The sequence below is a fragment of the Aegilops tauschii genome, chromosome 4 (assembly GCF_002575655.3).
Source record: "Aegilops tauschii subsp. strangulata cultivar AL8/78 chromosome 4, Aet v6.0, whole genome shotgun sequence".
In the NCBI taxonomy this organism is placed as follows: Eukaryota; Viridiplantae; Streptophyta; class Magnoliopsida; order Poales; family Poaceae; genus Aegilops; species Aegilops tauschii.
This window is the reverse complement of record NC_053038.3, coordinates 123,123,842-123,195,930: the sequence shown is the minus strand read 5'-3', so window position 1 is coordinate 123,195,930 and position 72,089 is coordinate 123,123,842. Positions and strand designations below refer to the sequence as shown.

At 50.8% G+C, this 72,089-nt stretch overlaps 1 protein-coding gene across 1 annotated transcript; it reads left to right on the top strand.

Moving 5' to 3' along the window:
• Positions 1-40,275: 40,275 nt before the first annotated feature.
• LOC109758981 (ferritin-1, chloroplastic) lies at positions 40,276-42,666 on the top strand. The gene is made up of 8 exons (XM_020317826.3): positions 40,276-40,646; positions 40,850-40,933; positions 41,032-41,092; positions 41,198-41,285; positions 41,765-41,826; positions 41,976-42,041; positions 42,167-42,230; positions 42,356-42,666. The coding sequence occupies exons 1-8, from the start codon at positions 40,354-40,356 to the stop codon at positions 42,397-42,399; spliced, it is 762 nt and encodes a 253-aa protein (XP_020173415.1). The 5' UTR covers positions 40,276-40,353; the 3' UTR covers positions 42,400-42,666.
• Positions 42,667-72,089: the final 29,423 nt, after the last annotated feature.

Below are 72,089 nucleotides of genomic sequence, written 5' to 3'. Positions count from 1 at the left end.
TTGCCGGTGGAGCTCTCTGGCACATCCTCAATGGGAGCACAGCACTCCGAAGAGGTGCGCTTGCCGGAGTGGGTGCAAGAGGTCTTGCCGGCCTTATTCCTTCCCGGGTCTTCAGCGGCAGGAGCAAGTGCCCTGGCAGTAGTTGCTGCAACTGCCTCTCGGTAGAGTTGGTCGACGCAGATGAGCGCGTCTTTCTTGTCAGAAGGGACGGTGATGATGGTCAGCGGCCCCGACATCTTCAATGTCTTGTAGGCGTAGTGTGATGCCGCCATGAACTTGGCCAGCACCGGGTGGCCAAGGATCCCGTTGTACGGCAGGGGGATCTCGGCAACATCAAAAACGATCTTGTTCGTCCTGTAGTTTAGCTCGCCCCCAAACGTAACGGGCAACGTGATTTTAACTTTTGACTGACTCCTTCCCGGGTTGACCCCTTGGAACGTGCCCGTCTCCTCGAGATCTCCATCAGGAATCTGCAGCTTCTTGATCACAGCGGGCGAGATCAAATGCAGACCGGCCCCACCGTCAACTAGCACTTTGGCCACCTTGAGGTTGCGTATTGTTGGTGAAACCAACAACGGCAAACACCCGACCGCAGTTGTGCGATCACGGTGATCCTCGGTGTCAAAAATGATGGGCGTGCGGGACCACTTCAGTGGCTTATGGGCATCGAACGACGGCTCCGCCGCAGTGACCTCACGCGCCCACTGCTTCAGCTGGCGATGTGAGGTGTGCAACGAGGCTCCACCGTCGACGCACATGGCCTCTGTAGCCTTCTGGAACTCGTGCTCGCCGGACTCGTCGTCCTCGTCGTGATCATCATCTTCCTCTTTCTTGTCGCGGCCCCGAGCGGGCCTCTCCTGTTGGTTATCTTTGCCGCGGCGACCCCCTTGGCCGCCGCGCTTCTTGCCGGACCCCTCAGCACTATCCTGACCCTTCTCCTTGTCCCGCCTTTCATATTCAGCCTTCTGCTTTTCTGCAAGTAGATCAACCTATCGGCAATTCTGGAGGTCATGGCCCTTGGTGCGGTGGATCTTGCAGTACTGCTTGTCGGAGCCTCCTGGCTTGCCGGCGGCCGCCAAGGCCGGGCAGGCGGCACACCCGGCAACTTCCTTGCCAGGGTCGTCAGCCTTGGCCTTTTTGGCGGCGCCGAGTTCGCCGGATCACTCAAGGGCAAGCACAGTCTTGCCCTTACGCTTCCTGTTGCGGCGCCGACCCTTCTTTGTCGGGGCGGCGGTGTCTTCGTCTGTGGAGTCGGTTTCTACACCGGCGTCTTCGCCGGGGTATTTCCTCCCCTCTTCAGCTCGAGCACATCTATCGGCCAGAATATAAACTTTGGCCACATCCTTGACCTTGTTCATCGCCAACTCTTCACGCATCTTGCGGTTGTACACATTCTGATGGAATGCGCTGATGACAGCGGCGGGATGAACATCTGGGATGTTGTACTGCACCCGGCTGAACCTTTGTATGTACTTGCGTAGGTTTTCACCTTCTTTCTGGGGGGATGATATGCAAATCGCTTGCCTGGCCATGAGCTTGGTGGCCTCCAGTGAAGGCGCCAACAAACTCATGACACAAATCCGACCAAGAAGAAATGGAATCCACTGGCAAGTGCATCAACCATGACATGACGTTGGGTTTGAGTGCCAACGGGAAGTAATTGGCAAGCACCTTGTCGTCGCGAGCTCCAGCAGCTTGCATCACGATGGTGTAGATGCTGAGGAACTCCGACGGGTGGGTCTTGCCATTGTACTTCTCGCCAACATCGGGCTTGAACGTGCGGTGGGAGGGCCACTGGAACTGCCGCAACTCTCGGGTAAAGGCTGGACAACCCACCTCGTAAGGCAGGTCACCGGGCCCCCCCAGCGCCGGGTGGTCCATAGTAGGCCCCGCACGCCGATCTGACTGATGGCGCATCTCCCGTCGTCGTTCGATGGTAGTTCGAGCATCTTCCTGGGTTTGTTCCTTTGCGACCGCAGGGGGGGAGTGCACCGTGGTCGCGGCGTCTCTGGTTCCCCCGGCATGCACCGGCTCGACATGACGCCTGTGTGAGGGTCCCGTTGGGAGCGGCTCGTCTTTGTTGGCGAAGCTGACAAGGCTTCGGATGGTGGCCCTCCACTCGTCGAGCTTCTCCGCAGCAGGGGGGAAGTCGAGGAGCAGCTGCACGCGCGCCAGCGCTTCTGCCGGCGTAGGCAGCAGCGAGAGCTGCCTAGACCGTGATGCGCTCCGACTTCTAACCAGGTTAGAAGGGGCTCTGTCACGGTCTCACGGTCGCACGCCGCCTCCACCGGCGTCCGAGCACGCACGCCGCCCTGGTTCGTCCTGCGAGTTGCGCACATGGCTCTTTCCACGGTGGTGCCCGGGGGCTCCGGCATCGCGATGTTGCTCATCGCGTGCGGCCTGGGAAGGGCGCGGCGCGGGTGCTAGTTGGGGTGTCGTAGAGGCTGCCGCGCCACCCGTGGGTGGCACGGCCCCGCCCCCGGACCCAGCGGCGTCTGGCTCGTCGTCTCGGGTTCGGACGACGCCGCTTGCCTGGCTCCGATCGCCAGAACATCGTGGATGCTCACGGGCCACGTCTCCGGCCCCATCCATGGCCACCCGGCTGCCTGCTCACGCTGGCGCGGACGGGCCGGCTCCAGACAAGCTGATCGCTGTGATCCCCTTTCTCTTGGGGGCCATGGTGATGATGAAGTCGGTGTGCTAACCTTCAAACCGGATTTTCATAGCTTGCGCCCCCTACCTGCCGCGCCAAAGATGTCGGTGGAAACGACACCTATGGGATCATGAGGAATCCCATTTACGGACGGTGGGCGCGGGGCTGTGGAAAGAGCGGGTTTAAAGGATCAACACGGGGGATTTATCCAGGTTCGGGCCGTAAGTGATGCATAATACCCTACTCCTGCTGGTTTCTGTTTATCCGGTGTTCTTGGACTAGCTACAAAGCGTGCAGGGTCCAAAAAGTCTGAATCCTTTCTCAATACACCGCGGGCCTCCTTTTATAGTCAAAAGGGGCTGCCACAATGGCACACAGGAGGTGGAAAGTTGTACAGTGGTCGAGTTTATCGCCTAACATCACAGGACAAAACGCATTAAATTTGCTACTTAGGAGTCCTCTTGATTTATCGGGGGCGGTAACGAAGCCCGTCCCGTTCGTCGCCGCTTCGCCTCGCTCTAACGCGCGTCCAGGCTGACTAGGCGCGCAGCGCCACGCTGGCTGGCTGGCTGCTAAGTTGGCACGGTGGCAGAGTCTTCATGAAGATCTGCATGCCACCACGCAGGTGCTTGCTGAGTTGGCCTGGAAGCTGCACGTCGCCACGTAGGCACTTGCCTTTTTGGCGGGTTGATCGCTGTGTTGGAACGGCGGTGGAGCCTTGGCAGGTGGGGGCCTGGCTGCGGCCCCGCAGATGTCCCCGGCAAGGGCCTTGCCGGGGCCAGAGGCCCCTACAAGGGTCTTGCCGGGGGTCTCCGTCTTCTGGTCCTCATCTAGCATCGTATGTTCTTGGTCTTCACAAAGATCTACATGCCACCATGGAGGCACCTCCCGAGCCTTGGTTCCAATGTGGTTGGGGACGCCGGAACTCTCAGGCTCAAGGGTGGCGGCTCCGCTGGTGTTGGGCACGTTGCCCCGGCAAGGACCGTGCCGAGGGAGTTTCACCTCGCCCCTCAGCTCTTCATGCTTCTGGTCTTGAGCACGGCTCTGGTAATCTTTGCTTCTTCTGCCCCGCCAAGCGTGGCCACGGGCGTGGGGCTGCGACTGCCCGCGCATGAGTAAAGGGGTACAAAAACGGGGCCCTACTTTTGTACACCGACAGGAGCCCCCGGGCCTGGGCCACATATAAGCGCGGGGCATTATTGGGCCAGGCCCAGAACAGTGCGCGGGCGCGCGCGCGGCGGAGTTTTTACTGCAGTAACTCCCTCGCTCGTTGCGCTTCCCCACGACCCGCGTTGAATGTGTGACGTGGGGGTCGTGCGTGGGGTGGTTACTGCACGCATGCGCCACATCATGGTAAAGAGGCGGCTCGCGCCTTCCCCATAAAAAAAGGAAAATGCAGGGGCGCGACTCATTTACTAAGTGGACTCGAGTCGTGGCCTTCAAGGCGCCCGCGCCCCAGGATCACGGGGTGGAAAACAGTCGCTTCACTTGTCTTCTCGATTTTGGCTTGCTCGCCATGTGTCCCCCATGCCCCAAAGATGGCAGGCGGTGGACGCGGAGGGCATGGGCCTTAATGCCTTAATGGCGAGGCGGGAAACCGGGTAGTCGTTGATTGGAGCAGCGGATCGGTCCCGATTCTCTGCGCCCCTGGCGGCCGGATTGGTTAAGTGGGGCGGCCGAGCCCAGGCCCCACCCCTTTATAAGAAGGGGAGGGGGATGGCACCCCTCAATCCTTCAACATTCATCTCCTTCCACCTTGACTCCTTCCTTCCCTTTGCTATGGCGAGACGGCGCGAGGGTCTCTGCTCGACAACGTGCCCCTCCTTCCCAAGAGCTCGTGGCGGCAGAGCCGGCCGTGAGAGGAAGGGGGAGGGGCGAGGCCGAGGCCGCTGTGGAAAGATGTCGGTGGAAATGACACCTATGGGATCACGGGTAATCCCTTCTACGGCCGGCGGGCGCGGGGCTGTGGAAAGAGCGGGTTTAAAGGATCAACACAGGGGATTTATCCAGGTTCGGGCCGCAAGTGATGCGTAATACCCTACTCCTACTGGTTTCTGTTTATCCGGTGTTCTTGGACTAGCTACAAAGCGTGCAGGGTCCAAAATGTCTGAATCCTTCCTCAGTACGCCGCGGGCCTCCTTTTATAGTCAAAAGGGGCTGCCACAGTGGCACACAGGAGGTGGAAAGTTGTACAGTGGTTGAGTTTATCGCCTGACATCACAGAACAAAACACATTAAATGCGCTACTTAGGTGTCCTCTTGCTTTATTGGGGGCGGTAACGAAGCCCGTCCCGTCCGTCGCTGCTTCGCCTCACTCCAACGTGCGTCCAGGCTGACTAGGCGCGCAGCGCCACGCTGGCTGGCTGGCTGGCTGCTGAGTTGGCAGCGTTGGCAGAGTCTTCACGAAGATCTGCATGCCACCACGCAGGTGCTTGCTGAGTTGGCCTGGAAGCCGCACGTCGCCATGTAGGCGCTTGCCTTTTTGGCGGGTTGATCGCTGTGTTGGAACGGCGGTGGAGCCTTGGCAGGTGGGGGCCTGGCTGCGGCCCGCAGATGTCCCCGGCAAGGGCCTTGCCGGGGCCTCGTAGGTGTCCCGACAAGGGTCTTGCCGGGGGTCTCCATCTTCTGGTCCTCATCTAGCATCGTATGTTCTTGGTCTTCACAAAGATCTACATGCCACCATGGAGGTGCCTCCCGAGCCTTGGTTCCGATGTGGTTGGGGACATCGGAACTCTCACGCTCAAGGGTGGCGGCTCCGCTGGTGTTGGGCAAGTTGCCCCGGCAAGGCTCTTGCCGGGGCCGTGAAGGCCACCCCGGTAAGGACCTTGCCGGGGGAGTTTCACATCGCCCCTCAGCTCTTAATGCTTCTGGTCTTGAGCACGCCTCTGGTAATCTTTGCTTCTTCTGCCCCGCCAAGCGTGGCCACGGGCGTGGGGCTGCGACTGCCCACGCACGAGTGAAGGGGTACAAAAAGGGCGCCCTACTTTTGTACACCAACAAGGCATAAGTATTGTATGTGAAATAACATCCCATAATGCAATAAATGTCAACATAAAAGCATGATACAAAATGGAAGTATCATATATATGTCAAGGAGACCCCCTTGTCGGTGTCAAAACCGGCAGATCTCGGGTAGGGGGTCCTGAACTGTGTGTCTAAGGATCAAAGGTAACAGGAGGCAGGGGACACGATGTTTACCTAGGTTCGGGCCCTCTTAATGGAGGTAATACCCTACTTCCTGCTTGATTGACTTTGATGAGTATAGGGGTTACAAGAGTTGATCTACCTCCAGATCGTGATGGCTAAACCCTAGATGTCTAGCTTGTATGATTATGATTACCCCTACGGACTAAAACCCTCCGGTTTATATAGACACCGGAGGGGGCTAGGGTTATACAGAGTCGGTTTACAGAGAAAGGAATCTTCATATCCGAATACCAAGCTTGCCTTCCACACCAAGGAGAGTCTCATCCGGACACGAGAGAAGGTCCTCGATCTTGTATCTTCACGGCCCATCAATTCGGCCCACATCACACAACCCGGATTCCCGAGGACCCCCTAGTTCAGGACTCCCTCAGTAGCCCCCGAACCAAGCTTTAATGACGACGTGTCCGGCGCGCAGATCGTCTTCGGCTTTGCAAGGCGGGTTCCTCTTTCGGATACTTCAGAGCAATTTGAACAAAAAGAAATGCATACGACCCTTCGACGACGACGTAGTATCTGGCTTTTACATCCTCGGTCCTACCGGGTAGGCCCTCCATGATACTCCGGACAGCTTCGGCTCTGCATTAAACATCATATCCTTCGGCTTCCGCGCCTCCGTCGCCTCGGTTTCCACGTGTCAGATGAATACGAAAGGTCCAAGCGTTTTTACAGATAACACCTTGGTGGTGTACGGAAGGCGTCTATTTAAGGAGGGTAGATCTCAGATGCCATTCCACCCCAGGCGAAAATCTTAGAACTTGCCACAAGAAACCACGCAAACATGGCCAGCGCTCCCAGTTCTTCCTCTCGCCCCACGGTCCTCAAAAAGGCAATTGGAAGAGTTGCACGGTATCCCATGCCCAACTGACCAAGCTTCTGGTGCAGGGATTAACTTCTTTCACCGGTGAAGCCCTGGCGAAAATTTTCCCCAATCCTTCATAAGGGGAGCGAGTGTGCTTCGTTTACTTTCTCTCAAGAGGTATTGGATTTCCAATCCACCCTTTCCTCCGAGGTCTCTCGGAGTACTATGGACTCCAGCTGCACAATCTCACGCCGGGCTCCATACAGCACATCTCGGGCTTCGTGGCTCTTTGTGAGTTGTTCCTAGGCTGCGAGGCCCATTTTGAATTATGGAGGAAGCTTTTTTGCCTCGTCCCCCGCTCCCAAAAGGGATCCATATTCGAGGTGGGCGGCGCCGAAGTATGGCGCATAGCCGGGACAGGATACCTGTCCGACACTCCGAAGAAGGCATCCGAAGAGTGGCCCTCGGAGTGGTTTTATATTGAAGATTCCATTCTCCCAAACCCAATCCGACAAGGCCTACCCGAATTCTCCAGCACTCCGTTAAAGAAGTGCCACAGTTGGCGCCCCCGAAGCCTCGAGGAGGAAGATAGTGCAGAGGTTAAGAAGTTAATGGACAATATAAAGACACTTTCCCAATCCGGACTGTCCATCATTGAGGTAATGGCGATTTCAATAACGCAAGGTGTTCAGCCACTCCAATCCAGAGGACTCCCCATGTGGCACTACAACGGGGAAGACGACGCATCACGCTGCGGGCGCAAGGGTCCGGACAACTTTGCCGCCTTGGCTGCCATGCTGGCTGATCTTTATAAAGGGGAGAAAGAAGAGTTCACTCGCCTTAAGTGCCGAGAGGGCTTTTCCATGTACAACCCTCCCAGCTGGGTAAGCCTCCGCTCCATGATTTTACTCAATCCTCTTCCTGAGTCATACCCAGTTGAACCTAATCCGACCATTTTTATCAGGAATGGAGGAAGGTTGCCGCGGGGATCTATAGCCCCGCTCCGCAGCCGGAGGACCATATTCGGGACCTGGATCCCGGATTTGAAGAGGATCTGGATATATTTGTGGAGCTCAAGGAGGGGGTCTTCTATCAAGCGAGTTACGACAACACGGAAGTGGCCATTATAGCTGATTACCCCGGCCTTCTCCCCTCTTCCCACGTAAGTACCCCGGAGACATCTCCTCCAAAAGAGTTTTCTCATTGCGCCTCACCTACCGCATTGTCTCGTGCTTTCAAAGGGGCGGCGCTCGTCTCGCCACATCGCATCAGAAGCGTCCCTTAAGAAGGCAACGCCTACACGGGGTGGGTCTTCGAAAAGAAAGGCGGACGACGATACTGCCAAGCCCCCACCCTCAAAAAGGTATGGTTTTTTAATATGCTCATGGCAGAGGTACCGAATTTTGACATTTCGTGCTGCGCTATATTTTTAGGAAAAAGCATACGCCGGACTGTGTCCGGGGACCTTGCCGGTCATGCATCAACCAATCCGACCCCGGATCCCGCCCCAAGGGTTGGGGTTGATATAGGTGAAATGCCGGATTGTCCTCTCGCTGAGGATTCGGATGATGTATCCGTTACCAACTCCGAAGTGGAGAGTGCAATGAACCATCGGCGCCGGAGAGCGGCTATGCGTGACCCAACCTTCACCGAAGAAGCATATAATGCCTTCATCTCAGCAGATGCATACATCCGAGCTGCTCGGGATGGGCTCACTGGAGCCACTCAAAAACTTTCCAAGGACATGCGGGTAAGATCATGTGTCCGTAGCCCCCAAACTTAAAGCAGTTGACGCAACTGATTTAAGGATCGTTGCATAATCAGGTACTCACGGGGAGGAACAACATGCTGTCTCAGGAGCTGGAAAAATGTCGGACCCAGCTAACTGTTGTCACCGCCGAACTGGCGATGTCTAAGGAGGCACTGACTGGTAATGTCCGCTACTGTTAGGAAAATAGAATCATGTGCCAGCAATGCTTTTTGAAATAAACACTGATGTATTTACGACGGCAGCATCCGAATCAGCTGGAAGAGGAACTGAAGACCGCGCAGGCGGATAAACAGCATGCCAAAAGGCAAGAAGCAACTGGTCATCGTATACTAACGCATACCAGGGATGAGAAAAACAAGCTACAGGATGCCAACATCAAGCAAGCCGAGGAGCTGAAGGATATATGAGCCCAACTGGCAGATGCCTTGAAAGAGAACAGAAGGCTGAAAGGCGGCATATTCAGTATGCTTTTTAACCTTCCATACAGTCCTCTAATGGGAAGTGTAACAAGTTTGTTGCTGTAGGTGTGCTGACTGGGCGGCCCGAAGGAGAGGTGTCTGAATTCCAAGGTGGCCTGCTGCAAGAGCTGTCCAAAGTGCATGAGCGAGCCCGGAAGGCAATGAGGAACATGGCTAAGGCTTTATGGCCGTCCGATTCTCCTCCCGGGAGTATGGAAGAACTCGTGAATTTATTCAAGGGTGCTCGGCGCCGCTTTGGACTGTGGAAGATATAAGCATGCCGAGAAGGGGCACGAGAGGCCTGGGCCATGGTGAAAACACGGTACACTGGACTTGATCCAAATCATATGGCCCGGGTCGGGCCTCGAGGATCAGATGGACAAGAGATTCCTGTTAGCTTGGTATATGACCAAGTAAAGATAGCCGCCAAGTTTTCGCAACAGGATTGTAAGCTAGACAACTTATTAGATGGTTTAGAAGAGGAGGAAGTTTTTGAGTCCAAGTAGTAATGTACTTTCATCGACAAACGTATCTCCGGCCAAATTATAAAACGATTGTCATGGCAGACCTTCCGCTTTAACCTCCGAAACCAAAGTTTGGAGTGTTTCCGAATATTGTACTGGTGGGAAGCACCGAAGTATGCGTGGAAACTAGGCCGTCCGGTCATAGTTGCTTGAACAGACAAGTTGTATCCGGGTAGTTATGTTATATTACATTTGATTGTAAGAAACATCTTCTAGAGAGAATAATTCCGTTAAGGGTTCCTCTCCCTGGGCCAACATGCGTTGTGCATGCTTGAGCCGTGACACTAAAAATCACGATACTCGTTGTATGTTGGGGGCTTGTATCGCAACGAGGGCAGATCATCTTATGTCCGCCGACCTATTATTCCCTTAAGAACGCTAGCTTTCGGCTTCACCCGTCTGAGGTACACGTCCGGATGACCCAACTGTAACAATCACAGAGGTGCTCCCTTTATGCCCTAGCCGAACAAGCGGGAACGTAGGGCATAAGCACAGGAGCCAGGCAACCTAGCTTGGCAAAAACTTAAGTCATAAAGGTGCATATAATGGCGAAGAAGAGAGATGTATGAGAAGGCGACACGTATATACGTTGAGCTTGATGCTCAAAATAATAATAATAAGCTTCTGTGACAAGAAGCCCCCAAGTATTGGGGGTATGTACATTTAAGGATATATACCCCTTAAGTGTGCGGTTTATCCGAACACGGGCTAGGAGTTGTATGAAAACGAAAAGAAGAAAGAGAAAAATAGAAAAAGGTAACGAACAATGAGTCCGGACTTAGGCGTAGAATCTTTGGAGTCTGGCAGCGTTCCATGGGTTCGGCTCTAAGCGATTGTCTGATGCATTACGAAGGCGATAGGCTCCTCCAGTGAGAACTTCATATATAATGAAGGGACCCTCCCATTTGGACTTGAGCTTGTCCTTTTTCTTCTCTGGTAGGCATAGAACGAGTTCACTGACATTGTAAGTCTTGGCCCGCACTTCTCTGCTTTGGTATCTTCGAGCTTGTTGTTGGTAGAATGCTGACCGAGCTTTTGCGACATTGCACTCCTCCTCCAGGCCATCTAAGTCATCTTGCCAATCGAGCTCGGCCTCTTTCTCCTCGTACATGCATACTCGAGGTGAGTCATGAATAATATCGCAGGGCAAGACGGCCTCTGCGCCGTACACCATGAAGAACAGGGTGTATCCAGTCGTGCAATTGGGCGTGGTCCGCAGCCCCCAGAGTACGGAGTCGAGCTCCTCAACCCCGTGTTTATCTGACTCCTTTAAGGACCGCACTAGTCTGGGTTTAATGCCACTCATTATCAGGCCATTAGCCCGTTCAACTTGACCGTTTGTTTGAGGATGATAGACGGAGGCATAATCGAGCTCGATGCCCAGATTAGCGCACCAAGTTTTTTTACTTAGTCGGCTGTGAAGTTAGAGCCGTTATCGGTGATGATGTTGTGTGGGACACCATAACGGTGTACAACACCAGATATGAAATCTATCACTGGCCCGGCTTTGGCCGTTTTAACTGGTTTGGCCTCTATCTACTTAGTGAATTTATCTACCATGACCAACATATATTTTTTTCTTATGGCTTCCCCCTTTAAGGGGTCCGACCATGTCAAGCCCTCAGACCGCGAAAGGCCAAGTAATGGGGGGCGGTAGGTGGCATATGGCTTTGATTGGCGAAAAGTTGGCATCCTACACAACGCTAGACGAGGTCTTGCGCATCTGCTCGGGCCGTAGGCCAGAAAAAACTGGTTTAGAAGGCCTTACTTACAAGGGCCCAAGCTGCAGCATGATGACCGCCAAGACGAGCATGGATTTCGGCCAAGAGCTGCTGCCCCTCTTCTTCGGAGATACACCTTTGAAGGACTCCGGTAGTACTTTTCTTGTAGAGCTCTCCTTCATGAACCTTGTAGGCTTTAGAGCATCGAACGATGCATCGAGCCTCATTCTGGTCCTCGGGGAGCTCTCGCCTATTGAGCTGGACAGGAAGGGTTCGGTCCATGGGGCGATTACTGACATGATTACATGAGCCGATGGTGTTATTTCGGTGGCCGAGCCCCCGATGATATCGGGATTGTGTTCGGAATCTGGGGGTATGATCGCATCCGGACTGGCATTGTTGCTCTCGTCCTGCCATACCACGGATGGCTTGAAGAGCCTTTCCAGGAAGGTGTTAGGTGGGACGGAGTCGCGCTTGGCGCCCATGCGAGCAAGGATGTCTGCTGCCTGATTACTCTCTCGGGCCACGTGATGAAACTCAAGCCCCTCAAACCGAGATGGTATTTTAAGTATGGCGTTGTGGTAAGCTGCCATCTTCGGATCTTTGGTATCAAATTCTCCATTTATTTGGGATATTGCGAGGTTTGAATCTCCGTGCACCTCGAGGCATTGTATGCCCATAGAGACAACCATCCGAAGACCATGCAATAAGGCCTCATATTCGGCTGCGTTGTTAGAGTCTGTATATAGTATTTGGAGCACATAACGGACTGTGTCTCCTGTGGGGGATGTCAGGACGACGCCAACCCCAAGTCCGGCTAGCATTTTAGAGTCGTCGAAGTGCATCACCCAGTTGGAATATGTGCCATACTCTTTAGGGAGTTCGGCTTCCGTCCATTCGGCGACGAAGTCAGCCAACACCTGAGATTTAATGGCTCGACGTGGCTTATATGTTATTTCAAACGGTAAGAGCTCAATAGCCCATTTGGCAATTGGGCCGGTGGCATCCCGGTTGTTTATGATATCATTAAGTAGTACCTCGGAAGCCACCATGATCGAACACTCTTGAAAGTAGTGCCGCAGCTTCCGGGATGCCATGAAGACCGCATACGCTATCTTTCGATAATGCGGGTATTGGGATTTGCATGGTGTGAGGACCGTCGACACATAGTATACTGGTTTTTGAAGTGGGAATTTATGTCCCTCTTCCTCTCGTTCGACGACGAGCACCACACTAACCACCTGATGTGTTGCAGATATGTACAGCAACATGGGTTCGCCGACGTTCGGCGCGGCCAGGATTGGGTTGCTTGCTAACAAAGCTTTTATTTCTTCCAGTCCGGCTGTTGCAGCATCCGTCCACGCAAAGTGGTCGGTGCGTCAGAGCAGGTGATACAATGGCAGCGCCTTTTCTCCTAATCTGGAGATGAAGCAGCTCAAAGCTGCTATGCGTCCGGCTAGTTTTTGGACCTGTTTAAGGTCTGTTGGTGTAGCCAACTGTGACAGGGCTCGGATTTTGGCTGGGTTTGCTTTGATTCCCCTATTAGAAATGATGAACCCAAGAAATTTTCTAGCAGGAACGCCAAAAACGTACTTTTCCGGATTGAGCCGTATGTCATATCTTCGAAGGTTGTCGAATGTAAGGCGTAAATCGTCCACCAATGATTCAACATGCTTAGTTTTGATGACTACATCATCTACATATGCCTCAACTGTCTTGCCGATTTGCTTTTCCAGGCATGTTTGAATCATGCGTTGGTATGTGGCGCCGGCGTTTTTGAGCCCGAAGGGCATGGTGTTGAAGCAGAAGGCACTACAGCAGGAGACTGCTAACGCGACACTACGATCAGAGACCCTTTGCCGAAACTGTGTGCGATGCAATAATCGCAAACGGTGGCGTAAAAAACCCGTCAAAAGGTGCAAAATGTTTGCGATGATGGATGCATCAAACACGGTTAAGATTTTAGTTGCGTGTGCGATGCAGGGCATACGGTTAATCCATTCAAACTGCCTGCGATGAGGCAGAACAACAGAAACGTGCAGCCATAACAATGTGTGTGCTATGCAGGACACACGGTTAATCCATTCGAACTATTTGCCATGAGGTAGAACAACAGAAACGGGCAGCCATATCAATGTGTGTGCGATATATGACATACGGTTAACTCGGACGAACTATTTTCGATTAGGAACACAACAGAAACGGTTCAACTTAACAAGATGTGTGTGATATGCAGCATACAGTTCACATGGATGAACTATTTGCGATGAGCCAAAAGAACACAAACGAGTCGTGTAAACAAGATGTGTGTGATACGTGGCCAACAACCGACTCGGATGAACTGTCTGCGATGAGAAATTAAAACACAGACGGTCAATACAGTTACTTCGTGTGTGATTCTGTGTGTACAAAAAACTTTGAAAAATGCAAACTAGTTACTTGCGGTGGCTAGGAGTATCGCACACGATGCGTCTGCGAGTACTCGTGTGCGATGATTAGTATGTTACACATACGTTTCCTTATGTGAACATGTGTGTGAATTTGCAATATGGACAGTTAATATGCAAATGCCTTCTGGACATCGGGCACATGCTTAAACTCAATGAACTGTGTATGATACTAATACTTTCCATGAAAATTTATGAACTTGGGTAACAGCATTTGAGTAACATATATATAGTGGTTACACTATTCGACAAAAGGAGGATTTCGTAACACGGTTTTGACAACCATATGGTCCATATCTACATACTTAACATAGTAGCAACTATCACATTTTAAGAGGCTAAGGGCCGACAACCATATGGTCCATATCTACATACTTAACATATATAGTAACAACTAGCACATTTTAAGAGGCTGAAGGCCAACAACCACAACTATCCACTGGAAGCAGCTTGATCACGACGACTCGGCATCTCGTCAATGAAAAGGAAGAGCCCTCCTGTGCCTTGGTAGAGCAAGAGTAGAACAGTGTCTCCAATTTTCCAATATGGATGCATTGCCATGAGAAGCGAGAACTTGTTAATTTGAATGGTTCCATTTTTGCGGGAAATGCAGTACCTTGCAATCACTTTGGCGTTATTAGCAGGCACAAGTGTAATTCGACCACGTTGAGAAATCGATCCAGGAACTGCTACAGGGGGCATTTTTTGTTGACATGTAGAATAAAAAACAATTGTAACATATCGTTGAAGATATATATAGTTTATGAGCATCAACATTAAAATAAGACTTTTTACCAGCGCTTTGTGCACACAATTGGTCTTGTTCAGTGTGTGCACCATAGGTCTAATTAATCCCATCCAAAATCCAGCGTTCATACGCTGTGCTATCTCTGTCAGATTATCAACAAAGTTTATGACATGCTTCAAGTCCTTCCAGTGAAATTTGGTACGCTTAGTAACATACAGATCGTTCACTATGCATCCAACATATCTTGCTTAAAAGGTGGAAAGGTATTATTTATTCAGAACATGGCAGAAGAATATATAGTGCGCATAAATTGGTAAACAGAATTTGTTACTGACTAGGAACGGAGTCAGAATATGATATCACAATTGGTTGCTTAAATAGTGGTCAATTGGTTGCTTAAATAGTATATGACAACATGGAGAAAGTTTAAAGGACACTAACCTCGATCAGACTTTGATCGGCTGATGACGTTGGGGAAGTAAACATCCATGTTAATTAGACCAGCTTGTGGTGCACGCACTAGAATTTTATTGCTAGCTTTCAGTTCATAACACTTAGACATTTTTCTCCAAAGGTCCGCATTAAAATAGGAGTGACCATCTTTATCAAGTTTAACGCTAACCGTCATTGTAAATCCATGTTGCGTTGTCAATATGACATCCTGGGAGTCATCAGCAAAGTAAAGCCCAAGATTTCCTTCTACTCCTGTTCTTCCAAAGCAAGGGATGTACTGCTTGAAATGAAAATTAAGATCATAAATTAGATATCTTGAAATAACCGAGCAAGATGCAAATATGGGAGTAACTGATAGAACATATCCATATATAGATGCAAGCAAAGTACAAAAATATAGAATTAAAAATAGATAATGTAACAAAGATTTAATGCAAATATATAGATAATGTAGCAACAGACGGTATATGTTCACAAATTTAGGCCATGCCAACCATGGTAGGTTGAGATTGAACATACCGAGCGCTCCCTGGAGTCATCCGGAATGGTGAGATAGAACTTCGTTTCCGACTGGCCACGACCACAGTTGCCCGATTTGTGCTTGCACTGTGCACACTGAATGAACACCCACGAATCAGCTAGAACAAAAATGATTCCACGGCGATTTCCGCCGGTTGATTAACAGCGACGGACGGACTGCGATAAGAGATGAGTGAATATTTTGCTAATTAAGTTGACTACCTTCTCCATGAGAAAAATCCCCGGCCCAATCCCGCAGAAAACCCCAGTCGACCAGAGTCTAGAATGTCGGTGCAGATAGGCGGCGGAAAGCGGTGGAGGCGAAATCTGGTGCCATTTGGAGCGCGACCTACGCCCGCCACCAACAGCCGTCGAGCTTAGGGTGTAGAGTTGCGGAGGAGTCCGCGGCGAGTGAGTGGGGACGGAGTGGGTGAGGGTTTTCTTTTCCTTTTGCATGTGTGAGTGAACACACACGATTCGCAGAGGCGACGGAGATGAATCGTGTGCGATAGTAAATAACTGAGATTGAATGGGAATCCAAATTTCCTTTGTCCTTCATCCATGAGTTTTTTTCTACCATGAACATAAACCCTGCTAATCACCGTGTTCAAATTTGACACTTTTCGGGTTCATTTGCAATATCTAGGGGATTATGTGCATTTTGTAGGCATTAATGCATGTAATTCAAATTCAAACAATTGGTGCATGAAAGGGTGCACAAGAACGGTCTGGAAAAACCATACTTGTGGTATTTAGTAATTTATCAAGCCTTTTACAAGGAATGGGCAGAGATTTCAATGGAATGTGTGGCAATAGTCAACCACAAACGCGTCATTTGGGTTATCAACTATAGAACAATGAAATATGTGCTTGAAAAACATGACGGCTGGCATGGTGCCATGGTATGGCCTCACCTGCCCTGGTTAAAAGCTGAGAATGTTTGATTTATGTCGTCATGCACGCCCTTCATAAATCGAACCATCACCGAGGAAGTTCAATGCTTTCGAGAGGGAAATCACCAAGATTGAAGGGGAATCCAAATTTCTGTCCTAGTTTGTCATTCGGTTTTTTTCCAACGATCAACATACCGCCTCAAATGAAACGTGTTCAAATTTGACATTTTTCCGAACTCATTTACCATATTTAGGGGATTGTGTGCATTTTTAGGCATTAATTATGCACATAATTCAAATTCGAACAATCATTGCATGAAAAGGTGCACAAGGACGGTCTGGAAAACCATGCTCTTGTTATTTAGTACATTCTCATGCCTTTTCCAAGGAATGGGCAGATATTTACTGGGTTAACAACTATACAAAAATGAAATACATGCTTGGAAAAACATGACGCCTGATGTGGTGCCATGGTATGACCTCACCTTGCCCTGGTAAAAATGTCGTCATGCGCACCTTTCATAAAATGAACCCGAGAAAGTTTCATGGTTTTGAGGGGGAAATCACCAAGATTGAAGGGCATCCAAATTTCCTTTGTCCTTTGTCCACGAGGTTTTTTCTATGATGAACATACAACCTGCAAATCACCGTGTTCAAATTTGGCACTTTTCCGGGTTCATTTGCCATATTTAGGGGATTATGTGCATTTCCTAGGCATTAATGCGCATAATTCAAGTTCAAACAATCGATGCATGAAAGGGTCCACAAGAACGGCCTGGAAAATCATGCTCGTGCCATTTAGTAAATTCCCATGTCTTTCACAAGGAATAATGGATAGATATTTCGTTGAAATGTGTGGCAATAGTCAACCACAAATGTTTGTTTGTTGGGTTTTCAACTATAGAAAAAATAAAATAAATGCTTAAAAAACATGACGCCTGGCATGGTGCCATGGTATGACCTCACCATGCCCTGGTAAAAATTTGAGAAGGTTTGTCTTATGTCGTCATGCACGCCCTTCATAAATCAAACCATCATCGAGGAAGTTCAATGCTTTCGAGAGTGAAATCACCAACATTGAAGGGGAATCCAAATTTCCGTCCTAGTATGTCATTCAGTTTTTTTCCAACGATCAACATACCGCCTCAAATGCAACGTGTTCAAATTTGACATTTTTCCGAGCTCATTTACCATATTTAGGGGATTATGTGCATTTTCTAGGCATTAAATGGACATAATTCAAATTTAAACAATTGGTGCATGAAAAGGTGCACAAGAACGGTCTGGAAAACCATGCTCGTGTTATTTAGTACATTCTCATGCTTTTTACAAGGAATGGACAGATATTTCAAGGAAATGTGTGGCAATAGTCAACCATAAACGCGTCGTTTACTCGGTTAACAACTATACAAAAAATGAAACACATGGTTGGACAACATGACGCCTGGTGTGGTGCCATGGTATGGCCTCACCATGCCCTGGTAAAAATTGGAGAATGTTTTCCTTATGTCGTGATGCGAGCCTTTCATAAAACGAACCATCATCCGAGGAAGTTTCATGGTTTCGAGGGGGAAATCACCAAGATTGAAGGGGGATCCAAATTTCCTTTGTCCTTTGTCCACGAGTTTTTTCTATGATGAACATACAACCTGCAAATCACCGTGTTCAAATTTGGCACTTTTCCGGGTTCATTTGCCATATTTAGGGGATTATGTGCATTTCCTAGGCATTAATGTGCATAATTCAAGTTCAAACAATCGATGCATGCAAGGGTCCACAAGAACGGCCTAAAAACCATGCTCGTGCCATTTAGTAAACTAGATAATACCCCGCGCGTTGCTGCGGAACATGTAAAATATAAACTTTGTGCATATTCAGGGTCAAATGTAAAAGAAGAACGGTATCAAATTTATGGTGTTTCAGAGGAAAAAAAGGCTTTTGCAAATATAGATTTATATTAAAAAGTAAGCGTTCAAGTCATCTTGCTAAGAAGATAAGTTGATTCTATACAGCTAATCTCGTTTTCCTTGTAGATGCATATATACCTAACTATTACTACTGAAGAGTGAAGACCTCATGCATACATTTTAAATCAAAATAGCTCATGTGTGTTGTCAAAAAAACAGAAAGAGGGCATCAACATTGCCGTTATCAATCCATTTTTCTTGAATCTTACAACATGTAGAAAGCGCAGATCGCAGGACCATACATGGAACAGAAATACTCAAGGCCCCATAGAGAATCTGCTTCCTCCCAGTTGTCATAAATCTGCACGGCAAAACATATATCAAGTTTACATACAACTAAATAGGAGTTGCCGGGTCCGTTTTTTTTATAATCTGCCTGGTCAAGATCAAAGCTCTTGCCTCTAGTCATCGTCCTCGGCGCCATTTGCCCTTCTTGTTCCTCCGTGCTGTAGTGCGTTTTGTTGGTGTGACTTTTGCAGCTGAACACACTAGGCGTATGGAGGACATTTAGCAATCCCTCTCACTGCCCCCGGACGCCATCATTGTGGAGGTCGAGGTAACGGTGTAACGGCGAACTTCTGTAGGCCGAGACCAGTGTGTGGGCTTCTGTCGACGTAGCCCTTGTATGCGCGGGGCGGGGCGGGGGAGCCGCCCTCGTCTTCATCATGGTGCACCGCCGCTGCGCCCTTCCCAGCATGGGCAGTGCCTGGTGCTCCATCGCCTCCTCTTCCCCGCCGCCTGGCTCGAAGCACGCGAGAATAGTTCCTTCCCGGCGTCGCGTCCGATCCATGGCTAAGGCCAGTGTCGCTAAAAGAGTTCTTCCCAGGACGAAAGAAAGGCAGCTCGGGACCTCAACGGCTGGTCTGATTCCGGTGAAACAACAGGAACCAGCCTCCCAGCAACGTGCATGACGCTACCTTCGCTGGAACGAAGACTGACTGACTGAGAAGGGAAAGGAGGAGTAGGCACCGCAGATGCTGCGTCGACCACGCAGGCACCACACCAGCGCTCGGAAGTTCAGAACACCCAAGCAGAAGGTGGGATTTTTACCGACCTTTCTTTGATGCGGTTGTGAATGAGGAAGGAGAAGACCTGTGAGGCAGCAAGCGATGATTCTAGAATGGAGATCCCACGAGGGGCGATTTGTAGTATGAAAAGTGTAGAAGACTCCTCGGTTATCCCATCAATTTCTTTCTCATAATCAACTTCACATTTAATTTTCTGCATCTGTTGTGGTCTGGTGGAGGAGGCGAACTAAGGCGACGAGCGGTGGAGTAGTTTTTTAGACGATGAAGATGAATAGGTATGTGGGAAAATTGATTACCTGGGGTCAGTGGCATAGGCATGGGAAGGTTATGGGAAAATTGATTACTTGCGATTCATTTGTTTAGACCAGACAGTATAACGAAGGAAACTGAACAGGGAGACGAAACAGAGAGCTGAACGCCCAGTACTAAATAGCAATGCCATGTGGAAAAGCACTTTACACATGAGGCCCACTTGATGATGTGGATAGCTTGCATGTTAAGATAAATAGATTAGTGGAGATGAGTCTCTTAGGTATATAGGATTCCCATGCCTTTCACAAGGAATAATGGATAGATATTTCGTTGAAATGTGTGGCAATAGTCAACCACAAATGTTTGTTTGTTGGGTTTTCAACTATAGAAAAAAATGAAATAAATGCTTAAAAACATGAAGCCTGGCATGGTGCATTGGTATGACCTCACCATGCCCTGGTAAAAATTTGAGAAGGTTTGGCTTATGTCGTCATGCACTCCCTTCATAAATCGAAGCATCGCCGAGGAAGTTCCGTGCTTTCGAGAGGGAAAATCCCCAAGATTGAAGGGGAATCCTAATTTCTGTCCTAGTTTGTCATTTAGTTTTTTCCAATGATCAACATACCGCCTCAAATGCAACGTGTTCAAATTTGACATTTTTCCGGGCTCATTTACCATATTAAGGGGATTATGTGCATTTTCTAGGCATTAATGGACACAATTCAAATTTGAACAATCGGTGCATGAAAAGGTGCACAAGAACGGTCTGGAAAACCATGCTCGTGTTATTTAGCACATTCTCATGCCTTTTACAAGGAATGGGCAGATATTTCAAGGAAATGTGTGGCAATAGTCAACCATAAATGTGTCGTTTACTCGGTTAACAACTATACAAAAATGAAACACATGGTTGGAAAACATGACGCCTGGTGTGGTGCCATGGTATGGCCTCACCATGCCCTGGTAAAAATTGGAGAATGTTTTCCTTATGTCGTGATGCGCGCCTTTCGTAAATTGAACCATCACCGAGGAAGTTTCATGGTTTCAAGGGGGAAATCACCAAGATTGAAGGGGGGTCCAAATTTCCTTTGTCCTTTGTCCACGAGTTTTTTCTACGATGAACATACAACCTGCAAATCACCGTGTTCAAATTTGGCACTTTTTGGGTTCATTTGCCATATTTAGGGGATTATGTGCATTTCCTAGGCATTAATGCGCATAATTCAAGTTCAAACAATCGATGCATGAAAGGGTCCACAAGAACGGCCTAGAAAACCATGCTCGTGCCATTTAGTAAATTCTCATGCCTTTTACAAGGAAGACATATATTTTGATGAAATGTGTGGCAATAGTCAACCACAAATGTTTGTTTGTTGGGTTTTCCACTATAGAAAAAATGAAATAAATGCTTAAAAAACATGACGCCTGGCATGGTGCCATGGTATGACCTCACCATGCCCTGCTAAAAATTTGATAAGGTTTGGCTTATGTTGTCATGCCCGCCCTTCATAAATCGAACCATCACCGAGGAAGTTCCATGCTTTCGAAAGGGAAATCCTCAAGATTGAAGGGGAATCCAAATTTTCTTCGTTCTTTGCCTTGGAGTTTTTTTCCTACGACGAGCATACACCCTGCAAAGCACCGTGTTCAAATTTGGCATTTTTCCGGGCTCATTTACCATATTTAGGGGATTATGTGCATTTTCTAGGCATTTAGCGCATATAAATCCAATCCAGCTATAGGTGCACGGGTGTGATGTGAGGGACGTGGATTGCCGTTCGATCGCGGCGCATCCAACGGTGCACACGCGTGATCCACGTGGCTGGTGTTCCGGCCAATCATAACGCAACACACAATAGGCTCAGCGCACACTGTTTCCGGAAGCGACGGAGATGAACCGTGTGCAATAATGAACGAGCAAAATTGTAAGGGAAGCCAAATTTCTGTTGTCGTTTGTGGTTGAGCTCTTGAATACCACCGCACTGTATGGATGCCCGGCCCCTCCGTCCCAGAGCTCTCTCCAGGCATCGTCCATGGCACAGCGACGCACAGTAACTCGTAAGGAAGCGATGGCTTACCACCGCGCCGCGTTCCTCGCCGCCCTCGACCGCACACATGGTAAGGAAGCGATGGCATCTCACCGCGTCGAGTTCATGGCCGCCGGCGGCCAGACAGTTACATGGGCGGACTTTGAGGCTGCCATGGCCGAATGGATGGTGGTAGAGGCGGCCAAAGCCGCACAGAAGGAGCGGAAAAGGCAGAAAGCAGTCAAGAAAAGAGAGTCCCGCCGCCGCAAGAAAAAAGAGGCCGCACACCGTGGTGAGGAGAGCTTGGCGGAGATCGAAGCACGGTGGGCTGCTGCCTACAAGGCCGGGAAGGAGAACGCCGACGTCTGGCCAGCATGCCCTGATGGCAGCATGTGAGAAGTAGTTTAAGTTTGTAGTATTAGAGCAAATTACCAGTACTACTTTAAGTTTATAGTATTAACGTACAATGTCGGTAAGAGCATCCTTTGAGGGCTTTGAGCGTTGATTAGCATGTGTGCCCATGTGCGTTTTTTTGCGTTAATCATTAGAAGATCACAAAACACACGGTTTCTATGCCGTACCCGTCTGTGTTTTTTGCATTAGTGACCCATAAGTCAGTTATCTGTGCGATATTTCCTAATAAACCAGGCGTACCATTGACCGAAAAAATCAAGTACAGGTGTAAATTTTTTTGGAGACGGGATCTACCAACTTTCTTTTTTCTCACACACGAGTATTTTACGCGCTTCGTCTGTGTTGTGTGTTCCCCCGCCCAAGTTTCAAGTTTCGCACCGAAATTTTCATTAGGCGCGCGATTTCAGAATTTATTCCTCCAACCACATCCCCTTCCCCTCAGTATCCCCCCCCCCCGCCCTCCCTCGCGCCTCCCCCTACCGGCATCTCAAACCGCCGCCGCCGCAACCACAGCTTCAACCACATCTACGTTTTGCTCGGATCCACTCAGGTAACTCATCGATCTCTATCACGTCCCCGGCCTGATTGCTTAAATGGCACCTGCGAAACATCCTCATGCCTCCAAATCCCCCCCGCCAGGAGCTGATGGCGGTCCATGGCGTGATGGCCACTGTGCGTGTTGACCCGGAGGAACACCTCACCTCCGCCTCCGCCGCCGACATGGTGCAGGCTCTGGCCCAGATGAAGTCCCCCAGTGACTACCCCCCAGGACTTAACAGGTAAGATCTGACTAGCTAACTCTTACCAATACCATTTGCAACGGCTATGATTTGTACGGTTGATGTATTAAGCATGTTCGTGCTTTGTTTATTTCAGTACTACACACTATGTGATGTTCAAATATTACCGTGTCCAGCTCAATTTCACTAATACCAGCAACAAACTTACAATACATGACTCAGGATATCACTAGAGATGCTGCCCATTTGCTATTTTTAGTGGATGCTAACCCCGTTACACTTAACATGCCTGTCCATGTACTTACGCAGGGTCATAACGGCCGATGCTTTTGTTTGCCGTCGAGGTGAGCTGCATCCCATGTCTTACAGTATTTCACATAATTTGTGCAATTGCAGTTTAACTTCTACCCATTTACTGGTCACCTGTAGGTACACATGTCAGTGGCACTGATCCACGCTTCGACCCGGAGGAACAGCTCGCCTCCGCCGTCGCTGACTTTGGGCGAGCTCTGGCCAAGATGAAGTGCCCCAGCAACTACCTCTCAGGACTTACCAAGTATGTACTCACCAGTTCAATCTTACCAATACCAGTTGCAATTAATGGCTATGTTCTATACGGTAGATGTATTAAGCATGTTCTAGTAAACATGCCTAACACGTTTGAGCTACTTTCCCTACCTTTTTATAGACATCTGGGCCATTCTCTGCTCTGGCAGCACCTGCCTTGTGATGTTTAACTATGCCAATTGCATTTTTATCAGTACCGGTTTCAATGTCTATTAAGCCTGTTGCAATTAACAATTGAATCCATTTTTAAACAGTTGCATTTCAACGGCTACAAACTTACAAAACATGACTTAGGATGTTGTTAAGCCTGTTGCAATTAACAGTTGTATCCATTTTTTAATGCGTCCATTTGCTACCATGCTACTCTCCGCAATGAAGATATACTAGAGATGCTGCCCCATTTGCTATTTTTGGTGGATGCTAACCCTGTTGTACTTAACATGCTTGTCCATGTACTTACGCAGGGTCATAACGGCCGATGCTATTGTTTGCCGTAAAGGTTAGCTGCATCCCATGTCTTACAGTATTTCACATCATTTGTGCAATTGCAGTTTAACTTCTACCATTTACTGGTTGCCTGTAGGTACACATGTCAGTGGCACTGATCCACGCTTCGACCCGGAGGAACAGCTCGCCTCCGCCGCCGCTGACTTTGGGCGGGCTCTGGCCAAGATGAAGTGCCCCAGCAACTACCTCTCAGGACTTACCAAGTATGTACCCACCATTTCAATCTTACCAATACCAGTTGCAATTAATGGCTATGTTTTGTACTGTCGATGTATTAAGCATGTTGTAGTAAACATGCCTAACACGTTTGAGCTATTTTCCCTACCTTTTTAAAGACAACTGGGCCATTATTTGCTCTGGCAGCACCTGCCCTGTGATGTTTAACTCTGCCAATTGCATTTTTATCAGTACCGGTTTCAATGGCCATTAAGCCTGTTGCGATTAACAGTTGTATCCATTTTTAAAGAGCTGTATTTCAATGGCTACAAACTTACAAAACATAAATTAGGATGTTGTTAAGCCTGTTGCAATTAACAGTTGTATCCATTTTTTAATCCGTCCCTTTGCTACCGTGCTACTCATTCGAAATGAAGATATCACTACAGATGCTGCCGTTGTATTACCATTTGCTATTTTTGGTGGATGTTAACCCTGTTGTAGTTAACATTGGCTTTCCATGTACTTACACAGGGCTACAATGGGCGATGTTGTTGTTTGCCGTCGAGGTTAGTTGCATCCCATGTCTTATACACCATCTATTCCTAAATATAAGTATTTTTAGAGATTCCAATATAGACTACATAAGGAGCAAAATGAGTGAATCTAGATTCTAATCTAAACTATATCTATAATTCTATATACATCCATATGTAGTTCATATTGAAATCTCAAGAAAAAAATACTTGTACTTAGGAACATACATAGTTGTATTTTACATCATTTGTGCAATCTCAGTTTAGCTTCTAACATTTACTGGTTGCTTGTAGGTACATATATGAGGGGTACTGATCCATGCTTTGATCCCTTTTGCGTATGGGGCAATGAGATATTCATGAACAAGCGTCAAGTGAGGAAACTAAGAAAGATTGTTAGGCGAAAGAAACGGGTGATTGGAATTAAGCTCTTTATTTACACTTTGTCGAAGACAACAGTGAACTTTAGGATGGTAAGTAATGTGTTGCCTTTTCCCCTGCCCACAACAAGTTAGTCTATTAGACCTCAGTATCAGATATTTTTCTCTTTTCAGTGGTTTCCAAAGCTATTTACTGATGATTACCTTGCAAACTACATGACCAGAGTGGAGGCAACTAAAGTTAAAGTATATAACTCATGCTACCATGATAATGCTCTAGAAGTCTTACTGAAGGCGGTGAAGGATGGGCGGGCGATCGTCACAAGGGGTTGGACAAAAGTGGTTCGTGCCTATGGCATGCAGGAAGGCACATTATGGGCATTCCGCTTCTTCAACACCGTCGGCAGTCAAAATGATTTACACTTGTCTCTTCACCTTTACCGCCTTTAAATAATGTGGTTCATCATAGTTAATTGTTGCCTAATCCTGTAATTACTGAACATGTTGTACTGGCAGTTTTATTTTTGGATTCGTTGTTGAACCATTGTGCTGAGAATTTGAATTGCACGTTTCGTATTTCAAAATTTCCAATTAGAATAATAAATTACAGGAAAAAATAAAAAGAGAACAGACGGTCATGGAACTTTGCAAACGGTTCTGGCAGTAAAAGCGCTTGTGATGGATAGCCCAATGCCACACAGTTTTCTACATCAAATCGTGTGTGATGTAGTTAATGAGAGCAAACAGTTAACCAAGGCAGAGCGTATGTGATAGTTACACCTTTCACACACGAGCGTATACATTAAACCGTGTGGGATGTACATCCGAACGGAAACGTTTTCCCTGGATTGACTGTGTGGGGTGTACATAAGAACGGAAACGTATTCCTTGGATTGACTGTGTGTGATATACATACGAACGGAAATATTTTTCTAGGATTCACCGTGTGGGATGTACATACCTATGGAAATGATTTTCTCGGATTACCGTGTGGGATGTATATACCTACGGAAATGATTTTCTCGGATTACCGTGTGCGTGGGATGTACATACCTACGGAAATGATTGGGTTTCGATGCCTCGCTCGATCGCACACGGCCCCAGCCTGGGTCCCAGGACGGCCTATCCCCGACGATTTCTGGGTCGTGTGGGAAGGACACCCTATCGCACACACTCACTTGGCGACGGTTCCAAATGTCGTCGCAGAAAGGGGTTAAAAACCGTTTGTTTAGGACCGACGCGCACCAGTGAGGGCCCATATGGGGTGATGAATGTCGTCACGGCTTGGTCAGATTCCTTCATCTTGATTTGATGGTATCCGGAGTATGCGTCGAGGAAGCAGAGTGAGTCGTGTCCTGCGGTGGCATCAATAATCTGGTCGATACGAGGTAGTGGGAAGGGATCCTTAGGGCAGGCTTTATTAAGGTCCTTGAAGTCGACACACAAGCGCCAGGATCTATCCTTCTTCGGCACCATGACCAGATTTGCTAGCCAATCCGGATGTTTGATCTCTCTGATAAACCCGGCTTCGAGTAGCTTGGCTAGCTCCTAACCCATAGCCTGTCGTTTGGGTTCAGAAAATCGCTACAGCGTTTGCTTGACTAGTTTGTATCCCTTCAGTATGTTCAGACTATGTTCGGCCAGCGCACGTGGGATTCCCGGCATGTCCGAGGGGTGCCAGGCGAAGATGTCCTAGTTCTCACACAAGAACGCGCGTAATGCGGCGTCGACCGCCGGATCCAGCTGTGCCCCAATGGGAGCTGTCTTCTTGGGGTTCCTCAGGTGAACTTGAAATTTGACTATCTCGTCTGCTGGCTTGAAAGAAGTGGATTTGGGCCTTTTATCAAGAATTACGTCGTCTCTGTCCACTGTGGAACACAGAGCGGTGAGCTCCTCGGCCGCCAGGGGTTCGGACAGTGCCTCGAGGGCCAGGGATGCGGGGTTTTTTTCGGCGGGAAGTGCTGTGTCTGGATCACTGGAGATAGTGATAACACCGTTGGGCCCGGGCATTTTGTGTTGGGGATCGTAGCAAAATTTAAAAAAAATCCTACGCATCACCAAGATCCATCTACGGAGTATACTAGCAACGAGGGGAAAGGAGTGCATCTACATACCCTTGTAGATCGCGAGCGGAAGCGTTCTAATGAACGGGGTTGATGGAGTCGTACTCGCCGTGATCCAAATCACCGATGACCGAGTGCCGAACGGACGGCACCTCCGCGTTCAACACACGTACGGAGCAGCGACTTATCCTCCTTATTGATCCAGCAAGGGGGAAGGAGAGGTTGATGGAGATACAGCAGCACGACGGCGTGGTGGTGGAAGTAGCGGGGATCTCGGCAGGGCTTCGCCAAGCTTCTGCGAGAGGGAGAGGTGTTGCAGGGGGAGAGGGAGGCGCCAGGGGCTGTGGTGCTGCTGCCCTCCCTCCCCCCCCCCACTATATATAGGGACCCCTGGGGGGGCGCCGGCCCTGGGAGATCAGATCTCCAAGGGGGGGCGGCGGCCAAGGGGGAAGGGGGGTGGCTTCCCCCCCAAGCCAAGTGGGGCGCCCCCCACCCTTAGGGTTTCCAACCCTAGGCGCAGGGGGAGGCCCAAGGGGGGGCGCCCCAGCCCACTAAGGGCTGGTTCCCTTCCCACTTCAGCCCATGGGGCCCTCCAGGATAGGTGGCCCCACCCGATGGACCCCCGGGACCCTTCCGGTGGTCCCGGTACAATACCGATAACCCCCGAAACTTTCCCGGTGGCCGAAACTGGACTTCCTATATATAATTCTTCACCTCCGGACCATTCCGGAACTCCTCGTGACGTCCGGGATCTCATCCGGGACTTCGAACAACTTTTGGGTTTCCGCATACTAATATCTCTACAACCCTAGCGTCACCGAACCTTAAGTGTGTAGACCCTACGGGTTCGGGAGACATGCAGACATGACCGAGACGCCTCTCCGGTCAATAACAACAGCGGGATCTGGATACCCATGTTGGCTCCCACATGTTCCACGATGATCTCATCGGATGAACCACAATGTCGAGGATTCAATCAATCCCGTATACAATTCCCTTTGTCAATCGGTACGTTACTTGCCCGAGATTCGATCGTCGGTATCCCAATACCTTGTTCAGTCTCGTTACCGGCAAGACTCTTTACTCGTACCGTAATGCATGATCCCGTGGCTAACTCCTTAGTCACATTGAGCTCATTATGATGATGCATTACCGAGTGGGCCCAGAGATACCTCTCCGTCATACGGAGTGACAAATCCCAGTCTCGATCCGTGTCAACCCAACAGACACTTTCAGAGATACCCGTAGTGTACCTTTATAGTCACCCAGTTACGTTGTGACGTTGGGTACACCCAAAGCACTCCTACGGCATCCGGGAGTTACACGATCTCATGGTCTAAGGAAATGATACTTGACATTGGAAAAGCTCTAGCAAACGAACTACACGATCTTTTATGCTATGCTTAGGATTGGGTCTTGTCCATCACATCATTCTCCTAATGATGTGATCCCGTTATCAATGACATCCAATGTCCATAGTCAGGAAACCATGACTATCTGTTGATCAACGAGCTAGTCAACTAGAGGCTTACTAGGGACACGTTGTGGTCTATGTATTCACACATGTATTACGATTTCCGGATAACACAATTATAGCATGAACAATAGACAATTATCATGAACAAAGAAATATAATAATAACCATTTATTATTGCCTCTAGGGCATATTTCCAACAGTCTCCCACTTGCACTAGAGTCAATAATCTAGTTACATTGTGATGAATCGAACACCCATAGCGTTGTGGTGTTGATCATGTTTTGCTCTAGGGAGAGGTTTAGTCAACGGATCTGCTACATTCAGGTCCGTATGTACTTTACAAATATCTATGTCTCCATTTTGAACACTTTCACGAATGGAGTTGAAGCGACGCTTGATATGCCTGGTCTTCCTGTGAAACCTGGGCTCCTTGGCAAGGGCAATAGCTCCAGTGTTGTCACAGAAGAGAGTCATCGGGCCCGACGCATTGGGAATCACCCCTAGGTCGGTAATGAACTCCTTCATCCAGATTGCTTCTTGCGCTGCCTCTGAGGCTGCCATGTACTCCTCTTCACATGTAGATCCCGCCACGACGCTTTGCTTGCAACTGCACCAGCTTACTGCTCCTCCATTCAAAATATACACATATCCGGTTTGTGACTTCGAGTCATCCAGATCTGTGTCGAAGCTAGCATCGACGTAACCCTTTACGACGAGCTCTTCGTCACCTCCATAAACGAGAAACATATCCTTAGTCCTCTTCAGGTACTTCAGGATATTCTTGACCGCTGTCCAGTGTTCCATGCCGGGATTACTTTGGTACCTTCCTACCAAACTTACGGCAAGGTTTACATCAGGTCTGGTACACAGCATGGCATACATAATAGACCCTATGGCCGAGGCATAGGGGATGACACTCATCTTTTCTCTATCTTCTGCCGTGGTCGGGCATTGAGCCGTGCTCAATTGCACACCTGGCAATACAGGCAAGAACCCCTTCTTGGACTGATCCATATTGAACTTCTTCAATATCTTGTCAAGGTACGTACTCTGTGAAAGACCAATGAGGCGTCTTGATCTATCTCTATAGATCTTGATGCCTAATATATAAGCAGCTTCTCCAAGGTCCTTCATTGAAAAACACTTATTCAAATAGGCCTTTATACTTTCCAAGAATTCTATATCATTTCCCATCAATAGTATGTCATCCACATATAATAAGAGAAATGCTACAGAGCTCCCACTCACTTTCTTGTAAACACAGGCTTCTCCATAAGTCTGTGTAAACCCAAACGCTTTGATCATCTCATCAAAACGAATGTTCCAACTCCGAGATGCTTGCACCAGTCCATAGATGGAGCGCTGGAGCTTGCATACCTTGTTAACATTCTTAGGATCGACAAAACCTTCCGGCTGCATCATATACAATTCTTCCTTAAGAAAACCGTTAAGGAATGCCGTTTTGACGTCCATTTGCCATATCTCATAATCATAGAATGCGGCAATTGCTAACATGATTCGGACGGACTTCAGCTTCGCTACGGGTGAGAAAGTCTCATCGTAGTCAACCCCTTGAACTTGTCGATAACCCTTAGCGACAAGTCGAGCCTTGTAGATGGTCACATTACCATCCGCGTCTGTCTTCTTCTTAAAGATCCATTTATTTTCTATGGCTCGCCGATCATCGGGCAAGTCAGTCAAAGTCCATACTTCATTTTCATACATGGATCCTATCTCGGATTTCATGGCTTCTAGCCATTTGTCGGAATCCGGGCCCGCCATCGCTTCTTCATAGTTCGAAGGTTCACCGTTGTCTAACAACATGATTTCCAGGACAGGGTTGCCGTACCACTCTGGTGCGGAACGTGTCCTTGTGGACCTTCGAAGTTCAGCAGTAACTTTATCCGAAGCTTCATGATCATCATCATTAACTTCCTCCCCAGTCGGTGTAGGCACCACAGGAACATCTTCCCGCGCTGCGCTACTTTCCGGTTCGGAAGGGGTGACTATCACCTCATCAAGTTCCACTTTCCTCCCACTTAATTCTTTCGAGAGAAACTCTTTCTCCAGAAATGACCCATTCTTGGCAACAAAGATCTTGCCTTCGGATCTGAGGTAGAAGGTATACCCAATGGTTTCCTTAGGGTATCCTATGAAGACGCATTTTTCCGACTTGGGTTCGAGCTTTTCAGGTTGAAGTTTCTTGACATAAGCATCGCATCCCCAAACTTTTAGAAACGACAGCTTAGGTTTCTTCCCAAACCATAATTCATACGGTGTCATCTCAATGGATTTCGACGGAGCCCTATTTAAAGTGAATGCGGCAGTCTCTAAAACATAGCCCCAAAATGAGAGCGGTAGATCGGTAAGAGACATCATAGATCGCACCATATCCAATAGAGTGCGATTACGACGTTCGGACACACCATTTCGCTGAGGTGTTCCAGGCGGCGTGAGTTGTGAAACGATTCCACATTTCTTTAAGTGCGTACCAAATTCGTGACTTAAATATTCTCCACCACGATCTGATCGTAAGAATTTTATTTTCCTGTCACGTTGATTCTCAACCTCACTCTGAAATTCCTTGAACTTTTCAAAGGTTTCAGACTTGTGTTTCATTAGGTAGACATACCCATATCTACTTAAGTCATCGGTGAGAGTGAGAACATAATGATATCCTCCGCGAGCCTCAACACTCATTGGACCGCACACATCGGTATGTATGATTTCCAATAAGTTGGTTGCTCGCTCCATTGTTCCGCAGAATGGAGTCTTGGTCATTTTACCCATGAGGCATGGTTCGCACGTGTCAAATGATTCGTAATCAAGAGACTCCAAAAGTCCATCTGCATGGAGCTTCTTCATGCGCTTGACACCAATGTGACCAAGGCGGCAGTGCCACAAGTATGTGGGACTATCGTTATCAACTTTACATCTTTTGGTATTCACACTATGAATATGTGTAACATCACGTTCGAGATTCATCAAGAATAAACCATTGACCAGCGGGGCATGACCATAAAACATATCTCTCATATAAATAGAACAACCATTATTCTCGGATTTAAATGAGTAGCCATCTCAAATTAAACGAGATCCAGATACAATGTTCATGCTCAAAGCTGGCACTAAATAACAATTATTGAGGCTTAAAACTAATCCCGTAGGTAAATGTAGAGGCAGCGTGCCGACGGCGATCACATCGACCTTGGAACCATTCCCGACGCGCATCGTCACCTCGTCCTTTACCAGTCTCCACTTATTCCGTAGTTCCTGTTTTGAGTTACAAATATGAGCAACCGCACCGGTATCAAATACCCAGGAGCTACTACGAGTACTGGTAAGGTACACATCAATTACATGTATATCACATATACCTTTGGTGTTGCCGGCCTTCTTGTCCGCTAAGTATTTGGGGCAGTTCCGCTTCCAGTGACCACTTCCCTTCCAATAAAAGCACTCAGTCTTAGGCTTGGGTCCATTCCTTGACTTCTTCCCAGTAACTGGCTTACCGGGCGCGGCAACTCCCTTGCCGTCCTTCTTGAAGTTCTTCTTGCCCTTGCCTTTCTTGAACTTAGTGGTTTTATTCACCATCAACACTTGATGTTCCTTTCTGATCTCCACCTCCGCTGATTTCAGCATCGAATATACCTCAGGAATGGTCTTTTCCATCCCCTGCATATTGAAGTACATCACAAAGCTCTTGTAGCTCGGTGGAAGCGACTGGAGGATTCTGTCAATGACCGCGTCATCCGGGAGATTAACTCCCAGCTGAGACAAGCGGTTGTGCAACCCAGACATTCTGAGTATGTGCTCACTAACAGAACTATTTTCCTCCATTTTACAGCTGAAGAACTTGTCAGAGACTTCATATCTCTCGACCCGGGCATGAGCTTGGAAAACCATTTTCAGCTCTTCGAACATCTCATATGCTCCATGTTTCTCAAAACGCTTTTGGAGACCCGGTTCTAAGCTGTAAAGCATGCCGCACTGAACGAGGGAGTAATCATCAGCACGTGATTGCCAAGCGTTCATAACGTCTTGGTTCTCTGGGATTGGTGCTTCACCTAGCGGTGCTTCTAGGACATAATCTTTCTTGGCAGTTATGAGGATGATCCTCAGGTTCCGGACCCAGTCCGTATAGTTGCTGCCATCATCTTTCAGCTTGGTTTTCTCTAGGAACGCGTTGAAGTTGAGGACAACGTGGGCCATTTGATCTACAAGACATATTGTAAAGATTTTAGACTAAGTTCATGATAATTAAGTTCATATAATCAAATTATTCAATGAACTCCCACTCAGATAGACATCCCTCTAGTCATCTAAGTGAAACATGATCCGAGTTAACTAGGCCGTGTCCGATCATCACGTGAGACGGACTAGTCAAGATCGGTGAACATCTCCATGTTGATCGTATCTTCTATACGACTCATGCTCGACCTTTCGGTCCTCCGTGTTCTGAGGCCATGTCTGTACATGCTAGGCTCGTCAAGTCAACCTAAGTGTATTGCGTGTGTTCCGAGGCCATGTCTGTACATGCTAGGCTCGTCAACACCCGTTGTATGCGAACGTTAGAATCTATCACACCCGATCATCATGTGGTGCTTCGAAACAACGAACCTTCGCAACGGTGCACAGTTAGGGGGAACACTTTCTTGAAATTATTATAAGGGATCATCTTACTTACTACCGTCGTTCTAAGCAAATAAGATGCAAAACATGATAAACATCACATACAATCAAATTGTGACATGATATGGCCAATATCATTTTGCTCCTTTGATCTCCATCTTCGGGGCACCATGATCATCTTCGTCACCGGCATGACACCATGATCTCCATCATCATGATCTCCATCATTGTGTCTTCATGAAGTTGTCACGCCAACGATTACTTCTACTTCTATGTCTAACGCGTTTAGCAATAAAGTAAAGTAATTTACATGGCGTTATTCAATGACACGCAGGTCATACAAAAAATAAAGACAACTCCTATGGCTCCTGCCGGTTGTCATACTCATCGACAAGCAAGTCGTGATTCCTATTACAAGAATATGATCAATCTCATACATCACATATATCATTCATCACATCTTCTGGCCATATCACATCACAAGGCACATGCTGCAAAAACAAGTTAGACGTCCTCTAATTGTTGTTGCAAGTTTTTACGTGGCTTGTATAGGTTTCTAGCAAGAACGTTTCTTACCTACGTAAAACCACAACATGATATGCCAATTTCTATTTACCCTTCATAAGGACCCTTTTCATCGAATCCGTTCCGACTAAAGTGGGAGAGACAGACACCCGCTAGCCACCTTATGCAACTAGTGCATGTCAGTCGGTGGAACCTGTCTCACGTAAGCGTACGTGTAAGGTCGGTCCGGGCCGCTTCATCCCACAATACCGCCGAAACAAGATAAGACTAGTAGCGGCAAGAAGAATTGGCAACATCTACGCCCACAACTACTTTGTGTTCTACTCGTGCATAGTAACTACGCATAGGCCTGGCTCTGATACCACTGTTGGGGATCGTAGCAAAATTTAAAAAAAATCCTACGCATCACCAAGATCAATCTATGGAGTATACTAGCAACGAGGGGAAAGGAGTGCATCTACATACCCTTGTAGATCGCGAGCGGAAGCGTTCTAATGAACGGGGTTGATGGTGTCGTACTCGCCGTGATCCAAATCACCGATGACCGAGTGCCGAACGGACGGCACCTCCGCGTTCAACACACGTACGGAGCAGCGACGTCTCCTCCTTGATCCAGCAAGGGGGAAGGGGAGGTTGATGGAGATCCAGCAGCACGACGGCGTGGTGGTGGAAGTAGCGGGGATCTCGGCAGGGCTTCGCCAAGCTTCTGCGAGAGGGAGATGTGTTGCAGGGGGAGAGGGAGGCGCCAGGGGCTGTGGTGCTGCTGCCCTCCCTCCCCCCACTATATATAGGGACCCCTGGGGGGGCGCCGGCCCTGGGAGATCAGATCTACAAGGGGGGCGCGGCCAAGGGGGAAGGGGGGTGGCTTCCCCCCCAAGCCAAGTGGGGCGCCCCCCCCACCCCTAGGGTTTCCAACCCTAGGCGCAGGGGGAGGCCCAAGGGGGGGTGCCCCAGCCCACTAAGGGCTGGTTCCCTTCCCACTTCAGCCCATGGGGCCCTCCGGGATAGGTGGCCCCACCCGGTGGACCCCCGGGACCCTTCCGGTGGTCCCGGTACAATACTGATAACCCCCGAAACTTTCCCGGTGGCCGAAACTGGACTTCCTATATATAATTCTTCACCTCCGGACCATTCCGGAACTCCTCGTGACGTCCGGGATCTCATCCGGGACTCCGAACAACTTTCGGGTTTCCGCATACTAATATCTCTACAACCCTAGCGTCACCGAACCTTAAGTGTGTAGACCCTACGGGTTCGGGAGACATGCAGACATGACCGAGACGCCTCTCCGGTCAATAACCAACAGCGGGATCTGGATACCCATGTTGGCTCCCACATGTTCCACGATGATCTCATCGGATGAACCACAATGTCGAGGATTCAATCAATCCCGTATACAATTCCCTTTGTCAATCGGTACGTTACTTGCCCGAGATCCGATCGTCGGTATCCCAATACCTTGTTCAGTCTCGTTACCGGCAAGACTCTTTACTCGTACCGTAATGCATGATCCCGTGGCTAACTCCTTAGTCACATTGAGCTCATTATGATGATGCATTACCGAGTGGGCCCAGAGATACCTCTCCGTCATACGGAGTGACAAATCCCAGTCTCGATTCGTGTCAACCCAACAGACACTTTCAGAGATACCCGTAGTGTACCTTTATAGTCACCCAGTTACGTTGTGATGTTGGGTACACCCAAAGCACTCCTACGGCATCCGGGAGTTACACGATCTCATGGTCTAAGGAAATGATACTTGACATTGGAAAAGCTCTAGCAAACGAACTACACGATCTTTTATGCTATGCTTAGGATTGGGTCTTGTCCATCACATCATTCTCCTAATGATGTGATCCCGTTATCAATGACATCCAATGTCCATAGTCAGGAAACCATGACTATCTGTTGATCAACGAGCTAGTCAACTAGAGGCTTACTAGGGACACGTTGTGGTCTATGTATTCACACATGTATTACGATTTCCGGATAACACAATTATAGCATGAACAATAGACAATTATCATGAACAAAGAAATATAATAATAACCATTTATTAATGCCTCTAGGGCATATTTCCTACATTTTGAGCTTCATGTATCCGTAATGAGGTATGGCTTGAAAGCGTGTGAATGCATCTCGCCCTACCAGGGCATGATATCCGCTGTTGAAAGGTGCCACCTGGAAGATTATCTCTTCAGACCTATAGTTCTTGGGCGTGCCGAATACCACATCTAGTTTAATTTTCCCTGAACATCTTGCTTCCCGACTGGGGAAGATTCCTCGATAGGATGTATTGCTTTGCTCAATGCGACTCCTGTCCATTTGCATTTTATTGAGCGTGTCTTCGTAGATGAGGTTCAGTCCGCCGCCGCCGTCCATGAGCACTTTAGTAAGGCGAAAGCCGTCCATGGTTGGGTTTAGAACCAAAGTGGCTGGTGCTCGGACTGATCGGGCCCTTGGCTTGTCATTGGCATTGAAGGTTATCGCCATATCGTTCCAATGATTTATTGCGGCTACATGATTAACTTCGGCGAGGTCGCGGAGCGCTCTTTTGCGCCGGTTGTTTGATGAAAAGGTCTCGAAGACCGTAAACACATCAAGGTCGTTATCCTTGGGGGAATACCTTGTTGGAGTAGTGTTGGAGAGGATAGCCTTCCCACTTTTAGCCACCTGCCGGAGTATCCAACATGCCCGAAGGTTATGATTTGGCTTGGAATTTGGCATCGCGTGTATCTGACAGGGCTTGTCAAGCCATCCATCGAGGACAGTCCTGTGTCCCGGTAAGGGCTGAATTTTTCTTCCCGTGGAAGAATGATCAGGTGCCCCATAAGGGTGCATCCTTTTTGTTCGGCCGGTGGCTCCCACCGAGCTGTCTGGGCTTTCCAAGCGCTTTCCATTGCGCAATACTTCTGTACTATGTGTGCCAAATCTGCAAAGTGCGGAATGTGGCGCCGATTGAGGGCGTTGAGGATGCCCTCATCCGTACAGTTGCGGCAAAAGACTGATACCGCATCATCGTCGCAACAATCTTTGATCTTGTTTTTAACAAGTAGGAATCTAGCCCAAAAGTGATGGACTGTTTCCAGAGGTTGCTGTCGTATATACATTAAATCGCATATGTCCGGGGGACCGGAATTGCTTGGAGAGTATTGATTGTGGTGGGTGGGTGGGCTTGAATCCGAACCCCGACCCACTGTGGAATCCGGATTTTGAAAAATTTCTGAGGTCATTGGCCCAGGGTCTGGAGTGTCCGGGGGTTTTTTAGACTCAATGCCGGATTCTATGTTCGGGAGAGAGATGATCCCTTCTTGAAGATGAGTATCCGGCTCATAGGGCTCGAAGATCCGAACATAGTTTGTTTTTAGAATAGGAGGAGCAGTATCCTCAACTTGCTCTTCCACAACAGTCACCAGGTGGGTGACAGGTTGAGACCTGATTTCCCTCTGATCGGGTTTAAGCCCAACCAGATCATAATCTGTTGCGACCCCAAGGGCGGCGATGCGATCTAGCAGTTCGTTTAAAGACGAAACATCTGTCGGATCCATCTTATCAATGCCTTCGGGGTTGATGCAGAGATGATTTTTGGCAATCCGGGGGACCGCCTTGGGCTTAATGGCTGGACGGGATCCTATGGTGAAATTGCCGATCTGGAGGATCTACCCAGGCACTAGGGCTCTTCCAGAGGTGATTTTGCCGTTGACGACAAGGCGAGCCATCGATCCTTCTATCGACAACACGGAGGAACTCTCAATGAAAGCACCAATATCGGTGTCAAAACCGGCAGATCTCGGGTAGGGGGTCCCGAACTGTGTGTCTAAGGATCGAAGGTAACAAGAGGCGGGGGACATGATGTTTACCAGGTTCGGGCCCTCTTAATGGAGGTAATACCCTAGTTCCTGCTTGATTGACTTTGATGAGTATAGGGGTTACAATAGTTGATCTACCTCGAGATCGTGATGGCTAAACCCTAGATGTCTAGCCTGTATGATTATGATTACCCCTACGGACTAAAACCCTCCGGTTTATATAGACACCGGAGGGGGCTAGGGTTATACTGAGTCGGTTTGCAGAGAAAGGAATCTTCATATCCGAACGCCAAGCTTGCCTTCCATGCCAAGGAGAGTCCCATCCGGACACGAGAGAAGGTCCTCGATCTTGTATCTTCACGGCCCACCAATCCGGCCCACATCACACAGCCCGGATCCCGGAGGACCCCCTAGTCCAGGACTCCCTCACCCCTCTCTCTCTGTTCTTGTTTCTTTTTGTGGCTGATGGTCTATCTGGAATTCTAAAAAATAATGTCTCTGCGTGTGATATTACTCCTATTAAGGTATGCAAAAGAGCTTCGGGTATTTCACATCTTTTGTTTGCTTATGATACTTTTCTATTCTTTGAGGCATCACGAGCTCAAGCATTAAGGATCAAACTGGCTTTGGATCTCTATAGTAACGCCACGGGACAGAGTTTGAATTTCAATAAATGTTCTATTCTTTTGGGGCATGCATGTCCAGATGGTGTCCAGTAGGAAGTAAGAGAAGTTCTTAATGTCACTAGTATGGTCTTCGTGGAAAAATATTTGGGGCTTCCCACTCCTGATGGCCGGCCGTCGAAAGGGAGATTCCAAAATATTCAAATGAGTTTAACAAAGTGTCTTATTCAGTGGGGAGATGGCCATCTCGCTCAACCTGGTAGAGAGGCACTTATTTAGTCTGTAGCTCAAGCACTACCCACGTATATTATGGGTTTTTTAAGTTGCCCTTCTCAATTTTTGACAAACTCACTAGGATGGTGAGAGGATTTTATTGGGATTATTTGAAAGGCAAAAGAAAGGTGCACTGGTGGGCTTGGGATACTTTGCTGCAGCCTAAAGATAAAGGTGGTTTGGGCTTTCGAGATTTCCATCTTTTCAATCAAGCTTTGCTAGCAAGGCAGGCCTGGAGACTTATTTTAAAACCGGACAATCTTTGTGCTCAAGTCCTAAAGGCTAGGTACTATCTGGAGGGTAAGTTGGAGGACACGGTTTTTACATGCAATGTTTCTTCTTCTTGACAGGCTATTACTCATGGGCTCGATCTTCTAAAGAAGGGCTTGGTGTGGAGAGTGGGCAATGGGAGGAGCATACGTGTTTGGCGCAATAACTGGATTCCGAGATCATTCTCTTACAAGCCTATCACACTACAAGGTAGATATCATATACGCTTTGTGTCCGAGCTGTTAGATGGTAATGGTGCATGGAATATTGGACTACTTCATGAGTTCTTGCCGGCGGATGTGGCGGAGATTGTCAAAATTTGTGCTTCTCGTCGGCTTGAAGATGATACTTTAGCGTGGGGTCCTGGCAAGTTTGGACTTTCTCTGTGAAGAGTGCATGCGATTTAACTTTTGATGAAGTACAGAGAGGGTCGGCTACTGGTTCTAGTTCTCGGCCAGATGGGCGCCGTTCTTGCTGGAAACTTATCTGGTCGTGTGACGTTCCACCGACTGTCCGTAATCATGCTTGGAAAGTCGCAACTAATGCATTACCAACTTGGTAGAAAAAGTTTAGTAGGGGGCTGGAAAATGATGACATATGTCCGTTTGTGATCATGAACCAGAGGACAATTTTCACCCTTTCCTTAGACGCCCTTTGTCACGTGATTTGTGGAGAACCATGTCCCCTGTATGGACTTTTTCGGAGGTTGATTCAGTTAAAAACACAAGGAAGGAGTGGTTGTTGTGTGCCCTTGCTCCTCTTTCAGATGTAGAACGCAGTATGGTACTAATGATCATATGGCGTGCCTGGTTTATTCGCAATGAGGTGGTCCACAATAAGCCACCGTCATTAATGGAAGCATCAAAGAGGTTTCTAATGAGCTACCTTGATTCACTATTTGGTTTGCAGAAAGATCTTACTACATATTAGAACAAAGGGAAGCAAATAATGACATATGATAGAGCACTACAGGCGACCTCACATGTGATAATGCCTAGAGTGGTTGCTCAATGGACTTCCCCTTGTCACGGCTGGGTGAAATTAAACTCAGATGGATCCTTTGCTCATGGAAGCTCAGCTGGTGCAGATATGTTGCTTAGAGTGGTTGATGGAACCATTGTTTATTTTCCTGTCGTGGTGCTCTTGAAGCAAAACTATGTGCTTGCATGGAGGGATTGTCTCTTGCCTAGAAGTGATCATTCTATTATGATCAAGATGGATTCTATTATTGCAGTCAAGCTTGTCCAGGCAAAGGAGACTGATAGATTGATTTACTTATCTCTTACTAAAGAGATTAGACATCTAATGTCTCTTCGTGATTTTTATATTACTCATATAAATCGTACTTAAAATAGTGTTAGCGATAGCTTAGCTAATTTTGTTCGGACTGAAGGAAGAACCATGACATGGTTGGGTTATGGTACTGATTTTATTTTAGAGCTAAATGCTATTGATTGTAAGGACTTGAATAGTTGAGTAATACAAGTCCTCACCCGCAAAAAAGAAAAGAGAATGGGGATTGAGGGAAAGAGAGGAGCCATCGACGGTTGCAACCATTTAGGATACGCCATAGGCAGGAAGATTGGTTCGCTCGGGTAACAAGCCGTCCGGAAAAATGGAATGAAGAAAAATGAAGGGATAAAAAACCAATGAAGAAAAAGAAAACTATTTGGCACGTATGGAATGAAGAAAAATGGAAACAGAGAAGGTGGGAAAAGGATCATGAAACGAGAAAATTCTGAAGACGAGGAAGTGAGATTACAATTCCCTTTCAATAGTAAGATAATCAATAATGTATGCGAGTATTTTGTTGGTTAGTAATACCTATCCAGCTATCCCCGTCTCCTCTCCCACTTCGGCCTTCCACGCCCACTTCCAGTTCCCCTCACTCGCCCCCATCTTCTTCTCTTCGAGATGCTTCTTAGGATTGCGTCGTCTCCGGCCGCCGTCGCCGCGGCTAGCCAGCTCTCTGCGCCAGGGCCGGCCCACGGTTCTGCGAGGCTGCCGCCGTTAGCGAAAGGGCCGTCGACGGCGTGCAGGGCCGCGGGGAAGGGGAAAAAGGAGGAGGTGCTCCTCAGCGGTGTGATGTTCCAGCCGTTCGAGGAGCTCAAGGGGGAGCTTTCGCTCGTGCCGCAGGCCGAGGGCCAGTCGCTCGCCAGGCAAAAGTTCGTCGATGAATGCGAGGCCGCCATCAACGAGCAGATCAAGTGAGTAAACCCGCACCAGCGCTATGCGCCTCATCATCCCGATAAATCGACTGCGTGCAATTTGTGCCTGCAGATTTTACTGTAAATTTTTACAAAGGACTGATGGTTTTGGTTTGAGTTACCTGACCATTCTTAGCTCGCTAGATAGTGCCTGCATCTGGTCCTGATTAGAGGAAAACTAATACTGTATGTCTGCATTGCAGTGTGGAGTACAATGCCTCGTACGCGTACCACTCCCTCTACGCCTACTTCGACCGGGACAATGTTGCCCTCAAGGGCTTTGCCAAGTATGCACAGTGATGTAGCTGTCTTCCATTACTAAAGCTACCAGTACAATTTTCTGAACAAAGCTTGGTTCTGATGTGCGCCTGTTTCTTTTCTCCAGGTTCTTTAAGGAATCGAGCGACGAGGAAAGGGAGCACGCGGAGATGCTAATGGAGTACCAGGTATCATTGATTTCCTTGACCTTAAAAATATTAATACCACTGTCCTGTCGTGCTAGCTAGAAACTGATGGATGATGCTTGGTGTATTCTTATGTGTGTCCATCAGAACAGACGTGGAGGGCGGGTGAGGCTCCAGTCTATCGTGACCCCATTGACAGAGTTCGACCACTCTGAGAAAGGCGATGCTCTGTATGGTAAGTTTATTTATGGTTGTGGGTGTTTATGCATATTCAGTTCTTAGAAAGGCACTATCAGCTGTGCCAGATTAATTACCTGGGGAAAGTAACAGTAGTTCACTAGATGACAGCGTAAGTTAGTAGGTACTATACGCAAAGCTATAACTGATTATCAACTGAACATGGCCTCAGTCAAACAGATGTAAATTTTTAGCTGTTGATCAGTTATGCACCTGGTCTCCAGTGACCTTTTGAATTTGATCATGTCTGATCATCAAAAACTGTCACTGCCCTGACGTGTGCTCACGGAAAACTGTGTTGTGTTTGAAAAGCTTTAATTTATAAAACATATGAATAGACAAGGGCACAAAACAGTCGGAAAGTAAGTAGCAAGCTGTTAAAATCCAGATATTTCCCTCATTTGCTGCTTTCATTTTGTGGAACCTAGCTTGTGAAATCCTCCTGTGTTCTAACTTGAACCTCTCATGTTGTTTCAGCAATGGAGTTGGCTCTAGCTCTTGAAAAGCTCGTGAATGAGAAGCTGCACAACCTGCACTCTGTAAGTTGCTCCTTCATGCTTGCAAGGAGGTTATTGTAAAAGGGATGTGTGTGCAACTGCGACCAAATGAATTCCTGATTGATTTATCAGAACAGTACGTGCAATACTGTGCCACACCATAGTTAAAATGTTCATCCAAAATTTAACAGGTGGCAACAAGGTGCAATGATCCTCAGCTGAGCGACTTTGTTGAGAGTCAATTTCTTCAGGAGCAGGTAAAAATAAAACCGCCTCAATACAGAGAGTCAGAGATCTGCCACACACGCACCGTAGTTTTGAGATGCTTTGCTTCATTTTGTGCTTTGCTGACCGAATAACTCCTGCTAAATTCTTGTGAAAGGTTGATGCCGTGAAGAAGATCTCCGAGTACGTGACGCAGCTTAGGAGAATCGGCAAAGGACACGGTTAGTTTGTACTCCCTCCGTTCCAAAATAGATGACCCAACTTTGTACTAACTTTGTACTTGTGAAAAGCAACTGATATTGCTACGGCATCGGATGTTTTACTTGCATGGTTTGTATGCATGCAGGGGTGTGGCACTTTGATCGGATGCTGCTTGAAGAAGAGGCCTAGAGACAGGCCATGGATATGCTTTGCTGCTCAGGGGAAGATGCATGTAGGTCACAACTCAGAACTGTCAGGCAGTGGATCAGCCAACCACTGGTTGTGTTTCTTGGGTTTTGCAGTGGGTTTACAGAGTGGTGTGTAAGGTGTTTGCGTCCTCCAAAAGAACATGGCGCACTGAAAGTAGTAGAACATGTGAACTATGTTACTTCTGTGCATGTGCTGCCAGCTTGAAATTCGCAATAAAGCAAGGACTATATGTAGGGTCTTGGGTAATTCTAGCCTGATCTTGTTCTTCGCTGCTGACGCATTAGCTTCAAGCCCAGGATGTTGAGTCGCTATAGATTGCACCCTAGCCCTTTTGTCCCCGGGCCTGCGCCCCTCCAAGGAAGCAAATTACAACAAGTTCAGGTGGTACTCCATCGTTCTGCTAAAATACTTTTTTTCGAGAAAGGGTGGATTTTATTTAACTCAAAATGAAGCATCAAGGGGATACAAACTCATTGAGCATATACCCGGCCTCTGCATAGCTAGGATGCACACATCCATCATAAACTCACACACACAAAAACACGCTGGCAAATAGCAAAGTCATGTAAGACCAAAGCTATGCCTAAGCGAGGAAAAAAACCTGAAGTTATCAAATCCACGATCGACAAACTACAACTATGACCTTATCCGCACCAATCACCTCATGACATCATAAAGACAACGAGGTTCTTCAACAGCAACGCCTTCACGAAGGGAGCAGCGTTCAAGCGTCACCGTCACCAGATCCAACCACCAATAGGCAGGTTCTAGGTTTTCACCCTGAAAAACCAATTCGAGCATATCCGAGCAATGTCTTCAACAAGATAACAATGCAAAACATCGCCATTGCCAGTTATAACCAACCTAGGTCAAACGTAGGTTTTCACCCCGGAGCTCGTCGAAGTCAATCATGTGTTGTCGCCACCACTTTTCTGCGATCCCAGCAGCTTGCACTGGGCTACTCGACTACCACCGCTGCACAATCATACCTTTGCGTCAAGCCGTCGTCTTTAGATTGCATGACACTGTCGAAGACAACCACCGGATCTAAAGAGGGGAACCCTCACGAAAATCTTTTGGTGGCCACCGGAATCCGCAGCGATTCGTCACCGCAGTTCGGTGTGGTCATCTTGCCGCCAAAGCCACCGGAGATGGAGGAGCCGGATCCAGCAAATCATATCCTTCCGTGCTGATCCTGCTCGATAAACACGTCTTCAAACGTTCACCATTGTTGCTGCTGCGTTGTAGCCCTTGCCAAGCAACCTTCAGCCCATCCGCAAGCGACATGTCGGTCGAGCCATCGCGGATCAGCGGTGGAAGAAGTTGAGCAGCGCCATATCAATGGATGCAGCACAACAGGTTTGTTCTTCAGTCCTTGTGTACAGTCCAAGAGCGATTGGAACACGCATCCATCTACGATGCGTTTGGTTGGAGCTCAGGTAATGTATTCACTGTTATAATGTGAATACACTGTATTAGATTAGGGGTGAGTGAATGCGTGAAGTGTTTGGTTCACGCAAGGGAATAGGAAGCCGTGGAGGTGGAGTACCGTTGCCAACCTTGTAGAAGATGCCGGAGGACTGGACGACGGCCGGCTGCTAGGAATGGCTCGTGAAGGAAAATGAGATCACCGGCCGATCAAAAGAACGCTACTGCTCACGGCGGCGAACCGAGATCGGTGGCGCTGCCCACGGCTGCGGCGGCGGTGGCGACGACGACGAGAGATCGGTGACGCTCCCCACGGCGGCGGAGGCAAACGGAAACCGGCGGCGCTCGGCGGCGGAGTCAAACGGAGACCGGCGGCGCTCGGCGGCGGAGGCGAATGGAGATCGGCGGCGATGGTACTGCTCACGACGAGGGAGACGCCGGCGCTGCTGCTTGGTTCTCCTCTTCTGGTGAAGAAAACGGTTGGGACGAGCGGTGTTTTTCGATACCAAGTTGTCTCGGGTGTTTTCAGTTTTGTGAAGGATGGTTTGCGATTACATGGGAGCTAAAACCGACGCGGCCGAAACAAACGCAGGTAACGTAATCGTGAGCCACTGTATTCGGGAGACAGCGAAAATGTAACGAACCAAACGCGTCGCTAGATCATGCACGGGGACAAGAAGATGACACCAATCACTGAGGATCTGCTGATTCAGGTTGACGCAGAGCGCCGCAACCGCCGCCGTCCGAAATCTGACGGTCGTCGCTAGCCGCCCGCCGCGACGGTGCTATCATTAGCCGCTGCACAGAAAAACCAGCCGCATCACGCCACGAGAACAAGGCCCCGCCGCGGCCACCACCGCACAGGCTTCGCCCGGCCATGGCCTCTGGCGGCGGCGAGGGGAAGGAGCACGGGACGGGGCCGGAAGCGTCGAAGATTGGGTCGCCGCCCGTGTCGCCAAGATTAGCGACGCGGGGGCCCTTTTTTATGGAATATGACAAAAAGAAAAAAGACTCGAGATCATTAATCTAGGGGAGCATCGCCGTCGTTCTGGAGATACAAAAGATTAGAGGTGTTAGATGACCCATTACGTCATTGGGGCAGAGACCAACTAAATCTGGAGGTTAAGTGAACTATTAGAAGAGACCAACTGCAGCCAAGTAGAGGAAGAACTAATACAATCAAAAATTTAGGTGAAGTATTTGAAGGATGTTTATCGTCAGTTGGCCCGCCAAGGCAACCCAACAGTCGGATGCGACCGGCGCGCAAGCCGAGCTGAGCGCTCGCGCATGCCCGACGTATTTTGAGCCCGGTCTTTCAGCACTACGGTCTGGCTGGATGAGGTGTTCTAGGATGCCTTCTTCGACTTTCAAAACCAACTTTGTGAGCCATCAACATTGATGAGTTAATTAAATCTACCCTGCCTTCATTAGTTAATTGTTTTACTAATGCGGCGCGTGGATTCTTAATGGATAGGGGATAATTAAATGAAGCCGCCATCACTCGGTTACACAGTGTAATGGTAGACGATGCTAAACATATATTACACCATCGACACTCGATAGACTACTCTTGTTGTTGGTTTAGCCACAGGAAAAATGTGCCAAGGGTGCAATGGATAAAACATGTTGCTTTTAAGTATCTATGTTAGACTCTATTTCATATGGTTTGCTTGCCTTCTTTGTTGTTTATTCATAGAATCATAGTCATGTATGGAACCGGACACCCTCCAATGGTATGGCACGGTATGATGTTTGTTCGGCATACTATCTTATGGTCCAATGGGCGTAAGAGTGCCTTAGATAAATGTGGATGGACGTAGCCACATGATCAAACACGCATTGATTTCCTCCGGCGTGCTATTGGCATACATACAATCACCCCCTTCATTGTCAAGACGAACTGTAGCCAGGAAATTAAGCAAGTTATGGGCGGCACGTATAGCAAACGTCCGTTATATGAGTTATCCCCAAAGGGCGTCATCAAGAAATGCAACCAAAAAGGCAAATGAACCATTTGAAGTAGTTTTTCTCAAAACTATGTGCAAAATACAATGCTAATGACAACCAAACGGTCAGGGAGGAAAATGACCAAACGACCACATCCCCACCTATTTATGAGACATATTGGCAGCAAGGAGTCAAACCAACTCAAGGGAACAACCGCGTCGTTCTAAAAGGAGCAAACCCACCTCAACCGCCCATCAAGACACCGACTACGAACTGAGTTCATCACCGGCCGAACACATGGGTGGGATAGCCGTTCGGGGTCCCGGGAGGGCGTGCACCACCACAAATGCACGTGCCGACACACGCAGAGCGATGGCAACAGGTGATGAGGTTCCACGAGGCACTGCATCATTCTTCGAGACGCGAAGTCGCACACTGTGGAGTCAGACCCCGATGCGGCATAGGACATTGATACATCTCCAACATATCTATAATTTTTTATTATTTCATGCTATTATATTATCAATCTTGTATGCTTTATATGCCATTTTATATCATTTTTGAGAACTAACCTATCAACTCAGTGCCTAGTGCCAGTTCCAGTTTTTTGCTTATTTCTTTGTTCTGCAGAAAAACCAAACGAAGTTCGAACGTGATGAAACTTTACGGTGATTTGTATGGATCAGAAGAGACCCTAGAGGTTTGGGAGGAGGCCAGAAGCCTAGAGTCACGAGCTCACCAGGCGCGCCCCCTGAGCTCGTGACTCCCACGCAACACCCCTTGACCTAATTCCACCTCTGTAAATTCCAAATTATTCCCGAACCAACAGGGAGCCACCTGAAACACTTTTTTCACCGCCGCAAACTTCTGTTCTTTCGCGATCCCATCTGGAGGCCTTTCCAGTACTCTGCTAGAGGAAGAATCGATCACGGAGGGCCTCTACATCATCCTTGCTGCCTTCTGATGATGCTTGAGTAGTTCACCACAGACCTATGGGTCCATAGCTAGTAGCTAGATGACTTCTTCTCTCTCTTTGATCTACCATGTGCTCCTCGATCTTTTTGGAGTTCTATCTGATGTAATCTTCTTTTCCGGTGTGTTTGTTGCGATCCGATGAATTGTGGGTTTATGATCAGATTATTCACTGAAAGTAATTGAGTCTTTTCTGAACTTTATTATGCATGATTGTTATAGCTTTGTATTTCTTTTCGATTTACCTGTTTGGTTTGGCCAACTAGATTGATTTATCTTCAGTTGGAGAGGTGCTTCGTGATGGGTTCAATCTTGCGATGCTCTATATCCGAGTGACATAGTAGGGGACAAGACACGGATTTGTATTGTTGCCATTAAGGGTAAAACAACGGGGTTTATTCATATTGATTGGGTTTACTTTGTCTACATCATGTAATCTTGCTTAAGGTGTTACTCCGTTTGTCATGAACTTAATACCATAGATGCATGTTGGATAGCGGTCGATTGGTGAAGTAATAGTAGTAGATGCAGGCAGGAGTCGGTCTACTTGTCTCGGACGTGATGCCTATATGCATGATCATTGACGTGAATAACGTCATAACTATGCGCTTTTCTATCAATTGTCCAACAACAATTTGTTCACCCACTGTATGCTATGTGTTCAAGAGAGAAGCCTCTAGTGAAAACTATCGCCCCCGGATCTACTTTAATCATATTCCAAAAATAGTTTGCTCCAATTTATTTACTTTATTTTTATTTTGCAATTTATCATCTACCTATACAAGATTTGATCCTTGCAAGTAATGAGTTCAAGGGGATTAACAAACCTCTTACCCGCGTAGGGTGCAAGTATTTGCTTTTGTGTGTGCGGGTGCTGAAGACGGGAATTTGCGTGGTTCTCCTATTGGTTCGATAAACCTTTCTCATTGAAGGAAATTCTTATCTCTACTGTACCACATCTCCCCTCATCTCCGGGAAAAATCCCAACACATATCGCAAGTAGCAGAGCTCTGCCTGCCCGGACTATTGCCATGACGGGCGCCGTACGGTTGGCGTGCTCTGGCCCTGGTGGGGCGGCTCGTGCTTACATGGGATTATGGTTTTGTTTCTGCTACGCACACAAAACGAGCCTGCCATTGCGTGAGTCAACGTCCTGCTTTTTTCAGATGGTTCACTAAATACTTGTTTCTAATACATTACTTACCTTTTAGGCTTTGCTTGCAACCAAGAAGGCAATCAACTTACGACCAACATGTTTTATGAATGATCCATGGAAGGGAGCGGTCGAGCTACAACTCCTACAACAGATACCTGGCCGTGAGCTGAAGCTCAGGGTGAGTCTCTACGCCGACGACGTAGTTGTCTTCATCAACCCAATCCGTTAGGAGGTTGACGCTCTCATGGGCATCCTATGCCAATTCGGACGCGCTACAGGGTTAAGCATCAACACAGAAAAGTCCACGGCATCGCCGGTCAGCTGCAACGACCTAGACCTCGCACATGTGCTGCACAATTTCGGCGGCTCAATCGCCCCTTTTCCGATCAAATACCTGGGTCTGCCACTCATCACCGGCCGGCTTCGGCTAGTGCACCTGCAGTTCATCATCGATAGGATTAAGGCCCGGCTGGCGGGCTGGAAGAGAAACCTAATCCACATCGCGGGGCGGCGCGTGCTGGTCCGCTGCGTTCTTAGCGCCATGCCGACCTTCGCGCTCACCGTGCTGAATGTGCCAAAGAAGATCCTCAAGGAAATTGACAAGTGCCGTCGCCGCTTCCTCTGGAAGCAAGACGAGGAAATCTCCGGCGCAAGTTGCAAAGTTAGCTGGGCAGCGGTTTGCACTCCAACGGAAAACAGAGGCCTGGGAGTCCCTGACCTCTCGAGGTTTGGACGTGCCCTCCGCCTGCGCTGGCCCTGGCTCGCATGGCGCCACCCTGAGCGCCCATGGGTGGGCTCGGTCCTGCCTTGCAACGACGACGACCTCTCCCTCTTCACGGCGGCCACCTCGGTCAGCATCGGCGATGGCGCGACGGCGTCCTTCTGGCACTCTCATTGGATGGGACCGGGCACGCTCGCCCAGCAATTCCCGCGGCTGGTTCTGCATGCCCGGAGAAAGAACAGGACAGTGAAGGCGGCCCTGGCGGACGACACCTGGATCAAGGACCTAGCCCATGGCCGTACTGAACATCTGATCCAAGACGTCCTGGTCTTGCATAGACGGCTCCAAGGCGTAGCCGGCGAACTGCATGCGGGCACCCCCGACTCCATTAGATGGATCCTCGAGCGGACGGGCGAATACTCGGCAAGATCAGCTTATCGGGTGCAATTCCAGGGCATGACGTCCTCGATTTTCGGCAAGATCATATGGAGTGCTTGGGCCCCCGGGAAGATCAAGATGTTTGCTTGGCTCATGCTGCAAAACAGGCTGTGGTGCAACGACAGACTTCAACGCCGCGGCTGGAAGAACGAGTACTTCTGCCAGCTGTGCACTCGAAACCTTGAATCCTCGAAGCATCTGTTCTGGGAGTGCCCAATGGCCAAGGGTGTCTGGGAAGCGATAAGCTCATGGACGGGCTGCGCCTCGCTAGCTCCAGCTGCGAGCTGGCGAGACCTCCAGCACTCCTCCATTGCGCTGGCCGCCCTGGACAGGGCCTCACCAAGATGGCGAAAAGGCACAACCACGCTACTACTGCTGGTTTGCTGGGAGATTTGGCAGGAACGGAACAACGCCACCTTCAGGAAAAGCACCCCAAAGGCCTCCAACATCATCAGAAGGATCACAGACTGCATCGAGCTCTGGCGAGCCCCGGGTGCATCCTGCATTGAGAGCCCCTTCGGGGAACCACCATGAGATATAAACCCTAGATTTTTTTTGTCGCTTGAGGATTGCCGATCTGTGGCAAGCCCTCTGATCCCCTGGATCCTCTCTCCACCTTTTGTTTTCCCACCGCCTCCTGCTTATCAATGAAATGTCAGCGAAAAGTTGGATCTTTCAAAAAAAGATCCATGGAAGGGAAAAAACCAAAAGCATCCAAGAAGTTAGGTAAGCTATTCCAAAGATATTGCTTCTAAAATGCATGCAAATAATTATATTTGTATGATGTTTATATTTGCCTTGTATTTAATAATGACATATATATGGCGTTTATATTTTTGCCTTTTATTTACTAATGATAGATAACCATGAGGCTAAGCAGGACTATTACTACCTACTACACCCTTATATACATGGGTGCTCCGTCACAACCTTTCTGGCCTGAGCAACCACATTGAAAAGGCCCTGATGGACATACACCGAGCGCTCGTTTGCGTAGATCGTGCCAGGAGCATGCACTGATTAGAAAGCATTGTGCATGAAAGTAAACAACAACCAACTCCCATCACACGCTGCCCGACCAGAGCAGGAAATGGAGACAAAGGACAAGTGTCTGGCACGCTCACGTGGCCCACGACTAAAGCAGGGCGCGACATTCCAAATCACATTATGAACCAGCAAAAGCATACGTAACCGCCATAACAAAGAACCGCGACATGGGGCAAAATTTCGTGTTTTGACCCTTTTTACAAACAAAATCGAGATCTGACCCCAGTTTAAAAGTTTTTCGAGATCTGACCCTTTTGCTACCGCCAGACCTTCAGGCGGTAGGGTTGCACAGTCTACCGCCGCAGGTTCTAGCGGTAGGTGTGGCTGACGACCGTTAAGCCGTTAACGGCTGCTTGCGGACCTACCGCCATAGTCCACGGCGGTAGTCAGCACAAACCTACCGCCGAGAGCCCTGGCGGTAGGTTATCATAGTGGCATGAAGTTAACTGCTTTGATTTTGTCTTCAATTTTTTTGCCATAGACATAAGAAACAATAAGCACAATTTCATAGACATAAGAAGTTTGATCACATCCAAATAGTTTGATCACATCCAATTAGTTTTGCCATTACGGACTAAGAAACAAGTACCAAATAACATAGTTTGATCACATCCAAATAGTTTCACGAAGCCAACATAAGAAGTTTAACAAGTTTAACGGTCATCGGCCACATAAAAGGTTTCATCCATAGGTAGCAATCAAACATGACGATCATCAGCAGCCACACGCATATACAGTTTAGATGATATCGATGACGATCATCATCTTCAAGCTTTGACGGTTGGTGTTCCTGATAGTAATTAGGATGGCCTGTCCAACATGAAGATTCTTGTCAACGAGGAAGCTCTTCCACCCAACCGAGCTTAAGTGTGTGCGTCCGTCCGTGTCCATGCCGTAAGCACAAGTAGTGACGGGGCCCCTTGCGGTAAGGCGTATTCCAGTATAGCCTTCTTCATCAGCCTCGATGCCACAACTCTCAGGTAGGCTCTTTAGCAATTTCTGAATAAGAAAAACATATCAATTAATAAGTATGGATTATCTAAACTATTAACAGTTCCTTGGATTCTACACTAATAACATACCATGACATGTCGATCGATCATGGTACTTGTGAGGCAGGTCACGAATGGCACCCCGACCAAGTCAGCGCGTGGCAGAAAGTTGTCCCATAGGTTGCACACCTCCTGATCGCTCAGCCTCACTCTTTGAGCACAGATGGCTTCCTCAAGTGGGTCTTCATAGTCATCATCCTCATAAAGTGGTGGTGGTGGCGCCATTTTCCTTATATAAGCATTGATTGGATAAAGTTAATTAAACATCAATATTTGTTCTAATGCAAGCATTCATCAGATATAGGTAGATTCCACCTAAATCAATGGAGATATATAGCAAAACAAATATCTACAATATTCACACAAGAAATCATCACATATGGCTATAAGAAAGACTAAACCTAGGGTTCATCATATAACCTAGAGAGGGTTCCTCATATGGCTATAAGAAAGACTAAACCTAGGGTTCATCTAGGTTCTAGGGTTCATCTAGGTTCTAGGGTTCATCATATCAACTAGAGAGGGTTCCTCGTATGGCTATAAGAAAGACTAAACCTAGGGTTCATCAACTAGGTTCATCACATTGCAATCATCTAGGTTCTAGGGTTCATCATATCAACTATAGAGGGTTCCTCATATGGCTATAAGAAAGCGGATTGATTGACTCAAACTAATTGGGGGATTGGAGGAGCTTACCTTCCTCTTTCCGTAGCCATCTCGATCCGCAAAATCTGTGAATCAACGAAGAAGATCGGAGTGGGGAAGTGGAGGAGATGAGAAAATGGGCGAGAGGAAGAAGAAGGCGGCTGGGTGGGTGAGGATTAGGGGTTGGGGTGGAGTGGGCGGGCGGTTGGGTTTATAAATGCCCAAACCCTACCGCCATAGGGCGCGGCGGTAGCAGACCACACCCTACCGCCATCAGACCCGACGATAGGATGCCTCCCCCCCATGCCCCACTTATGTGACCAAAAAATCGAGGAGCGCAGCGGTAGGGTTGTGCACCCTACCGCCGCGGCCCTAGGCGGTAGGATCCTACCGCCAAGCGCCCTGGCGGTAGGGTGTGCAACCCTACCGCCGCGCTGATCGATTTTTTGGTCACAGAAGGGCGGCGTGGGGGGAGGCATCCTACCGCCGGGTCTGATGGCGGTAGGGTGTGGTCTCCTACCGCCTTTGTGTGTGGCGGTAGGGTGCCTTTGTGGGCATTTTTTGCACCTTCTAACTTCTTTTGTCTTCAATTTTTGGCATACAACATTTAAACATCATATGTATGACATATGAAGCACACAATGTATGATATATGATGCACACCCCACAAATCTATAAATAAGGTAGGTTCGATACATAGCAAATCTATAAATAAGGTAGGTTCGATACATAGCAAATTAACGAAACAGTTTCACGAGCAAATTCATATGGTTCACGAAGCAAATATGCAAGTTTTTAGTTCAACGACACGGCAGCAACTTCAGTCCTTCCTTCCCCTCTTCGACTTCCGGTCCTCGTTATCCTTGGATCGCTTCTCGGCCGCCGTCTTCTTGCGGGCCGCAGGACGTGCTTTCTGAAACGGGGATGGACTCTTCCAATCCTTCTTCGGCACATTCCTCTTCTCACGCTGGGTTGGCGGAGTTGGTGGAGGTCCATCGTCATCATCGTACTCCTCCTCCTCCTCCTCATCGTCCTCTTCCTCTTCCTCAGCATGTTCTTCTTCTGCGCCCTCTTCTTCATCTTCCTCTGCATCATCATCATCGTCGCTCTCCTCCTCGTCATCTTGAACCGCCCTAGACAACGAGGCTGCATGGCTCGATGAAGCAAGGCTACGCATCGGTGCAGGAGGAAAAACATCCTTGGTGTTTGTAGCGCACCCAAGCAGGCCCACAAGCCGGCGTGCTTTGTTGACGTATTTTTGCAATGATAACAAAACAATATGTTAACTTCTCGAATGTCCAATGATAACGAAAATGAACTCCGTATTACCTTCACCGTTTCCCTCAACTTGTTCTCACTAGCTCGAGTCCCAGGGACAGCACTAAGCGCATCAGAGGCATGACAAATGCTTTTGTTCAGCTCCGAAGACTGCAAAGTAATAAAATGAGTCAATAGCACGAAAAGCCGATTTCATCCAACCATCGGTTCAAAAGAGGTAAAAACAACATACCACTCTGTTCATGAGGGGTCCGTACTCCCTAAACCCGCCTTGAAGCTGTCTGATGCTCTCGTTGTAGGCTTCATTCTCTGAGGCGTCATCGAACAGGTCTTCGGCATCTGCTGTCGTCCACTGGGGCCTCAGACGCAGACGATGCTTGATGCCATCATCGTACCACAACATGTGATCCTCGTACTCGTCCCAGTCAATCACTCTCCTCTCCTTGTCTTTGCGTCCTTTCCACTCGTTCCATTCCTTCATGTATTTCGCATGTTCGGCTTCCCAATCCGTGATTGATTGATTCTTCTGCCTGCTCATCCTGCAATGCATAAGAAAGAATGTAAAACACCCTTCTTTTATGAATGTAAAGCATCAAAACAAGAACTTAGAGTCGATGAGGATGGCTTGTGGTACTCACTGGTGTAGGTCGTAGCCACCGGTATTGTGGCCGGCTGGTGGTGTGTGTTGCACCTTACCAAATTGTGCGGCAACGCGCTGTGGCAAGTGGTACTCCACGGCATAGACACAAATCATGGGCACGATGCACCGGAAGAGAAGCCGGTCCTGCTTGCACATGCTGTTCAGCTCGAACCCCCACTCTCGATCATCACTATACGGCCGCCAAGTAACTTATAACCAAACAATGGTAAGCTCAAGTGAAAGTGTTATCGAAACAATGGAAAGCTCAAGTGAAAATGTAGTTCTTATACCTGAAAAGGCGTGAGAGCATCAAGCTCGTTGCTGAAGACCTTGTACAAGGCCTTCGATTCGCCCGTGTAGACACGCACCACGTCCCAAGCGTATGCGACGGTCGGGTACCGATCGTCTTCATCATCTCCGCCATAGTCCGTCCATGCACGCGAGCGCATCTTCTCCGGACGGCCCATCGGGATTCGCTCCCACATCCAAATGGAGAGGCCCCATACACATCCACACATACCGGACGTGACTTCCGCTCTCTGGGTCGCGTCGTCAAGCTACAAACCAAGTATAGATGATAAGATGTCAAAATGTAAAGCAGCACACGTCTGATATTTGAAAGAAAGTGATATTCACTTACCGAACGGTATAGGTAGGCGAGTCCGGCGGCCCCCCGGCTGTACCCCGCATCCCAGTCCTTTAGGAAGTCGAGATACATCCATAGGGCAGAGTTCCCGGAGTAGTCCGGAAACACTACCTCCGTGAGAATGTACCACAGGTAGGCCCCGGCGTATTGCTCCACCACCCGGGGCTCGGCATCTTCCGGACACTTGCTCCGGTGCTCGAGGAGCCATGGCAGCGGTATGCCGGAAGTCCGGTTGCTCTTAGTGGGGGAGGGGGGCAGTCGCCGATGAGGCTGACAACCCTCTCGTGCCAGTTCGCCCTCTCCACCCTTCCTGTGAGAGGATGACCCTCGAGCGGTAGTGCCGTAATCATCGCCCAATCCTAGAGGGTCACGGTCATCTCCCCACATGGAAGATGAAAGTTGTGCGTCTCTGGCCGCCACCGGTCGATCAAAGCCGTGAGAGCTGAGTGAACGAGCGTCGGCGGCTTACGCTTGAACTGCTGGACGAAACCCAATAGTCAGGCTCTCTTGAAGAATGATGCGTACCGATCGTCGTACTCCATTTTAACCGTCGTCTTGTGAGCCCTCATCCGCAGTGGCGGCAGCATATGTGAAAATCAATAACCAAAGCATAATTAGCATGGACATAATAGTTAGCAACTTGTTTTCATCAATTCGAAATATTTGGTTTAAAATGGTAATTACCACTCCATTCTCAATGAAACGGGCACGGTGACGCTTGTCGAACCTAGGGTCAAGCATTGTGTACTTCGTGCCGATGTGGTCCGCAAGAGGTGGCCTCCTAAAAGAATTGCATAAGCATATCAAAAGATTTTTCAACATGAACTAGGGTTCAACATTAACTACGAAACATATCGATGCATAACAAAAATTAATCACATCCAACAGAACCTATGAGTTCAATCTTTGAATAATCATATATCAAGATTATTATGAACATGAACTAAATACAATACATATATCAAGAACTAAATAAAATACTTTTATGAAGATGCAATCACCATGGTTCAAATGCATCATAACACATATTTCTCCAACAACATCCAACATGCATAATCTCATATTTTGTTAAAAACCAAAAAAATGAACTAGGGTTCATCTTGAGGATTCATACACTACATATAACAAATATATCAAATATTCATCTCCAATATTCATCATACACTACATCCAATACTTGCATCATAGCATAGGAACATGCATCATCCATCATATAAAAAAAACCATTCAAATCAATTATGAACTAGGGTTCATCTTAACACAACCATACCAACTATTCAATATAGTTCATATCTAACACAATATAACATCTAGAATCAACCTAAATCAATCCTAGGGTTATTTTTTTTCAAATAAGAGTGATTTGAATCGAATAATGCGACGAATCTAAATGTGTTTGAGAAAAACTTATTGGAGGGATTGAAAGAGCTTACTTTTCTTTCTTCGAGGCCATCTCGATCCGCAAAATCCGTCAAGAAACGAAGAAGATCGGAGGGGGGAGTGGAGGGGATGAGAGAGGGCGAGTTGGAGCAACTGCTCTGTTCTTCGTGGTGGGGGTGGCTGGGTGGGGGGAGAAGGGGTGGGGGCGGCCGGCCCGCGGTTTATATATGCCCACACCCTACCGCCATAGACTCCGGCGGTAGGTTCAGACATCCTACCGCCGGGTGGAGCGGCAGTAGGGTGTGACGGAGGGGGCACGAAGGCCGTTATCGTTGCTGACGTGGACAAGTTTGCTACCGCCGCAGGTCTCAGCGATAGGCTATATGATCCTACCGCCAGGCCCCCTGGCGGTAGGCAAAAGGGTCAGATCCCGAAATATTTTCGAACGGGGGTCAGATCCTGATATTGTTTGCAAAAAGGGTCAAAACACGAAATTTAGCCGCGACATGGAGACAACTAACATTGAGCCGACATTCTTATCCATAAAAAGCATATGCCCATGTTGGTTATATAGCATTGCTCTCCTTCTCAACCATGGCGACATCATAGACGTAAAGTGGAAGGTGATGCATAGCAACAAGAGGGGAGAGTGTTATCCACGTACCCTCGTAGACCAAAAGCGGAAGCGCTATGACAACGTGACTGATGTAGTTGTACGTCTTCATGATCCGACCGATCCTAGTACCGAAAGTACGGCACCTCCGCAATCTGCACACGTTCAGCTCGGTGACGTCCCACGAACTCTAGATCCAGCTGAGTGTCGAGGGAGAGCTTCGTCAGCACGACGCAGGGCTTCGCCTAAGCACTACAACGATATGACCGAGGTGGAAATCTGTCGGGTGGTTGGTGCGACATATGCCAAGGGATGGCTTATCATTGTGGGAGCCAATAAAACGTCGCCGGTGCCCGGAAACGGGATGAGGCGAAGACATGCACACCGGCGAATCTTACCCAGGTTCGGGGCTCTCCGAGGAGATAACACCCCTAGTCCTGCTCTGCGGGGTCTCCGCATGATCACTAGATCGATAAAGGGTAGCTACAATCGCTCCTAGAGCTGTTGAGATCAAGGGAGAAGAAGAACAAGGCTAGCTCTTGCTTCTCTCTATCTATGGTGTGTGTGCTATGCGTGGGTGTTAACCTAGAAGCCAACCCTTTGCATGGGTGCTCCGGGGGGTTTATATAGGCCTACCCCCCGGGGGTACAATGGTAATCCGACTGGGAACTGGTCCCAGCCGTCAGTGTCTACGCTCGCCGGCTTCTCCGCCGGCTGCTGGGTCCCGCCGGCTGCCGGCTACTTGGTCGACAGGCCGGTCCCACCGCCAAGGGTTTTGTCGGTGGCTGCTTACTGTAGCTGCGCCTCTGATGATGAGGGCTTTGTCGAGGTGAGCGTGGCTACAGTCGGCCGCCTCGGGGGCTATCACTGTAGCCTCACCTCGTCTTGTCTTCTTAATGGGGCTCCTGCTTCGAGGAAGGGAGTAGCCGGCTTCCGGAGGCCGGCTATACTCTTGGCCGACTAGGAAAAGCCGGGCCGCCTTCACGCCTCTCTCTGGCTGAAGGGGCCCACGGTCCTTAGGCCGTGCAAGAGTGGGTCGTGGATGACGTCGAGACTAGCGTGGCTACAGTGCCGAGCCGCACGGGAGACGTCCCTCCCGTACGGCCTCCTGTAGCCACGCCCGCCTCGGGCTTCGGGGGTCATGGGCCGCACTGTGGCCACACCCCGTCACGTCGCCGTTATGGAGGGGTGGTTGTGATCTTGGCCGGCTCCTAGGAGTCGGCGTCCTTCCTGGTCGGCTTCTTGGAGTCGGCCACCTCGTAGTCGTCCTGGGGAGGAGTCGGTGAGGCTGGGTCGCCTTCCGGGAGTCGGCTTTAGTGGTAGCCGGCCAGGGAAGGCGGCCCAAATGCTTGGAGTGCTTGAAGGCCCAAAGGCCTGATAAATTTTCTGAAGAGCCAGGGGTAGTCGGTTAGGCTACCCGTGGCCATTTACTCCGACAGTAGTCCCCGAAGCTGATTGGACTTCGAGGTGGAGTGGGGTTCAAGAAGCTCGATCAGCTTCCTATCGTGACAAGCCGGCAGCTGGAAGCCGGCCTTGGTCAGGCGCGCCGCCTTAGTCGAAATCTTCTGGAGTCGGGGGGCGGGAACCCGCAGGCACGTGTACCGGGCCACGGGCCGGCCTCGGGCCATCGGCGTGCCACGTGGCCGGAAAGCCTGCCAGCCCACGCGCGCGACGGGACGTCGCCGCAGGGAGGGGGCCCGCCACGTCCGCGCCCCGGCCCAGGCATGGATCCTTTGTATCCCGAAACCGCCCGCACGTTCCGTGCGGCAGTTTCGGTTCGCACTTATGCGTAATAAACGCGAGACGTGGGGGGAGTGGGCTCAGTTAATCCCACGTCTCCCCCCACGTCCGGCCTCTTCGGCCACGTGAGGCTATAAGTAGGGGGAGGTGGAGGGCGGCAGGCCCTCGCACGCTCCTCCTACTTCCACCGTCTTCTTGCCTTGCTCGTTCTCGCAACAGCGCTTCGCCGCCGCGCTCTTCCTCCGCACGCTCCTCCACCGCCGTGCTAGCTTCCGCTATGCCTCCCCACGTAGAGCAGCTTGGCGGGGACTGGGACGGCTCCATCGTCCATAACGACCACATCGACTTCCTCCGCGACACCCGGGGTCTGCCCAGCGCGGACAAAGTGGAGGTCCGCCTCGCGCCGGAGAAGGAAATCAGGCCGGCGCCGCGGGAGGGCGAGCGGGTGGTCTTCCGCTCGCACTTTCTGCGCGGCTTCGGCCTGCCAGTGAGCGCCTTCTTCCACTCCTGGCTGGAATTCTATCAGCTCCAGCCGCACCACCTCACCCCCAACGCGGTGGTGCTGCTGTCGGCCTTCGTCACCCTGTGCGAGGGCTATCTTGGCGTCCTCCCCACCCTCGAGCTCTGGGGGGAGTTCTTCCAGTCGAAGCTGGGCACGCGCGTGCGGGGCGTGCCGGCTCAGACCGGCGGCTTCATCGCGTCGCGGAGATCAGGCGCCGACAACCCCTTTCCCATCATCACACTGATCCAATCGGTGAAGAAGTGGCAGAAGTCATACTTCTACGTGCGGAGCATCGCTCCCCGGCGCGACTACCTCAACTTGCCGGCCTACGTAGCCGGCCCACCGGCAGGCAGGCTGCCCCAGTGGTCCTTTCGGGCCATGACGCTGTCGCAGGGAGGAAACGCCGCCATCGCCCGCCTGCAGGTGATGGTCCAGTCAGAGGGCCTGACGGGGCCCGACCTCCTGGCCGCGTTCATCACGCGCCGGGTCCTTCCGCTCCAGAGCCGGCCTCATCTCATCTGTCAGATGAGCGGCCAGCTCGATCCAAGCCGAATGTGCACCAAGGAGATGCCGCAGCACGACGCCGCCGACATGGTGAATTACCTCGCCAACTGCCAACTTTCCGAAGACTGGCAATTCGGCAAGGAGCCATATAGCCGTGCCAATCCTCCGCCTACGGTATGCTCCCCTCGTCTCTTTTTCTCTCTCTCTCTCAGCTTTGTCGCTGAGTTCCTCTGGGCCGACTCTAATTCAGTCGGCTTGCTCTTTTGACAGAGTCCTCTGCTTCGGCCGGCCGGCGGGACAGACGTGGAGCGCCGCTTCGTCCCCGACCGGACCGAACACGACCAGGAGGACCCCGACCTGGGGGCGGTCCATATGGAGGATGCCGTCGAGCCGGCCGGTGGCCAAGCCGGCGGCGAAGCGGGCGGCTCCGGGTTCACCGCTACCTTCGACGACTGGCCGGACGAGGACGAAGCCGAAGCCGTCCCGCACCGCCAGCCGGCATCCGGACGCGGCGCGGGCTCCTCCGGCGCGCAGCCTGCTCGGGGTAGAGGCCAGAAACGTCGCGCCGCCCAGGGCATGTTCGGCAGCCGGACGAAGAAGCCCAGGGGTGGGGCGGCAGCCACCAGGCGGGAAGAGGCGGCCGCGAAGGCGGCTCGCTTCCGCAAAGTGGTGAAGCAGCCGCAGACTGTGTCGGCGTAAGTTCTCTCTTTCTATGTACTTTCCTTCTTTCTTTTCTTGGGTGGTTCTTGAACCTTCGTCTTCTTTTTCAACGGTCAGAGCTCCGCTGTCACTTGAGCGGGCGGCTGCCGGCTCCGTCGTCGAGTCGCCAGGGGGCTCTGGGAGCACCACCCGCCGCGTAGATCCCCGTGCCGCCCTCCTGGAGGCGACGGAAAGGAACGCGCAGGAGGTGCGGGAGGAGCAGGAAGCGCGGGAGGCGGAGGCACGGAGGGCAGCCGCCGCCCAGGCAGCTCGGGAGGAGGAGGCGGCAAAGGCGCTCGCCGAGGCCACAGCCAAGGCCCAGGCAGAGGCCGAGGCCGAGGCGGCGGCAGGGGACGCTTTGATGGTCACCCCCCTGCGCACCATGGCGCCAGGGGACGTGGATCCCTCGCCAGGGGGAGCCAGCGGTTCCCAGCCGGGGCTGGGAGGAAGCGGCGACGACGTCATCATCTTGGGGGAGGCGCCGGGGCCGACTCCTCCGACTAGGGCGGCCCAAGGCGGCCAGCCTGAGCCTGCGCCCGCACAGTCGGCGGAGGGCGAGCCGGCCGCGGGAGCTGAGGTGGCGGTCCGGGTTCCGCCAAGTCGGCGTGCAGGGAAGGCCGCGTCGGAGCCGCAGAAGGCTGCGTCGGAGCCACAGCTGGCCGTGGGCTCCAGCTCGTCGGCCCGAGATGCGGAGGCGGCCAGCGCTACCTCGGGGTGGATGCCGGGCGGAGGAACAGCCGTGGTGAACGTCGCTGCACAAGACGTCCGGACCCGGCTCCAAAGCCAAGCCGCGGCGCTGAGGCAGTTCACCGACGAATTCCTCGCAACGCGGGCAGCCATCCGGGTTAGCATTCCTATCTTGTTCTTCCTTGATCTTGATTTCTCTTCTTGATCTTGATTTCTCTCGTGGGGGCGCGTCAGCGCACCCACTGGGTGTAGTCCCCGAGTTCCGAGTCGGCTACTGAGCAGGCGGCTTGGAACTTCTTGGAGATTTTGTCTTTGCTGCTTTTGTTCTCACTTCGGTCTTCTGTCCGTCTTGCAGGACTACCACAACCTCCGAGCGGCCGCCTTCAACTCCCAGGCTCGGGAGCTGACCCAGAAGACCGCCGATCTTACTGAGAGCCGAGGTATGTGACTTGATCTTTATCTCATGTGGGGGCGCGTCAGCGCACCCACTGGGTGTAGTCCCCGAGATTCGGGCCAACTGCTGAGCAGTCGGCTCGGATCTTCCTTGATGATTTCTCATTGTTCTTCTTCTTCTTCTATCTCTGCAGCGGCCAACGCCGGTCTGAGGGCACAGCTGGGGGAGTCCCAGACTGCTCTTCGTGCCAAGGACGCGGAGCTCGCCGCCTTGGTGCAGGAGCGCGATCGCCTGGTCAACAAGCTGGCCGACCAGGAGGAAGGCCACAAGGCGGCGCTGAAGGCTGCGCAGGATCGCGAAGCCACCCTCCAGGCCGAGTTTGAGACGGAGGCGGCCGGCTGGGCAGAGTCCAGGAAGACTTTGGTCTCCGGCTATGGCCAGATCGAGGATCTGGTTGATGGTAAGTCGTCTATCCCTTCGTCCTTTCTTGCCGTCTGCAACTTTGACTTGTTTTTCTGATTTTGGTGTTCTTCTTTTCTTTTCTTCTTCGCGCAGAGTACTTCCCCGGCTATTCAACTGCCGCCAACCAGGCCATCGAAGCCCGTCGCCAGGCGAAGAGGCAAGCCGGCTTCGAGATCTCGCCAACCGCCGGCCGTTCGCTGGAGGAACAGCTCCTGGCGATCCAGGCTCGCATCCAGCCGGCTCACAGGCTGCTCCGCCGGCTTCAGCGCGCGGGGTCGCAGGTCTTGGCCGCCCTCTGGCCCGGCCAAGTGGTCCCTCGCACCCTTAGTCGGACCGCCGACTGGCTGGAGGTGGCAGTCGGCCGCTTCGAGGCTTGGAAGGCGTCAGCGGCTCGCTCCGGCGCCAGGCGGGCGCTGGAGTTCGTCAAGGCCTGATATCCCGGCCTGAACCTAGACCAGCTGGCTACCTGGCGGCAGCAAGCCGACACGGAGCTAGAGCCGGCGCGGCCGGCCATCATTCGGCGGGCTTCAGCGATCGCCGACTACACCGACACCAACGTCTTTGCCCCCGAGGTGGACGACAATGGAGTCGCCCAGCCGGAAGATTGGTTCGGGCTGGACCCGGCGTACGGCGAGGACTCGGCGGAGGAGATCGACTCCAGCGACGAGGGCGAAGAGGAGGAGGAGGAGGGTGAAGACGCCGAGCCGGCTGGTGGAGTAGCCGGCCAGCCTGACCGCGCCTCCAGCACTACGTCGCGTGCGAGTGCGTCTCCTGCCGCGGGAGGTGGTCAAGCTGGGACCAGCTAGGCGGCCACTCCTTCAGCCAGCGAGCCGCCTTCACCGACCAGCTCGGCCTCCATGTCGCGCCTTAGTCTTCTTTCTTTTGTTTTCCTGTCTTGTTACTTTTGAACAATGTTTGGTTAAGTCTGCACAATTCCACCCACTGGGTGTATTCAAACTTAAGTCTGTTGCCGGCCTGTGGGCGGCTTTATGTATATAAGTTATGCAATTGGTCTTTCCTTGTACTTTCGCTTTTTGTCCTTCTGCTTTTTTCCTTTGCCGCCCTCCCTTGGTTGCCGCCTCCCCAGTCAAACAGTTGCTCTGCAATCTGTGGCCGGGGAGTGCCTGGCCGATTGGGGAGGGGGAAGTACTTTTAGCTCTGCCGGACTTAAGCTAAGTTTTTTAGGAAGCCGGCTAGCCGGCTGCTTTGACAGCCGGCAGGCATATTTGGAGGCCGTCTCTTTGCTATATAGGTTAGTTGTTCCTTAGCCATTTTTTGTGTGGGCGTCCTTTCTCTCTTCTCTCTTGCTAGTCGGACAGTCAGTTCTTTGAGCTGCGACTTTCAACAAGAGAGGACTTGGGAGCCGGCGCACTACTTTGCTGACTTAGGGCAAAACTTTGAATATAGCTCAAGGCGGCCAGTGCCCGGGCCGACTAGTCGGACCCGGTGCCGGACAAGAATGCGAAATGTAATAATACATTCATGGATATGACACTCGTCATTCATAGATAAATAAAAGGCAGTCCCCGAGTACTGTTCGGGGGGCCTGTTGGTTTGTACTTTAATACAAAAGGGGAGCGTGATACATACTGCTTTTCAGCTGTAAAATCGTCTTAGGAGGTTTGCGTTCCATGGTCGCTCCGACTCCTTGCCGGAGTCGTCTCTCTTGCGTGCTCTTGGCTTTTGCACATCGATCAAGTAGTAGGAGTCGTTGCCGAGTGCCTTGCTGACGACGAAGGGGCCTTCCCAAGGGGCCGAGAGCTTGTCCTGGCCGGCTGTTCGCAGGATCAGCCGGAGCACAAGGTCGCCCTCTTGGAAGGATCTTGGCTTGACCTTGCGGTTGTAGTAGCGGCGCAGGCCTTGCTGGTAGATGGCGGACCGGCTGAGGGCTAACAGCCGGCCTTCTTCCAGTAGGTCGACGCCGTCTTCTCTTGCTTCTTTGGCTTCCTCCTCTGTGTACATGGTGATCCGAGGCGAGTCGAACTCGATGTCTGTTGGGATGACGGCCTCGGCACCGTACACAAGGAAGAATGGAGTGAAGCCGGTTGATTTGTTGGGTGTAGTGCGCAGACTCCAGAGGACAGCCGGCAGCTCTTCGAGCCAGCAGCCGGCCGATCGCTCCAGTTGTACAACCAGTCGGGGCTTGATGCCGGAGAGGATAAGTCCATTTGCTCGCTCGACCTGGCCGTTTGACTGCGGGTGGGCAACGGACGCTAAGTCCAGTCGGATGCCCTGCGTCGCGCAGAAACGTGCCAGTGCGCCTTTGGCGAAGTTCGTGCCGTTGTCGGTGATGATGCTCTGCGGCACACCGTACCGAGTAGTGATGTCGGTGATGAATGTCACGGCAGTCGGCCCGTTCAGCTTCTTAATTGGCTTGGCTTCAATCCACTTTGTGAACTTGTCCACCGCAACGAGTAGATGTGTCAAGCCACCGCGGGCTGTCTTGAAAGGGCCCACCATGTCCAGTCCCCAGACGGCAAAAGGCCAGGTGAGGGGAATGGTCTTGAGGGCAGAAGCCGGCAGGTGTTGTTTGGAACTGAAGACTTGACATCCTCTGCAGCTCTTGACTATTTCTTTAGCATCCTCCAAGGCAGTCGGCCAGAAGAACCCATGGCGGAAAGCCTTGGCCACGAGGGATCTTGAGGCGGCGTGATGGCCGCATTCGCCTTGGTGGATGTCTTTGAGGATTGCCACTCCTTTTCCTGGCTCGACGCAACGCTGGAAGACTCCAGTGACGCTGTGCTTCACGAGCTCCCTGTTGATTATTGTGTATGCTGCGGCTCGTCGTTGCACTAGTCTTGCTGCGATCTCATCAGCCGGCAGCTCTCTGCTGACTAGGAACTTGAGGATGGGCTGGGCCCATGAGGGAGCTGTGACTTCTTCTGCTGTTAACGTGGCCACCATGACTCGGGTGGGTGGGTTGGGTGTTATACTGGAGTCGACCACCGCTTCTTGTGTCATTGCAGTCCCCGGGCCGACTGCTGCAGTCCCCGGGCCGGGTTCTGAAGTCCCTGGGCCGGGTGCGATTACGTCAGTCCCCGGGGCGGTCGTCGAAGTCCCCGTGCCGCCTGCGGGGTTTCTTGAGCCGGATCCGGCTGTTTCTGGCGCAGGCGGTACGAAGATGGAATCCGACTCTCGAGACGGCTTGATGGACGGCTTGAGGAGGCGCTGGAGGGAGACGCCAGTCGGTATGGCTTGTCGGGTGGAGCCGATCCGTGCTAGGGCATCTGCTTGGTCGTTGTCGGCCCTTGGCACGTGAAGGAACTCGCACCCTTCGAAGTATCCGCTCATCTGCTGGACGAGGAAATGGTAGCTCGCCATGTTCGCGTCCTTGGCGTCCCAGTCGCCAGATGATTGCTGGACCACCAAGTCTGAGTCGCCGTAGCATAGGATCCGGCGTATGCCGAGTTCTTTGGCTAGCCGGAGCCCATGTACGAGCGCCTCGTACTCGGCCACGTTGTTGGAGGCGGCGAAGTGGATCTGCAGCGTGTACTTGAGCTTGTCGCCTTTGGGAGAGGTGAGGACGATGCCGGCTCCCAAGCCGGTGCGCATCTTGGACCCGTCAAAGTGCATCCGCCAATGGGTAGAGTCGGGAGCCGGCGGTAAGTACTGGGTCTCGGCCCAGTCGACGAGGAAGTCGGCCAATGCTTGCGACTTGATGGTGGTGCGGGGTTGATAGAAAATCGTGTAGGGCGCCAAGGCAATGGCCCATTTGGCCACCCGGCCGGATGCATCCCGGCTGCCTATGATCTCGGCGAGCGGGGCAGTGCACACGACCGTGATGGGGTGCTCTTGGAAGTAGGGCTTCAATTTCTTGGCAGCGAAGTACACCCCATAGCACATCTTCTGGTAGTGCGGGTAGTTTTGCTTTGAGCTGGACAGTACTTCGCTGAGATAGTAGACCGGCCTCTGGACCAGCTGGGCTCGGCCTTCCTCCGGGCGCTGGACCACAACAACAGTGCTGACGACTCGGCTTGTCGCGGCGATGTAGAGGAGCATGGGCTCCTTCTCAGTCGGCGCAGCCAGGACAGGCGGAGTGGTCAACATTTTCTTCAACTCATGGAAGGCTTGGTCGGCTTGATCATTCCACTCAAAGTGAGTGGACTTCTTCATGAGTCGGTACAGGGGGAGAGCCTTCTCTCCTAGTCGGCTGATAAAACGGTTCAGGGAGGCTAAGCAGCCAGTGAACTTCTGCACATCTCGCAGCTTGGTGGAAATCTCCATCCTCTCGATGGCCTTGATCTTGATAGGGTTGCACTCAATGCCGTGTTCGGAGACCAAGAAGCCTAGCAGCTGGCCGGCTGGCACTCCGAACACGCACTTCTCGGGGTTGAGCTTGATCTGGAATCGGCGCAAGTTGGCAAATGTTTCCTTCAGGTCTTCCAGCAAGGTACCGCGCTTCTCTGTCTTCACCACAATGTCGTCTACGTAGAGTGGGCATTTCTGCCGAGTTGTTTCAAGAGACATTTCTGCATGCAACGCTGAAAAGTGGCATCGGCATTTCTCAAGCCGAATGTCATTGTCAGGTAGCAGAAAGCTCCAAAGGGTGTGATGAAGGCAGTCTTCAGGCGGTCAGCCGGGTCCAACTTGATCTGATGATACCCCGAGTATGCATCCAAAAAACTTAACAGCTCGCATCCGGCTGTGGAGTCTATCACTTGGTCAATCCGTGGCAAAGCAAACGGATCCTTTGGGCAGGCCTTGTTCAAACTTGTGTAGTCTATACACATGCGCCACTTGTTATTCTTCTTCAAAACCAGAACTGGATTGGCAAGCCATTCTGGAAAGAACACCTCCATGATGAAGCCGGCTGCAAGGAGCTGGGCTATCTCTTCTCCCACGATTCTTCGCTTTTCTTCTGATAGTCGGCGGAGGGGTTGCTTGACCGGCTTCGCATCAGCTCGTACATGTAATTTGTGCTCGGCGAAATCCTTCGGGACACCCGGCATGTCCTTTGGGGACCATGCAAAGATGTCTCGATTCTCACGGAGGAAGTCGATGAGCTCGCCTTCCTATTTACTGTCCAAGTTCGCCCCAATCACGGCGACCTCTCCGGGTGCTCCGGGTCTAGAGGTATCTTCTTCGTCTCTTTGGCAGGCTGGAAGGAGCCCTGCGCATCACAGTCCTTGGGGTTGGAGGACAAGGCCGGCTGTTTGCCGGCCATGGCCACAACCCGTTCCAACATTTTCTTCTCTTCTGCCACCACGAGGGACTCGGCCAGCCGGCTGCTGGCCATGGCACACTCGATGGACTTCTTGTAGTCGCCGGCTACCGTGATGATCCCCTTCGAGCTCGGCATCTTCATCTTCAGGTAGGCATAGTGGGGCACAGCCATGAATTTGGCCAAGGCAGGTCGGCCAAGTAGTGCATGATAGGGGCTCTCCAAATCCACCACCTCGAACCATATTGCTTCCCGGCGAAAGTGATCTTTGTCTCCGAAGAGAACATCCATCTTGATCTTGCCGATTGGAGAGCAAGATAGGCCGGGTACGATACCATGGAAGACGGTGCGGCTCGGCATGAGCTGCTTCGCTTTGATGTTCAGCTTGTCCATGGTATCGCGGTACAGTATGTTGATACTGCTTCCGCCGTCTATCAGGACGCGGGAAAATCTGGCAGCTCGCCTCTCCGTCGCAAGGGTGACGTCCAAGACCATAGCATAGGAGCCAGGCGAAGGCATCACCTCTGGGTGGTCGGCCTGGCTCCAGCTGATGGGCTTTTCCGACCAGTGCATGAACTCGGCGGTGCTAGAGGTGACTGCATTTACTTCTTGGTGCTGCCGGCGTCGGCTGCGCTTGTCGTCGACTTGACTTGTGAAGACGACGTAGGCGTCGTGCGCTTCGGGGAACTCGTCTTGGATGGCGCCGACTGCCGGCCGAGCCGCCGGCTGCTGGGCAGCTGGAGGCGGCGGGCCGGGAGGCGGAGGCGGCACCATCCCTTCGCCCTTGGTGATGCGGGTGAGCCAGTGGCATTTCCGTGTCGTATGGTTGGACGGCTTCGCGCCGCTGTGGAACTTGCAGGGAGCATCGAGTGCTTGTTCGTAGGAGAAAGACGGCTGCCAAGGCGGCCGTCCACCCTTCTTCTTGGGAGCGGGCCGCTCTTCGGGCTGCTCGTCTTCAATGGTGGCCACCTGCCGACTGGAGGAAGTCGGCATGGGCCCTTGCGCTTGTGGTCGTTCTGGTAGGGGCGCCGGTTAGGGTTGCTAGCCGGCGTCTTGGGAGCCGGAGCAACTACCTTCCCCGAGGCGTCCACTCGGAGCTCGGTCTTCATGGAGGAGTCGGCAGTGGCATACTTGTCGGCGGTGATCAGCAACTCATCGAGGGTAGCCGGCTCGTCGCAGAGGAGTCGGTGCTTGAGGAGGGTGCCCTCTCGGCACCCGGCAGTGAAATACTCGATGGCCTGGACCTCGTGCACTCCCTCACAGGAGTTGCGGAGCTCGGCCCATCGCGTGAGGTAGTCGCGGGTCGACTCGTTGGGCCCCTGGATGCAGAGGGAGAGCTGGCGAGGCTTGGGAGGCCGCTTGTAGGTGCTGGTGAAGTTGCGGACGAAAACTTTGGTGAAGTCCAGCCAGCTGTTGATGCTGTAGGGCTTGAGGCTGTTGAGTCATGTGCGCGCCGTGCCTTGCAGCATCAAGGGGACGTACTTCACAGCGACGCGCCGATTGCCGTTGGCGATGCTGACGGCTGTGGAGTAGTCGATGAGCCAATCTTCCGGCTTCACCGAGCCGTTGTACTTGGGTGTGTCTCTGGGGAGCGAGAACCCTTTGGGGAAGGGCTCGTCGCGGATGCGGGGGCCAAAGCATGGCGGGCCGACATCGTCTTCTTCTTCTAGCGCCAAGGATCGAGCATGGCGGTCGATCCTGTGGCGGGCGTCGTTTTCGCCAACTCCTTCTCGGCGGCCGAGTCGGTCGCCAAGAGTCGGATGGGTGACAGGCGGTGGAGTGAGGCGTCTTTCTCTTCGAGGCGGGGGAGGAGGTAGGTTTCCCTGGTGCTCTACAGCTCGAGGGCGGCCATCCGCGTCGCACTCGATGGTAATGCGAGTCCGGCTGCGGTTGGCAGCTGGCTCCTTGTCTTTCTTCTGGCACGCACCGCTCGTAGTCGGCGAGCGGGACGTCGCGGCGTGCTCCCGGCGCGGGGGATGGCTATCAGCTCGGGCGCCGGCTTCGTGCCGTTCTGCAGCCGCGTTGATCAGCTGCTGGATCCGTCTTGTCATGTAGGGGAGCTCATCGGCTCCCAGCCCATTGAGCTCCTCTGCAGCCGCCTGAGCGGCTCGCAGATTCTCGAGCGGGGTGGCGTAGACGGGGCGATCTGCGCCCAGCATGCTGGCAACGGCTGCGCCGCGCTTCTGGACGAAGCCGGCTCGGCTCGGGCCGCTAGGCGGCGGCGTCCCGTAGGCGGCGCGGTCTACTTCGCGCTGGTGGGCCTCGGTGAGGCGTCTCATCGAGGCTATCTTCTTTCCCTCCGCGATGAGGGCAAGGCGGCGTGCTTCCAGGGTCTCGGCGTCGGCGTCGGCCGGGATGGGGACAGAGAGGTCGTGCATCGCCGCTTGCTGAGTGTCGCGGGCGTTCTCGCCCGAGTTGGAGACGTGGCTGATCACCAGCACTTCGGTGACAGCGTTGCTGCCGCTGTCAGCTCGAGGGAGGGGGTCGTCGAAGACCACCACGTCGGAGGGGTAGGCGTCGAGCGACGCGGTGTCGGAGTCGATGAGCATCGGGTCGGTGGAGCCGACCGACTCCATGTCCGCAGCGGGCTCGCTGGAGACGTGAAGTTGGTCGAGGAGGCTGACGAGGCGGCTCTCGGGGTAGCCGGTGCCTGCGTCGGACGCAGGCTCGTCGGAGATGCGAGTCTCGCCGAGCAGATCGGCGAGGCGGCTCGCTGCGCAGGCGTCGTCGACGCCTTGCAGCGCGTCGGGGCAAACGTCATCAGGCGCAGCAGGCTGGCTGCGCTCGCGAGGGAGGAAGAGGGTTCCCGTCCAGAACAGGTCTCCGGACGACGGTGCACCTGGCCCTACGGTGGGCGCCAAATGTCGGGTGGTTGGTGCGACATATGCCAAGGGATGGCTTATCATTGTGGGAGCCAATAAAACGTCGCCGGTGCCCGGAAACGGGATGAGGCGAAGACATGCACGCCGGCGAATCTTACCCAGGTTTGGGGCTCTCCGAGGAGATAACACCCCTAGTCCTGCTCTGCGGGGTCTCCGCATGATCACTAGATCGATAAAGGGTAGCTACAATCGCTCCTAGAGCTGTTGAGATCAAGGGAGAAGAAGAACAAGGCTAGCTCTTGCTTCTCTCTATCTATGGTGTGTGTGCTATGCGTGGGTGTTAACCTAGAAGCCAACCCTTTGCATGGGTGCTCCGGGGGGTTTATATAGGCCTACCCCCCGGGGGTACAATGGTAATCCGACTGGGAACTGGTCCCAGCCGTCAGTGTCTACGCTCGCCGGCTTCTCCGCCGGCTGCTGGGTCCCGCCGGCTGCCGGCTACTTGGTCGACAGGCCGGTCCCACCGCCAAGGGTTTTGTCGGCGGCTGCTTACTGTAGCTGCGCCTCTGATGATGAGGGCTTTGTCGAGGTGAGCGTGGCTACAGTCGGCCGCCTCGGGGGCTATCACTGTAGCCTCACCTCGTCTTGTCTTCTTAATGGGGCTCCTGCTTCGAGGAAGGGAGTAGCCGGCTTCCGGAGGCCGGCTATACTCTTGGCCGACTAGGAAAAGCCGGGCCGCCTTCACGCCTCTCTCTGGCTGAAGGGGCCCGCGGTCCTTAGGCCATGCAAGAGTGGGTCATGGATGACGTCGAGACTAGCGTGGCTACAGTGCCGAGCCGCACGGGAGACGTCCCTCCCGTACGGCCTCCTATAGCCACGCCCGCCTCGGGCTTCGGGGGTCATGGGCCGCACTGTGGCCACACCCCGTCACGTCGCCGTTATGGAGGGGTGGTTGTGATCTTGGCCGGCTCCTAGGAGTCGGCGTCCTTCCTGGTCGGCTTCTTGGAGTCGGCCACCCCGCAGTCGTCCTGGGGAGGAGTCGGTGAGGCTGGGTCGCCTTCCGGGAGTCGGCTTTAGTGGTAGCCGTCCAGGGAAGGCGGCCCAAATGCTTGGAGTGCTTGAAGGCCCAAAGGCCTGATAAATTTTCTGAAGAGCCAGGGGTAGTCGGTTAGGCTACCCGTGGCCATTTACTCCGACAAAATCTGTGGAGGGGGGCACCGCACATGGCTAAACAATCAACTTGTGTGTCTATGGGGTGCCCCCCTCCCCCGTATATAAAGGAGTGGAGGAGGGGAGGGCCGGCCCTCTCTATGGCGCGCCCTAAGGGGAGTCCTACTCCCACCGGGAGTAGTACTCCCCCCGTTCCCTAGTTGGAGTAGGAGAGGAAGGAAGGAGGAAAGAGGGAGAAGGAAAGGGGGGCCGCCCCCACCCCAATTCGGATTGTGCTTGGGGGGCCACCATGGCCGCCTCCTCCTCTTTCCCACTAAGGCCCAACAAGGCCCATATACTCCCCGGGGGGTTCCGGTAACCCTCCGGTACTCCGGTAAATGCGCGAACTCACCATGAACCATTCCGATGTCCAAACATAGGCTTCCAATATATCGATCTTTATGTCTCGACCATTTCGAGACTCCTCGTCATGCCCGTGATCACATCCGGGACTCCGAACAACCTTCGGTACATCAAAACGCATAATCTCATAATACCGATCGTCACTGAACGTTAAGCGTGCGGACCCTACGGGTTCGAGAACTATGTAGACATGACCGAGACTCATCTCCGATCAATAACCAATAGCGGAACCTGGATGCTCATATTGGTTCCTACATATTCTACGAAGATCTTTATCGGTCAAACCGCATAACAACATACGTTGTTCCCTTTGTCATCGGTATGTTACTTGCCCGAGATTCGATCATCGGTATCTCAATACCTAGTTCAATCTCGTTACCAGCAAGTCTCTTTACTCATTCCGTAATGCATCATCCCGTAACTAACTTATTAGTCACATTGCTTGCAAGGCTTATAGTGATGTGCATTACCGAGAGGGCCCAGAGATACCTCTCCGACAATCGGAGTGACAAATCCTAATCTCGATCTATGACAATTCAACAAACACCATCGGAGACACCTGTAGAGAATCTTTATAATCACCCAGTTACGTTGTGACGTTTGATAGCACACTAAGTGTTCCTCCGGTATTCGGGAGTTGCATAATCTCATAGTCATGGGAACATGTATAAGTTATGAAGAAAGCAATAGCAACAAACTAAACGATCATCATGCTAAGCCAACGGATGGGTCAAGTCAATCACATCATTCTCTAATGATGTGATCCCGTTAATCAAATGACAACTCATGTCCATGGTTAGGAAATTTAACCATCTTTGATTAACGAGCTAGTCAAGTAGAGGCATACTAGTGACACTCATTTTGTCTACGTATTCACACATGTACTAAGTTTTCGGTTAATACAATTCTAGCATGAATAATAAACATTTATCATGATATAAGTAAATATAAATAACAACTTTATTATTGCCTCTAGGGCATATTCCCTTCAGTCTCCCACTTGCACTAGAGTCAATAATCTAGATTACACAGTAATGATTCTAACACCCATGGAGTCTTGGTGCTGATCATGTTTTGCTGGTGAGATAGGATTAGTCAACGGGTCTGCCACATTTAGATCCGTATGTATCTTGCAAATCTCTATGTCTCCCTCCTTGACTTGA

Excerpts from the sequence above, each read along its gene's own strand:
- LOC109758981 (XM_020317826.3), top strand. The coding sequence starts at position 40,354 with ATGCTTCTTAGGATTGCGTCGTCTCCGGCCGCCGTCGCCGCGGCTAGC. Across the intron at positions 40,647-40,849 it reads GCCATCAACGAGCAGATCAA|TGTGGAGTACAATGCCTCGT; the intron begins GTGAGTAAACCC and ends TCTGCATTGCAG. Across the intron at positions 40,934-41,031 it reads GCCCTCAAGGGCTTTGCCAA|GTTCTTTAAGGAATCGAGCG; the intron begins GTATGCACAGTG and ends TCTTTTCTCCAG.